At 44.0% G+C, this 72,089-nt stretch overlaps 1 long non-coding RNA gene across 1 annotated transcript; it reads left to right on the top strand.

Annotated features, from left to right (window-relative positions):
* The first annotated feature begins 26,406 nt into the window (after positions 1–26,406).
* LOC115507488 lies at positions 26,407–50,095 on the top strand. The gene is made up of 3 exons (XR_003966666.1): positions 26,407–26,547; positions 26,685–26,851; positions 49,563–50,095. It is a non-coding gene; the product is annotated as an uncharacterized LOC115507488 (long non-coding RNA).
* Positions 50,096–72,089: the final 21,994 nt, after the last annotated feature.

The raw sequence follows: 72,089 nt of genomic DNA, 5'->3' as shown, positions 1-72,089 counted from the left end.
TGTAGTGTAAAGAACACTGAGCTGGGACCCTGGGGGAACTTGGACTCCAGTCCCATTTTTGCCTCAGCAAGGTATGCGACCTTGAGCCGGTCACTTCCCTTATCTAGAATAGAGTCTCCTCATCTTGCGAAATGAGGCCACGGGCAGGGAGACTCATGAGGTGGCTCTCAGCTTTATGAGTCTCGGTTTGTGTCTGACTAAATGGAGGAAGAATTTCAGCCGGCCAGTTGAATGCCACGACTTTGTTTCCATACCCAGGCTGATTCCATTGGAGTGCCCTGCCTTGGGCTGGGAATGGCTGGCCCCTTGCCCTCTCGAGAAGCCTGTGCCAGAACCCGAGTCATCTCCTTTGGGATGTCTGAGTGGTTTCCCAACTTTTTCTGTAGCAGCTGAATTCTCCTTACGATAATAAAAGAGTTAGAAGGACTGGTCATTGTAGGTGGGTAGAAGCCATGTTGGCACTTAGACTTGACTTCATCTCCCATACCTACCTCCCACCCCCAGCACCAGCTCCAGTCCTCTGGTTCCCAGCTCACACCATAGAACATTCTGGTCTGGCCAGGTAATAGGCATTTGGATGACTAGGAGTCTGAAATGTTCCCCCTTAACACCCTTCCCTAAGCCTCCCTGTAACCTCCCCCTCGGTCCCCCCGCTACTGCGCTCTGACTACTACCGAGAAGATTGGAAACCTCTCCGTGACAACCTGAAAGATCCTGGATCACCTTATCTCTTCTCTGATCCAGGAGGAATCAAAGAAGACTCCAACAGGAACTTACTTCTTCCGCCAGTTCCCCCTCCCCACCCCCCCAAAAACCCCCCAACCTATCCAAACTCACCTGAGTTGAAATGTACACCCGCAGTGATCCTAGCATCATTCATAAAACTGGATTCATAGTTACAGACCTGAAAAAGGAACGTCCAGTCCCAGATGGCTTTTCACTGGTAAATTCTAACAAGCGTTGAAGGAAGAAATAACACCAGTTTGAGACTGTCTCTTTGAGGACAAGAGGGAAAACGTCCCAGTGTATGACATGAGGCCAGCATTTATGGACACACAGTCAACTCTCATGAACACAGACCAAAAAAAAAAAAAAAAAAGTTCATCGAAAGATAGAAGCAATATTAGGGGGCAAATTTATGTGTGTAGAGTTGTTACGTGCCCCTGTCCTTTTAACGTCTGTGGGATCTGTGGTGACACCATTTCTTTCCTTAGGAAGAAATGAGTTTTTTCTTCGTCAGTCTTGCTAGAGGCTTATCAATTTTGATATTGTCGGAGAACCAGCTTTGGTTTCCATTGATATATTTTTTTTTCTATTGTTTGTTAGCTTTCAATTTCATTTATTTCTGCCTTTGTCCTTGTTACTTCCCCTCCTTGCTTCGGTGGTATTTTGGTAGTTAGGGCAGGTGGAAACAGATTATTGATTAGAGACCTTACTTTTTCTCTAATACAAATATTTCATGTAAATTTCCCTCTAAGCACTATTTGAGCTGCATCACACACGTTTTGTTGTGTTGCATTTTTATTTTGGTTCCATACAAAAAAATGTTCCCACTTGAGACTTTTTTTTTTGGACCTGTAAGTTATTTAGAAGTACGTTGGGGGCGCCTGCGTGGCTCAGTCGATGAAGCATCCGACTTCGGCTCGGGTCATGATCTCACGGTTTGTGGGTTCAAGCCCCGCGTCGGGCCCTGTGCTGACAGCTTGGAGCCTGGACCCTGCTTCCGATTCTGTGTCTCCCTCTCTCTCTGCCCCTCCCCTGCTCTCATTCTGTCTGTCTCTGTCTCTCAAAAAATAAAATTAAAATGATTAAAAAATTAAGATGATAAAAAAAGAAGTATGGTGTATAATTTCCAAGAATTTAGACGTTTTCCTTTTCTCTTTTTGTTGTCTCTTTCTGTTCTCTTTTGTTTTGATTTCTAGTTTAATTTCATTACGGTCAGAAGACATACTCTGTATTATTTCAATTTGTTTAAGTTTTATACTTGGAGGTATGGTTAGTCTTGGTGAATGTTTTTTGAGTAGTTTAGAAGAATACATATTCTGTTTTTGTTACTGTTTTCTAAATACTAGATTTAGCTGGTTGGTGGTATTTTCTATTTACCATTTGCATATATTACTGAGCGGAATGTTGAGGCTTCCAACCGTAACTTTAGATTTATCTCTTCCTCCGAAGTCTGTCAGTTTTTGCTTCCTTTATTTTGAAGGTTTGTTGTTGGGTGCAAAGGCGTCCTGTCTTGTCAACTTGACCTTTTTATTGTTATGTAATGTATTTCTTTGTCCCTGGCAGTTGGCTTTGTTTTGAAGTCAGCTTTGTCTGATACATAGATATAGATATAGATCTAGATATATAACCACTCCATCTGTTTTTTTAAGTTGTCTCTACATCCAACTTGGGGCTCGAACCCACAACCCCGAGATCAAGAGTCACACGCTCCTCCGACTGAGCCAGCCAGGCACCTACCCCCACTCCAGCTTTCTTTTGAGCAGTGTTTGCATATCATCCCTTTCTCCCTCCTTTTACTTTTAACCTACCTACTAATAGTATATTTCACGTGAGTTTTTGTTAAGATATAGTTGGCTCATATTTTTTAATTCATTCTCACGGTCTCTGTCCTTTAATTTGCATGTTTAGACCATTTAAGTCGAATACAGTTATTGACCTGCTTGGATTTATGCCTGCCGTTTGATTATTTATTTCTTTTCAGTTTCTTCCCTTGATTTTCATTCTGGGTTCCCGTGTTCTGCCTTCTTTTGCGTTATTTGAATGTTCCTTAGTGTTTTATTTTAATTGATCTCTTGTATGCCTCCTATGTCTTTGTGTGTGTGTGTGTGTGTGTGTGTGTGCGCGCGCGTGCGTGTTTGCGTGTTTGGGTGCATGCTGTAAGGATTCCAATATACATACTTGATGGTGGATTCAGAGTCAGCATTTTACCTCTTGAAGTGCAGTGTGGAGACCTTACCCCTCTTCTTTTGTTACATTTATCTTCGGGTTACAATGTCATACACTGAAACCCCCATAGACAATGTTATAATTCTTGCTTTCAACAAAGAGCTCAAGAGGAGACGTATAGTGTTTTATATTTACTCAGATGTTTACCATTTCTGCTGCTCTTTTCCTAATTTTTAATGTTCCCCGTTTCCATCGTGGTATCATTTCCCTTTTGTCTGAAGAGCTTTCTTTAGCTATTATCTTAGAGGAAGTCAGCTGCCAGTGAGTGAGCTTCTTAGATCTGAGAATATCTGTGTTTCACCTTCATTCCCGAAAGACAGATTCGCTGGATATAGAACTGCGTGTTGGCAGTTCTTTCCCGAAGTGCTTAAAAAATACTGGGCCACCTCCTTGTCTCCTCCACGGTTTCCAGTAAGGAATCTGTAGCCTTTTGAGTTTTTGTGCTTCTAGGTAATAGGCCATTTCTCCCTTGCTGCCTTCAAGATTGTTTTGGGTCTCGTTTTTTCTTTGGGCCTATCCTAGGTGAGGTTTGCTCTGCGTTTTGAATTTGTAGATTTGTGCCTCTGGGGAAATTTAGCAAATTCTCAGCCACTAGTTTGTTAAGTTTTTGTTTGTTTTGTTTTGTTTTGTTTGCTGCCATGCCCTCTCTCTCCTCTCTTTTTGGGACCTCCAGGACACAAAATGACAGACCTTCTGTTACTGTCCCTTGAATCCCTTGGGGCTCTGCTGTTTTGTTTTCAATCCTGTATCTCTTTGTTGTACAGATCGGCCAATTTCCCTGGTTCTGTCCTCAGGTTCGGGCACTCTTCTCTCCATGCTGTGTTGAGCTTGTCCAGGAGGTTTTGTTTTCCGTTATTTCATTTCTCAGTTCTACAATTGCCCAGCTTCTGTGTCCCTGCCCAGACTTCTCCCGTAGGTTTCACGGTTGCCTGTGACTGGTTGCCGGAGCAGTGTTCTAATAGCTGCTTTCAAGTCTTTTGGATTTTAGCCAGGACGTTTTGAATGTTATGTTACGAGCCTCTGGATCTTGTTTAAATCCCATGGAGAATGTTGATATCTTTGTTTTAGCAGGCAGTCGACCTGGTTATGTCCAGAGAGCAAGTTCTAACCCAACCTCCTGTGACTGTGGCCCCCCGGTGTTCTTAGTCTCAGGTAGGCTGTTTAGGATGAGATCCATGCTGGGGGCGGGGGGGCCTGGGTGGCTCAGTCGATTAAGCGTCCGTCTTCGGCTCAGGTCATGATCCCACGGTTCATGGGTTCGAGCTCCGCATCGGGCTCTGTGTGGACGGCTGGGATTCCCAATCTCTCTCTCTATCAAAATAAATGAACTTAAGGGGGGGGGGGAAGGATGAGATCCATCCATGCTAAGCTCGTGGGTGAGCACAGGAGTTTATAAACAATTTATGGGGTGCCTTTTCCTGAGCTGCTCCCTCTACATAATTTCTTTAGTACTTCCCGATTGCAAGGGGCTTCCCTGTTTCGGTCATTTAGCTATCAAGCTTGGTCAGGAGGACAGAGAATAAAAAAAAAAGGCATGGTCTCACCCCATCTTCTTGGAACCACAGCTCCGCGGAACGTAGAGGAAGGCTCTTGGCCCTCAGAGTTCTGGCCCTGCGGGCTGCCATTGCCACTGGGGGGTGGGGGGGGGGTTGTGACCTGAGAGGACAGAGCGAAGGAAAACAAAACAAAACAAAAAATAACCGGGGGATTTCCCCCGCTCTCTGAGCATCAGGGTTCTTTCCTGCTCCCCAAGCCAAAGCTGACAGTGCGTTGGGGTCAGGCCGTGGGGTAATACTGGAGGAGACCGTCATGGGAAACTCACTGGCCCTTTGGTGGCATTTTGAATTCCTGTCTTTCCTAACCTTTCCTGTCTTTCCTAGCTGCTCTGTGCAGTCTCTCCAGGTTTTCTAGTCTGGTACCCTGGGAAAAGCAGGACGATGGAGTGTGGGTGCTCTCTTTTTTGCCCAGCCGGAACCTCTCTGGCCATTTTTTGAATATGGAAAATAGTAGGGGTCTAAACAATGAGTGCATTAACTGCCTCTTACCCAGCTTTACGTCTTTGCCTGAGAAACCACCTTAGGACCCACATGCATCTTTTAGGAGGAAGGTAGGATTAATACTGCCCGTCACCTGATGAAACAAACAATTGCTTCTTTCTTGATTCTACAGCTGAAAGGAAATGGGGACTACTTTTCTCATTAAATCTGTTTTATTTAAATGAACGTTCTTTTTCAAAGACCAGGGTTATGCATACAACTCACATATGCATAATGCATATTAATTTTTTATTTAAAATAATTTTTTTATAGTTTACTTATTTCGGAGAGAGAGAGCTCACGCGAGCTGGGAGGGGCAGAGAGAGGGGGACAGAGGATCTGAAGCAGGCTCCGGGCTGACAGCCGAGGAGCTTGAACTCACAAACCACGAGACCACGACCTGAGCCGAAGGGGGACCCTTAACCAACTGAGCCACCCAGGCGCCTCAACAACTCCCAAGATTTCTGAAATCCTTCTAGTCCCAACTAGAAAAGGACCGGGAAGGTCATGCTTCTGTAAATCTGAATCCAGCAGGCACCCTCTGTCTCCTAAGGGAAGAAGCATTTCTTTAATGAAGATCGCTTTGTTGTGCACATTTTTCAGCATCCTGTTTTCCATTCCCAAGGTCCTATGTGCTTATTGTAATTCCTGGAGAAGTGATGATCGTGAAAATCATTTAGTTAACACGAGAGAGAGAGAGAGAGATTCTGTGAACATCCAGAGTGAAGTTACAAATCCCTGCCTTTGCGCTAAATGGTTAAAGGGGTCACCAGGGTGGTGCATGATATTCAAAGACCTGTTGTTCAGGAGGGGTGGGGAGCAGGAAGCTCCTGGTTGTTAGAAGAGAATGGAATGTTTCAGGGAGTGAGGGTTTGTCACGGTGGGAAGGTCTGGCTCCAGCTTGAGCCCACTCACAGGATGTCAGGGGGAAGTGTGACTAAGGTCACGGCCACGCCACGTGGTGGGCCAGCTGGAGCCAGAGCAGGGGCCCCTGTGGCCACACATCCTGAGTTTCCATGGTCTAATGCAGTGGGCTTGACCGAAAGGGTGGATGCAGGATGCTGGCTGGGCGTGCGGAGTGCGTGGGCTGTATGTCTTAAGTGACAGTGGGTGGAGAGATTACAGTATTTCATCTGCTTTTCCTTTGACACCTTTTAAAGCTACAGCCCACGTTTTTCAAAGGTGTATGCCTGTGTCAGCCAGAGGCCTCTTAAACCCCTTCGAGTGCTCCAGAACACAGGGAAAATTTCCATTTGACCGCCATGTGCCACAAATGGGGAAATTTCACGTGAGATCGAGAACCTGAAACGCCATGCCCGTTGAGCAGTTTATCAGGGGGTTATTTGGAAATCCTTCTCCCGTGATTTTCAGACGCTGCCGTATCTGAACGTGGCTCCTAACTTTTCTTGGGAGAGAAGGGCTGGCTCTTCAGGATGCCTCGCAGCCTGGGTCTCAGGATTTCAGCAGCTCTTTGCTGTTGTCGCCCCGTCTGACGGGTTGGATGTGCCCTTAGAGGAAACGGAATGTATTTTTCGTCGCCGGGGTGTATCGTCCCTACGGAACACGGGAGAGTATATGTCAGGTATATGTCAGCTGGGAAGAGTATTTTGCCGATGAGTTTCAACGCTGCTGGCGTGCTTCAACTCTGCGCCTCCTTGAACAGTGCCTAGTATTTTCCTCATTGCAAAGCGGTTAAGCGAGGCTCTGAAGATTGGTCTTAGAAGTTTTATCCTCCGTCCCGATTTGAGAAGGTCTCACGTCCGCCTCACTAAAACCGGGGAAGCGTTCCTCTCTCCTCTCCGCCCTCCCCCAACAAATGATTTTGAAAAAAAAATGCTCCAAGGAAGGAGGGAAAGGATTTTCTTCAGATTAGTTAGGTAGTTTAAATTCAGACCTTTTGAGTTCAAGTATCACCATAGAAACACGGGTGGGAGGCTGTTAAGTACTGGAGGCTATTATTGTTAGACATCATTGTTGAGGAGTGCTGCATTTTTCAGTCCGTGCCTCCTGGCAGGAATTCATTGAAGTGTAAAAAGCATTTCCTTTAAAGTGCTAAGTATTTATTTAGTTCCGGTGTTCTTCCTAAAAATTAAAGACTTGCATTCCTCCTACAGGGAGCGTAAAGATAGCATAAATCACAATCCTTAGTTGTATCATTTTGACTGTAATTGCCACGTTCAAGGTAGGAGTGTACCTGGATAACAAGGTACCTGAAAGAGACAGGTAACGGCTCGAGAGGCTGTGAAGTCTTCAGCAGAAAGGAAAAAGTGGGGAAACCACCCCCCGCCCACTTCGTTGAAGTGAGTTCATAGGTTTGAAAGAAAATCAATTGAGCGGGGTGGTTCAGTTTGGCTTTTGTTGGGCGGGGGGAGGATCTGAAGGAGAGGATACACGGGTGAGTGTGTTTGGGGACTTATAACACTGGTTCTCAGCTGACTTTGCCCCCAGGGGACATTTGGCAGTGTTTGGAACCGGGTTTTCATTGTCACCTAAGGGGTGGAGGCCAGGGTTGCTGGTAAACACCTTATAATGCATAGGACAACGTCCCTCCTTGTCCCCCCAAAACAAATGATCTGGCCCCAAATGTCAACAGTGCTTATGTGGAGCAACTGTGACTTATTTTTTAAAGTTTATTTTTGAGAGCGAGCGAGAGAGAGACAGAGTGCGAGCAGGGGAGGGACAGAGAGAGAGAGAGAGAGAGAGAGAGAGAGACATAGAATCGGAAGCAGGTTCCAGGATCCGAGCTGACGGCACAGAGCCCGACGCGGGGCTGGAACTCACAAACCGCAACATCGTGACCTGAGCCGAAGTTGGACGCTCAACCACCTGAAACACCCAGGCGCCCCAATAACCGTGACTTCAAATTAACACAGAAAAGACACTAAAACCAGGGCCCTCCCTTCGTCACTGAGCTGTGTGGAAGAAATTTCAGCTGGAGGCATCCCTCTTAGCACATAGCTATATCTACCTAAATATTATTTCTAGACTTCTCAGAGAGTAGTTGACTACAGCTCGCTCACGAAAAGGATTGCCTTGGTGATTTCCGCGGTCCATGATTTTTTTTTAGGTTCTCATTTTCAGGGTTCACTTCTTTTCCTCAAGCCCAGATTTCCCATCGTATAAATTTGGCTTCTACTTCATTTCATCTCTCCACTGTGGAGGTAATAATTAGCTGGTGGCCATTCGGCGTGAAGGACTCTTTTGTCCAAGGTATTTAGAGGCTGCTCTTAACATTGCCCCTGAGACTTAGATAACCATCAACCAGTCAGCAGCGCTAGGGGCTGTTAACCTTGCTGAGATCCCTGCTAAGTACGAAATAGTAGGGTGGAAAAGTCAGAATACAATGCATTGTAAGAATCCGGCTGTGTTAACATCAAGTGGCATTAATAATTAATTTCTTGCGAAGAAAATGCCTAAGTTCTATTCTTTTTTTTTTTTTTACTTCTTTATTATTTATTTATTTATAGTAATCTCTAACACCCAGTTTGGGGCTCGAACTCCCCACCCACGAGCCCCAGAGTTCCGTTTTTAAATGTCGAGATTGTGCCCGGAGACTCACAGATTGAGTTGCAAGGCCTCAGCAGTGGAGAGGTCCCGGGGCTCCCATCCACCATCCAAACAGGTTCCTTTCTTCAGTGTCCCAAGTGGTCACAGATTTGTAAAAGGTAGTGGACCCGTGGTATCTGGCGCGATCTGTCATTCTCAGGCATTTTGGAACACCTAACTGCTGTTTTAAATGTCAGAACGCTAAAATCGATGAAGACAGAATTTAGCCCAGACCGAAAGGATAGGTGGACGGAACAGCAAATAGAACAATCTGGTCTGCTGGCTTTATAAAACGAAACCTTTTCTCATAGTCCTGGGAGAAGACCAAATGTCTGCTTCTTAGTTTTATTTATTTATTTATTTATTTATTTATTTATTTATGTTTTATTTATTTTTTTTAATTTTTTTTCAACGTTTATTTATTTTTGGGACAGAGAGAGACAGAGCATGAACGGGGGAGGGGCAGAGAGAGAGGGAGACACAGAATCGGAAACAGGCTCCAGGCTCTGAGCCATCAGCCCAGAGCCTGACGCGGGGCTCGAACTCCCGGACCGCGAGATCGTGACCTGGCTGAAGTCGGACGCTTAACCGACTGCGCCACCCAGGCGCCCCATGCTTCTTAGTTTTAATTAGGAGGTGTGCTTTAGCTGCCCGAAAAATAAATGATCTCTGCCCTCTTAAAATTACATTTTGAGAAGATTCTACCATTATCTCCACCAAAAAAAAAGAAGAGGTATATGTGGCTATAAAATAACACACAAATAAAATCATCTTCTCAGTTATAGACAGTAACTGTCAATTTTAAGAAAAATAAAGATTTTTCCCCCCTATATAACCTTTTCAAAAAACCTTGAACACGGACATACAGGCTTTTGTTGTCATGGTTCACTGAATATTAACCTTTTGCTTGCTAACAATTGAAATTCCACAGAAAATACAGAACGGCCTTATCATTTAAAGCAATATTTAAAAAATACACCCCTTGGGGATGCCTGGGTGGCTCAGTTCATTAAGCAGCCAACTCTTGATTTCAGCTCAGGTCTGGATCTCACGGTTCAGATCGAACCCCACGTTGGGCTCTGCACTGACAGTGCGGAGCCTGCTTGGGATTCCTTCTCTCCCTCTCTCTCTCTGCCCCTCCCCCTTTAACATAAATAAATAGTCTTAAAAAAAAAAAAAATATATATATATATATACATCTTGGCTTGAAAAGACTTCTATATTATATTGTTTTATATGTTTTCCTACTGAATTTTTTTTGAATTTTTTTTAATGTTTTATTTATTTTTGCGACAGAGAGAGACAGAGCATGAGCGGGGGAGGGGCAGAGAGAGAGGGAGACACAGAATCGGAAGCAGGCTCCAGGCTCTGAGCCATCAGCCCAGAGCCTGACGCGGGGCTCGAACTCACGGACCGCGAGATCGTGACCTGAGCTCAAGTCGGACGCTTAACCGACTGAGCCACCCAGGCACCCCCCTACTGAATTTTTAAAAAATTTCCTGAGGGGGAGAGAATCTACTGAAAAGGGTGGTAAGTGATTTTCACTCTGGGTCCGTTCTTTTTATTTTTGTTTCTCTGCAGTTTGAATCTCTCAAAGAGCCCATTACAATTACTTAGAAACTTGGCCTGAGATACAGTTTTCTATCTGCTTCTAACAAGGTGGCTCTGAGTGAGGCCCTTGCCCTCTCAAACCAATTTTGTTAGAATGATGTTTTTAAAAAATTTTTTTAATGTTTTTATTTATTTTTGAGAGACAGAGTATGAGCAGGGGAGGGGCAGAGACAGAGGGAGACACAGAATCGGAAGCAGGCTCCAGGCTCTGAGCTGTCAGCACAGAGCCCAACGTGGGGCTCGAACTCGCAAACCTCGAGATCAACCGCAGACCCTTAACCGACTGAGCCACCCAGGCGTCCCCCAAGTTTGTTAACTATTAAAATGAGAGAGGAAAACCAGTGCTGGAGGGGATAGATGAAACAAGATTGGCAGAGACAATCTTTGAAGCCAGGTAAAGGTAACGTTGGTTCATTATACTACTCTCTCAACTTCTGTACGTGCTTTTTAAGAACGTCCTTATTAATAACAAAATTTTTATTTATTTTTTTAAGTTTATTTATTTTGAGAGAGAGAGAGAGAGAGGAAGAGAGAGAATCTCAAGCAGGATCCGCACTGTCAGCACAGAGCCCGATGTGGGACTTGAACTCATGAACTGAGAGATCATGACCTGAGCCGAAACCAAGAGTCGCATTCTTGACCAACTGAGCCACCCAGGCGCCCCCCCCCCCAATTTTTTTTTTAAAGGGCGACAGAAATATATAAAAGTGTATCTTGTTCTAAGACTACCGTTGGTGTTCTCAAAAGGTCAGGGGGAAGATCTGAATATACTTCAAGGCCAAGTGCAAAGGCCGGCCTGGCATGGGATCAGTTCAGGACCTGTATTTGGTGAGTGGAAGATGAAGGGACTAGATGTGAATGTTTGAGGAGGGTTACACCTAGAAATTCCTTAGTTAGACCCGGCTGACTGTCTCTTTTTGAGGGGGGGAGGGTATATTCTCAAAAACACCTTTTTAAAACCAGTTTATTTATTTAACAAATCTCTTTGCCCGACATGGGGCTCGAACTCACAGCCCTGAGATGAAGAGTTGTGATGCCATCACAACACATGCCCTCCTTCATCCCCATCACCTGTTTCCCCCCTCCCCACCCACCCCCACCTCCCCTCTGGTAACCATCACTTTGTTCTCTATAGTGAAAGAGTCTCTTTCTTCCTTTGTCTCTCGTTTTTTCTTTGCTCGGTATTTGTCGATATTTTTCTTTGCTCGGTATTTGACGGTATTTGTCTTTCTCTGACCGACTTATTTTGCTTAGCGTTACACACTCCAGGTCTGTCCCTGTTGTTGCAAATGGCAAGATCTCATTTTTTATGGCCGAATGATACTCCATTATATATATATATATATATATATATATATATATATATATATACACCGCACATCTTCATTCATTCATCTATCCATGGACGCTTGGGTTGCTTCCATAATTTGGCTATCGCCATAATGCCGCTATAAATATTGGGGTGCATATAGCCTTTGAATTAGTGTTTTTCTTTTAATTTGTTTTTGTACATTTACTTATTCTTTAGAGACAGAGAGGCAGAGCACTGGTCGGGGAGGGATAGAGAGAGAGGGAGACAGAATCAGAAGCAGGCTCCGGGCTCTGAGCCGTCAGCACAGAGCCTGACGTGGGGCTCGAGCTCACAAACCGTGAGATCATGACCTGAGCCGAAGTCAGACGCTTAACCGACTGAGCCACCCAGGTGCCCCTGAATTAGTGTTTTTGTATTTTGGGGGGTGAACCCCCAATAGTGTGATTACTGTATCAGAGTAGAATAGTTTTATTTTTAACTTTGAGGGACCTCCATACTGTTTTCCAGAGTGGCCGCACCCGTTTACATTCCCACCAATAGACCTGGCTCCCATAAAGCCTCCAGCGAAGGCACTTTTCCAATGAAGCCTATTGTGTGCTCATCCCCTTCAGCCTGTTGTTTTCCTTTTACCTGAAAACTGGCCCAAACCATTGCCAAAATCTTACCTTCAGCCCTGGCAATTCTAGGATCTGCTCATTTCGGGGACGCTTTGGTCTTTGCCCTCAAGCTCCGATTAAATGTCTCATGTCAGTGGTTGCCTTTCTGGAGCCATCCCCTCATTACCTTGGTAAGAGTTGTTTCTTTCTTGTTTTTTAAAAAAATTTTTAATGTTTATTTTTGAGAGAGAGAGAGAGAGAACGAGAATGAGTGGGGAAGGGGAAGAGAGAGAGAGAGAGAGGAAGACACAGAATGAGAAGCAGGCTCAAGGCTCCGAACCTTCAGCACAGAGCCCGACGCGGGGCTCGGACTCACAGACCGTGAGATCATGACCTGAGCTGAAGTCGGACGCTTGACCCGCTGAGCCACCCAGGTGCCCCTGTAAGGGCGGTTTCATTCTGATGTATGGGATACACCTTAGGTAGAACTTCCCCCGTGTGCATCTTGGAACTCCCCTGATTCCTCAAACCTCACACCTGGCTTTCTGTAAAGTCCAACCAGAGCTACTGAGAACAGAGTCTTGGGACCCATCTTCAAAACCCCAGAAATACATTTTGAGATAAGAGCTCCAGAGCTATTTCTAGCAACCCCATGAGTGTGTACGTGTCCTTCCTAGGTCTCCCAGCGAGGAACAGGGCTCTGAAGGGCAGACGCTCAGAGCCCGCCCAGGTCCTTGCTACCTTCTGAGGCTGGAGACAGATGTAACGCCACCTGCCACCCTGATGTGCAACTACAATACGCTCCCCATTTACTTTGTGATAATGACTTTCTTTTCTTGGCCCAACTCCAAGTGAAGTCCTTGAGAGGGTGAGAAGGGAAAAGAGGAAGGGAAGCATTCGATTGCGATTATGCGTAACTGCATAATAAATGAACTTGAGGAGGTTCAGTGCGGAGAGCAAATACAGTAACCCTGACACTGTTCATGGTGACTTTGTGAGTAATTTCCACATAGACCTCCCTTTACTTAGAACCTGCTACCCGATCTCTGTCCCCCAAACTGCAGCGTTTCTCTAAGGGAGGAGAGGCAAAGAAGCCGGCTTACCGTTGGCTGCCTATTCTGATATTTGATTCTCACATACTCATTGAACAGATACGTATTGGACACACCGTGTGCGTTGGGATCCTGGGCAAGATGCTGGGACCGTTGTAGTAGGCAAGACAGCCTCAGACCCCTCTTCTAATGTGGCCTGTTGGTACATTCTCTTTGGCTCACCCTGTGCTATAAATGCTACAGTGTTTTTTCCTCTTGAAAAATTGGGAGATTTGTATCTGGTATTTTAGCTCTCGGGGGCACCTTTGGTTGGGATCCCCCTCTTTATGCGCCTCCCTACACAGTGATCACCCTCTGAGACGGGGAGCCTTGGATGAGAGCCGGGGTAAGAGGCCAGGTTGGTTGGGATGGGAGGTGTGGCTCCCAGCAGTTCTCTCTGCCAGTGGGCAATGCTCTTGAACTCTGCCCTTCACCCCGCCCTTCCCAGGCCACTCTGGCTTGCTGCGCAGCTAGCTGCCTTGCGAGGTTCAGGATTAGAATTTAAATCCGAAAGGGGAAATTGTGCTGCCAGTTTTTTCTAGTCCTCCACACCTGTCTCTGCAGTTCTTACCTGCTTGTGGTGCTGCTCACCTTTGAGAGCACACCCTACCTCTCCTTCTCAAGCATTCTGAAGGCTAGGCACTTTTGGGGCTCGAGGCTGGGGGGCAGGCAACAGAGAACAGAGCTGCACGCTGGGGCTCTTCCAGCTTCTGCCAGGTCACTTGCTTTGAGCTGATTTACATATTGGGCTTTCTTTGTACATTTCCTTTGAAGAAAGCCTTCCAGAGCTTAAGGTATTGTCTGTTTCACTAATTTAGAGCCCACAAATTGCCTTAGGTTATTCGTTATCTTTCCTAATCTTTGTATCTGGTCTCTCTAATTGCATCTTGAATTCTGGAGGGCAGGGTCTCTGTCCCCTATGTTTCTACTGACCCAGAGCCCAGCCTTGGACTGCACGAAGTGAGTTAGAAGAAGAGATATTTGGGGCACAATCAAACCAATATTTCACTTACTGATTTTTAGGGCACAGGGTCTATAGGTGATACAAATTAAAATTTTTTTTAAAGCATTATTCTGCTTTAACTTTTTTTTTTTTTACATTTATTTATTTTTGAGACAGAGAGAGACAGAGCATGAACGGGGGAGGGTCAGAGAGAGAGGGAGACACAGAATCCGAAACAGGGTCCAGGCTCTGAGCCATCAGCACAGAGCCCGATGCGGGGCTCGAACTCACAAACTGTGAGATCAGGACCTGAGCCGAAGTCGGACGCTTAACCGACCGAGCCGCCCAGGCACCCCCAAATTTAAATTTTAATACCCTGAGACTCTCTTCTGAGGGCACGTGCATTCCTTGCTCCTCTTAAAATTTGTATAATTTTGAATATGGAAGCCATCCATAGCATCGTCTCTTTATTTCCCCAATCTGTTGGGATCTGTCTTATTAAATCAAGGGCTAAAAGTAAGGGACAAGTGGTGACAGGCCTGGTTGGAACAATCCTGGGTGCCTCAAGCCACCTTATGTGAGGGAGAACCAGGGAGGGCCGGGTACTTTGACAGTATTCAGGGTGGAGACCACAGTCCTGTCAGAAATACCCTGGGGATTCCCAAACTCTCCTGCTAAAAAACATCGTACTTACAACAAGGCATCTCTCTCCCTGGGCAACTAAGTACCCTCTCAGGAAGACCCCACATCCCAGGTCAAGTTGGAGGCATGACTGAACCTGCAGTTGGGAGCCCTGATTTACTTGTTAACCCCACCATATTCTATGTATTGAACCCTCAGCAGTCACTCACCTTTTTTTTAAGGTTTATTCATTCTTTAAAAAAAAATTTTTTTTTACGTTTATTTTTGAGACAGAGAGAGACGGAGCATGAACGGGGAAGGGTCAGAGAGAGGGAGACACAGAATCTGAAACAGGCTCCAGGCTCTGAGCTGGCAGCACAGAGCCCGATGCGGGGCTCGAACTCACGGACTGTGAGATCATGACCTGAGCCGAAGTCGGACGCCCAACTGACTGAGCCACCCAGGCGCCCCAAAGTTTATTCGTTCTTGAAAGACAGAGACAGAGCCCAAGCAGGGGTGGGGTGGAGAGAGAGGGAGACAGAATCTGAAGCAGGCTCCAGGCTCTAAGCTGTCAGCCCAGAGCCCAACGCGGGACTCAAGCCCATGAACCACAAGATCATGACCTGAGCTGAAGTCGGACGTTTAACCCACTGAGCCACCCAGGTGCCCCACTTCTGTGTAATTGTTCCATGTTGGGTCAGTTTTTGGTTCCCCGATGGAAAATATGAGTTTATAATATTTACTGTGGATAGCAATTCTCTTTATCCTCCTAGTAACCATATGAAATAGGTACTGTTAGTTACCTCCATTTTATAGATGAGAAAACAGGTCCAGAGATGTTCAGGAAGTTGCCCAAAGTTATACGGTTTGTAAATGGTGAAGCTGGGACTTGACCCTGGCAGTCTGGCTCTTAAAACCTGTGCTCTTGGGGCGCCTGGGTGGCGCAGTCGGTTAAGCGTCCGACTTCAGCCAGGTCACGATCTCGCGGTCCGTGAGTTCGAGCCCCGCGTCCGGCTCTGGGCTGATGGCTCGGAGCCTGGAGCCTGTTTCCGATTCTGTGTCTCCCTCTCTCTCTGCCCCTCCCCCGTTCATGCTCTGTCTCTCTCTGTCCCAAAATAAATTAAAAAAAAAAAAAAAAAAACGTTGAAAACCTGTGCTCTTAACCTTACTCTGCTGTCTGCAGTGTAGGCAAGCGTGATAGAGTAAACGAATTCAAGAAAACCAATTGATTGTGTGTGTGTGTGTGTGTGTGTGATTAACAATGGTTAGAATTTTGGTGTTGCTTTTCACAGCCATTATATGACGCACAGCGTTTCCGCAATCAATTGTAATGTCATTTCCAGGTAACTTATTTATCTAGAACTCAAGAGGCTCAATAGTGGGGCTTCGTGTCCTCATTTAGCCAGAACTTGGTCAGCCTCAGTTCTGTGGCCACAGACAGACTCTACCCGATAACCACCAACTCCTCAGCTTCTGAGAGATGCCACAGAGGGAGTGCCTCTCTGATTGGAGTGACCCGTCTCAGACTAGAGAGAGATTCGGTCTGAAGTTTGTGTCATGACATCAGGTGATGGATCTCCATAAACCATGTAGTTGGGGTGTTTTTCCAACAGCGTGGCTCAGATACAAAAGATACTGATACTGAAGTCGCTGTGGTGGCTTTGCAGTGTTATTTGGTACCGATGCTCTTTACTTAGCGTGCATTGTGTTTCGTAGCTATGTAAACTAAGGCTAATGCCATTCATTACCTACAACCCCGTTTAATGTTTATTCTTGATACGGAGAGAGACCGAGCATGAGCGGGGGAGGGGCAGAGAGCGAGGGACACCCAGAATCCGAAGCAGGCTCCAGGCTCGGAGCCGTCAGCACAGAGCCCCATGTGGGGCTTGAACTCGTCAAACTCGAGATCGTCACGCGAGCCGAAGTCGAGTGCTTCACCGATGGAGCCACCCAGGTGCCCCCATGTTTCTTTAGTCATTTAAAAAATTGTTTAAATATTTGGATCAGGACGGTAGGCTTTCTGTATCCTTTAGGGCAACAGCAACAACCCGAAGTCACGGAGGACAAATGAATCCAGCTCTAAAAAGAAAGGTCTTAAAGAGACGTATAACATAGAATTTAGACCTTCCACACGTCCCACCCCTGGATCTACTGGCATATCTCAATGGGTGCACACGGGGTTGTTTTCCTGTACTGCCTTACGAAGGCCAACCTCTCCGTGGCAAACTGGGTCCTATCCTCTGTCTCCTAATTGAGGCTCCCGCACTTATCTGTGTGTTCCCCAGCATCATCCGTTTCTTCCACCCGCATCGTTTTCCAGCTACTGTGCTATTTCTTGGTGTTTACGTTATCTGCTGCCTCAAATACGTTTCCTCCCATGCCCCATTGTTTGCACTCCAGTTAGGTTGTATGCACCTACAACCTACACCCCAGCCCCCAAAATGACTCCTGTCCTGAGTGCCTGGGACCTCCATGTGTCGCCTCCAGTGAGGAGCTCCCAGTCCTTATCTTATTCAGCCTTCAGGCAAGATTCGACCCCGCTGCTCCTGAAATCGGTTTCCTTTTCCTTGAAATCATTTTCTTTACTTGGCTTTCCTTGGTGTTTTGCCCGCCCGAGGGTGTTCCTTGCCAGTCTCCTTTGCTCATTTCCTGGCATGGCCCCAACCTCTTCATACTCAAGTGCCTCGGTCCTCCTACCACTTCTCTATCTGTCCTCACTCCCAAAGTCAAGTTAATCCCTTGGCTTTACATGCCACTTAAACACTGATGATTTCATCTTACAACTCTGCTCAATTTCAACTTCCATCTCTGCTTGGATGTCTGATTGGCATCTCCCACCGAGCATGTCTAAAACTCAGCTCTTCCTTCCCCTCTGTACACCTCCCCACCCCTGCCATACCCAGCCAGTCCCGGCTTGAGAAACGGCAGCTCCTTTCTTCCAGAAACCCTGGAGTCCCCATTGAGTCTTCTCTTTAGCTTACCCCGCGTCTGCAAGTCCCGTCGTCCCTTCCTTTACAAGATACCCTGGGGGCGCCTGGGTGGCTCTGTCCGTTAAGTGTCTGACTGCAGCTCAGGTCATGATCTCTTGGTTCGTGAGTTTGAGCCCCCACCCCGCCATGTGGCTCTCTGCTCTCCGAGCAGAGCCCGTTTCAAATTCTCTGTCTCCCTTTCTCTACTCACTTTAGCTTCGGAAACGCCGGCGTATCTTCAGGTCGTGTGTACTTCATGCCCACTCTAGCGTAGGCATTCCAAAAGAAGGGAGAGGCTTGGGCAGGTAACTGGAGTTACGGTGTGCTGGGTTTCTTACTGAACGTTTTCTCCGGCATTGAGAGCCCCCGGCACCCTTGGGAGTAATTATCTAAAAATGAGTTTTGCCTTTGGTTTGGGAACGATGAGGCGAAGGTCAGTTTTTCGGACAGTGGCAGGTTTTGCTTTCCAGCTCTTTCTTTTGAAATAGTAATAGGCTCCCAGGAAGTCCCGACCGGGATGCAGAGGGCTCGTACACCCATCTCCCAGCTTTCTCCCCCACTGGTGACATCTTATGTTAACTGCAGCACAGCCACGCGTGTTAACTGGATCATCTTGTTTTCTCCCAGTGACCTGTGGGGGTAGGAGTGGAGATGATAAGCGGCTTTGTCCTACGGTACAACCAGCCCATTCACTTTATAGCCCCCCCCCCCCCCCGTCACGGGAGCTGAGATCAGAGGCAGAGACGTCACAGAGGGATTTGCGCATTGATTGTCACGTCATGGAGGAAATAATCAGGTTGAATTGATTTGCGACCTGTTTCTCCACCAGGGGAACCCTGCATCGACTTGTGTTTTTGCTTCAGCACAAGCTTTCTTGTAACGAAATTTAGAGTGAGTTACAATGCTCTACAAAAACTCTGGAAATAGTGCAATTCTAGAATCACACAGTCAGAAGGGACTTAAGGCCAGCCACACGCTGGATAGGGTGACTTCTCTTTTAACCTCCCTGCCAGGTTCCTATTTCAGCCCCCCCCCTTTTTTAATGTTTATTTATCTTTGAGAGAGAGAGAGAGAGGGAGAGGATCTGAAGCAGGCTGTGCACTGACAGGCTGACAGCACAGAGCCCGACTCGAGGCTTGAACTCACGAACCGTGAGATCGTGACCTGAGCCAAAGTCAGATGCTCAGCCGACTGAACCACCCAGGCGCCCCATCCACATGATAGGACTTTTCTTAACCGCACATCATACAACACACAGGTATCTCTGTGCCTCCCTGCTTTCCTTCCGCTTAAATACGTCTAGATCCTTTAATCCCAGGGTGCTTTAGACCCCCCTCATTTCCCTGGCTGCTGCGTTTTTTGATAGCTTGGCCACATCCTGGAGACAGGATAATGATGGGTCAGGTATTTTAATTAGGGAGTGAACTGGGAGATACAGTATAAGAAAAATAATAATAAACAGGACTTGGTACAAGCTTGGAAATAAAAGCTCGCCATTAAAATAGTAGTGTTTTGGGGCGCCTGGGTGGCGCAGTCGGTTAAGCGTCCGACTTCAGCCAGGTCACGATCTTGCGGTCCGTGAGTTCGAGCCCCGCGTCGGGCTCTGGGCTGATGGCTCAGAGCCTGGAGCCTGTTTCCGATTCTGTGTCTTCCTCTCTCTCTGCCCCTCCCCCGTTCATGCTCTGTCTCTCTCTGTCCCAAAAATAAATAAACGTGGAAAAAATTAAAAAAAAAAATAGTAGTGGTTTTTTTTTCCATTTTTTAAATTTGTTTTAAAGTTTATTTTGAGAGAGAGCGCGCGCACACACAAGCCGGGGAGCAGCAGAGAGAGAGAGAGAGACAGAATCCCAAGCGGGTTCCGCATTGGCAGCTCAGAGCCCGACGTGGGCTTTGAACCCATGAACCGGGAGATCATGACCTGAGCCGAAGTCGGACGCTTAACCAACTGAGCCACCCAGGCGCCCCTACTGTTGAGGACATTTAAAAAAAAAGAAAGAGAAAGAGCTAAAACATGAATAGAAAATTTCTGGTCACTCCTAGCCCCTTGCCATAGAGATAGTTCAGGATGTGACAAAATCAAGTTTGGGAATATTGGTTCTGCTGCATGAGAAACTAGACAGTCTAAGTGGGGAGAGTTACTGGCTTGAAATGTAGAAAGTTAAATACTGCCATGTCGTGATCTTGGCTGTGACCAGGTAGCAGGTAACTGGAGGGCTGGGGCTATCCAGAGATCGCCAAGTCACCTAGTCTCAAAATACATCTGGCTCATGTTATGTGAACCTTCTATTGCTACATCTTTCTAGATTATGTAAATAGATCTTGACTAAAATCTCCAAAATGTTAATGTTACATGACAAGTTTGGAAGTGTGTTACAGATTACAGTTTCCAGGTTGAAGAACACAGAGGCATGGAAAAGTTAAAAACTTTTGCTTATTCAGAGTACTCTTGAAATCATTTATTTGGAGACCCTCCCGCCCTCCCCCCCCCCAGTAAAGGTTGTACTGGCACAAAGTACATTGTCCCATAAATAGAAATGAACTTTGGAAAACGTGACAGTGTGATAAAGACACTATCCTCCTCGAGCTCCTGTGTGTGGAATGTTCTGTAAGGGTACTGATTTCACAGGGTGCACTTGCCTATGTATAGAATATCTATAGATATATCGCGCCTTTCTCTTTAGGTAGCCAGTTTTTTCCCCATGGTAATATTTAGATGCCATGAATTACTAAATAGATCGGATTTAAAAATACGGCCTAAAAGGAAGTGCCTTTCTATAAATCTGGTTAGATCTGCTCCCTGACTACAAATAACTGAGCTGTGTTCTTCCTCTTTACGTAAATTCCAGAAAACCTGATTTTGTATGTTCTGAGCCATTGTTTTCTCAATATGACTCCTTGTAAATTCTCAAACCGATGAGGATCCACTTATGTCAGCATAAGGTAGTTCAGAAATGTTGTGCGGCAGCTTTATTCTCGCCGAAAACCCTTGTGAAAGGATGCCCACTTCCCCCCCCCCCCCAAGGGTTTGTTGTTGCACACAGCATTCCCCTTGGAGAGCTCTGGAGAGGTTAAACTCATTTCTGAGCGATTGTTTTCATAAACTCAGTATTTTGCTTCCAGCCCTCATGGCTAGAGCCTGTGTAACCTGGTCTCTACCCAGCGCTTAGCCACGTTGTTTTCACACTTGTCTCCAAGGGCCAAAGATTATCTCGCAGAAGCTCCGAAGTGATTCCTGTTTCTGAAATTCGTGTGTAAAAGGAAATTTTTAAAGGGAAGCGGGCGAGGATCAAGTCCAAACCCTTAAGGGGTCTCGTAAAGGATTATATTGATGAACAAAAGCTCTCCGGCATTTTCTGGCAGACGAGTGAGAGAAGGCAGTGATTGTAATTAATTTTCAGTGAGTGCCGCATATTTGATAATTGCTCTGATTCATGCTATTATATTCCTCTTCCTTCACCCACAGCAAAACAAGCTTAATTTGATTCATACCCTTAGGAAGAAAAAAAAAAAAGCCTAAGATTACTCACATGGCTGTGATTCAGCTCTTGGTTCCTACCACCACCTTCTCCTCATCCCCCTTTCTCCCACCCTGCCGCCCCCATACTCACTCCCACCCGGTGGCATTGCCATCAGAAAACTGAGTCAGTTCGTTCTTTAAAATGGGTGGGGGAAAGCAGACGACGAATAAAAACTTTTCTGAGCACAGTATACTGCTCAGCTCTGAAAGCACTGCAGGAAGACGGGCAAAGTGGCTGCTTATATAACACACAAAAAAGCGTGGAACCCGAGGCAGCGCTCTCCTAGAGAAACGTTCAGATGGTCTTACGTAAGCCTAGACTTCGTTTGCGCGCGTGCCCATCGGGCGTGCACACCCGTCGCCACGTAGGCAGGTTTTCATTTTGTTCAGATCGGGACTCTCCCTTGTACCGTATACACACGAAGGTGGTCTTCTGATCTCCAAGTAGGGTACTTCGTGAGCAGCCAAAAAGTGAATCGAGCAGCCGTCCGAAAGATTTTTGATCACTGGGACGTGATGACGTTGCTCTGGAACCTTCAACCTTCAAAGGAGCAGTGTGGCTTGGAAGCCTAAGATTGTTGGGGTCCCCCTGCCCCACTCCGAGCCCCGCCAGGAGTCGTCAGGTTGGTAACTGGGGACGGCAGCCATGGAGTTCTTCTCATCGATTCCCCTTCTCCAGATGAAACAAACAAGCAAACAAAGCCTCCGTGAAATGAAGTGACTTTCCCACGTCCCTCCCCACGTGCTAGTCCCAGAGCCAGTCTTGGAACCGGGAACCCAGGCTGTTTGCGTCCTGACCTGTAGTTCCGGTTCGTGGGAACCCGACACAGTTGGGTCATTTGGTATTTTAGCGATTGCCTGGGGACAGGAGTGGTGGCCCAGAGGAAGCTCTGTGCCGGGGCTCCGGACCTGCCTTTAACTGAGCTGTTGAACCGGGTCTCCGGGCATCTCGGAACTGACATGCAGGGGAGCAAAACCAAACGGTCCCCCAAACACTCATTTGTAATCCTAACCACCTTCTCCCCGTGTTGCCGGCTTTCCCCCCATCATGTTACCATCTGTCTCACAAACGTTGCCTGGATAAAGACAGGTTGGAGCAGTTGTTCGCCCTCGAACAAAACCTAGAATTACTTCTCATATCCCCCAGAGCAGTGTCGAGCACCGTATTTGAGGAGCTTCATATTTATAAAGCTTGCCTGAGCCTCAGAAATGTCTGGTTGCTGTCCTTCTTATCATTCTTCAAATATGTTATATGCTGGCTGGAAACGATTAGCTTTTGTTACTGAAGGGTTTGTGGGATGCTTGAATGTCTTCGTATGGTTTTCAGATGGAAACCCATGTAGTTTTCTCCGTTAAGAAATGAAATTTCTTGGGGCGCCTGGAGTGGCTCAGTCAGTTAAGCGTCTGACTTCGGCTCAGGTCATGATCTCGCGGTTCGTGAGTTCGAGCCCCACGTCGGGCTCTGTGCTGACGGCTCAGAGCCTGGAGCCTGCTTCGGATTCTGGGTCTCCCTGTCTCTGTGCCCCTACCCCGCTTGCGTTCTCTCTGTCTCTCTCAAACATCTTTTAAAAAATAAAAAATAAAATTAAGAAAAAATCAATAAATATTAGGAAAAAAAAAGAATTGAAATTTCTTAATGAAAGACCACAAAGGAGAGAATGCACCCTCCGTTCCATGATTTTCCCTTAGGGTAACCATCATAAAGTTTTGTGTCTTGACCCTGTATAAACAGTGGATCTCACGTACTGTTTTCTGAGCCTGGAACCCCTTCCTCATACCTCTGTTTGCCCCCTCCCCCCCGCCCCTGGCCCCGACAGGGATATAGTGTTACCCCTAGTCTTTGACCCATTCACCTTCGTTTCTAGCTGATGAGTTTCATGTCTTGACCCATCTGGGCCGCCTGGAATGGAAGTTCTTTTTGAACGTCTTCCCTGGCCGGCCCGGACCCGATTCTGTACCGGATTTTGGAAACTCCGAGAAGTTTGGACAGAAAGACCCCAAAAAGATGTCAAATGTAAAATCAGAGGAATATGTACCAAAACTTCGGTAGGAGAATATGGCCTGGTGAGGTATTTGTCATCATTAGTAAAATAGTTACAAGTGAGTTTTTAAAAAAAAAAAGTTACAGGATTGTATTTTTCTCAGGCAGAAGTGTTGTTTAGACTAAGGTGTCTGACTCTAAAACAGTGGCACAAAGAATGGCGAAAAGGGTAGAAGTGACATGATGACAATAATAGAAAAGCTGTAGGAATGACAGAGCCAGGATTCGAATCCCAGCAAGTCTGGCTCCAAGCTTTTAAAATGTTATAGATTCTTTTAGATGCCAAAGTTTTCAGTGTTTGGTTTTATTAATGTTCTGTTTTCATAGCCTGTTTTTATTTCCATTGAAAGCCACGTAATTATAGATTTTATGTTCTCTGTCATACGGAGGTAACTTTCTTTAAGCCAGTAAAATTTTACTCAAAAAGTCCGTGGCTAGATTAACACATCCCTTTTGAAGTATGAATATGTTTTAATAACTGAGTGACAACTATGTGCGTGCAGTTAAAATACCAAGGCTTCAAAAGTGTAATTCAGAAATGCGCTTCCAGGGGCGCCTGGGTGGCTCAGTCGGTTAAGCGTCCGACTTCAGCTCAGGTCATGGTCTCACAGTCTGTGAGTTTGAGCCCCGTGTCAGGCTCTGTGCGGACAGCTCGGAGCCTGGAGCCTGTTTCCGATTCTGTGTCTCCCTCTCTCTCTGCCCCTCCCTTGCTCATGTCTGTCTCTCTCTGTCTCAAAAATAAAGAAAAACATTTAAAAAAAGTTAAAAAAAAAAAGAAATGGGCTTCTGAATTGTATCATGTGACTTTAGTTTCCGAAAGTCAGTTCTCTATGTATATTTAATGTAGGGTTTATTCCAGCAAAACCCTCAAGGCAATCGTTTTGTAAAGTGAATAGTCAGGCCCGGAATTAGCTCTTTTTCACTGTTTCAGTGTGTATACCCTTTCTCTGGCCTCATCTACCAATTTGAAAGTTAGGTGTTTGAACAATTTTGTGAATTCTAGAAATAGAATCTTTTTCCTGTTGTAACAGAATTAGTCCTCCATCAAGGCATTGTCAACCATAAATGTTAAGCCTTAGTCCAAGCGGTTGCTGGCTTTGCTCAAGGTTAAAGGAAGCACTCTGACAAGAGATAACTCTAGTGAAACTTGCTCAGACCAAGCCTTCCAGATTTTTCGGGTGGGGAATTGCACTTCTTAGGACTGCCTTCTTCCTGCCTGTGTAATACCCGGGAACAATTTATTCCATATGATTCCTCTGCCATCTTGGTAGTAAACTTTTTCCTGAGGTGAAGACTTTTCGGCATGGCCGTGTATTTAATGGGAATTTTCATAGATGACAGTTGATGATTTCCAAGTTTTTCTCTTGCAGCTCTTAGCATGTTGGGATGAGAGGACTGTATAGATTTGTGTGAGTGTGCGTCTGATGTGGTTGAATTGCATGAGTGTGCGTGTGTGTGTGTGTGTGTGAGAGAGAGAGAGAGAGAGAGAGAGAAGCTCAGGTTAGTATGTGAATTGCAGTAAATGCAAAAGTGAAAGCCTCAACGTGGCTCTTATGCTCCCGACCACTTCCTGAAGAACCTGCCACGTGGGCCCCAGACTTGGACTTGCAGTTGGGTCCTCAGGACAGAAAGAGTCTGAGTCCCCCCTCCCCCGGTGAAAGCCTCTAGTAGACCTAAATGTATAAAATTCGTTTACGGCTGCCCTGTGAACTCAAAGGTTAGGTTGCCTCAGGTATGACATTTTCAAGGGATAATCAGGAAGTTTTAAGGATTTGGGACTAGAACCAGAGCTTTGCCGTACCTTAAAAATAATCTTGCAACTTTCTCGTTTCCGCGGTCCAGTTCTTTGAAACGGTTTAGAACGTGCATTCTGATCCTGAAATGTACACGTTATAAAGGAAAAAAAAAAATGTGAGCTTGTCAGATGAACTACAATCACCAGTCTCATAAAACTGAGTCACATCCAAATGGGCTGCACTTACGCTACCCTCCCATTCTAGGGAAAATGTGGCTGGGGGAGGCAGTGTGAGTCATCACCTGGTTTGTTTGACATACGCTTCCTTCCATAAATTGGGAATGGCCAGCAGCACAGTGTTCTGGGCTTGCCTCGGAGAAAGAGCCGTTGCAGCCTTGCACGATCAAAATAGGGCCTTTAGGCTTGAAGGATGAAGTTGAGCGCATGTTTTGGCTTCAGATGTCGGGGGAGGGGGAGAAACTGACAGACCCAAACAGACAACATTTGTAAGTACCGTTTTCGGGTGGGAGGGGGCAAAGAAATGGTAGGGGGTTTTCACAATTGAATTTTTCCTAGGACATAAATGTGTAAGCAGTAAATCGGAGGTGTTAAACATAAATAGATTGGTAGCTAGTATGTGGTGGTGGTGGGGGGGACTCATTTACTTAATGAGAATGTTCTTGATGTGAGCAGCCTAAAACGATTACATGAGAGAGAGAGAGAGAGAGAGAGCAGGGGTGGGGGGAGACACATATGACTTGGTAGCTACCGTACAAATGTGTCACGACAAGGTTTAATTTGGCCTGAGTTATCCAACCATTTTGAAAGGAATGCATTTTGGTTAAGCAACTTGTTGATGGCGCACCTCGAATCTCTGTTGGGGGTATTTTGAGGGGATGGGAAGAGAAGGGGCTCGCGTCTCTTACCCAGTTTCCTACCGGAGTTTTCCCGAGGCTCACGGGAGCCTTCTGAACTAAAGACGTTTAGAATGCAGAATTGTCGGGGAGACTGTAGAGGAAGGAAGAGTGTATTTATAGCTGACGTGGGTTTGTAAACTCAGCCTTTGCTTTGGGATTAATTTTTAATAAGTGCCAGGCATTCCTCTGATTTTCATCCTGGCTTGGCTGTGGCTTTCTCTCGGTCTGTGTGAAGTTCGGGTGTTCCCTGTTTTAAAGCCGGAGTTGTCACAGCCTGGGCGTTTTCTGTTTCGGCTTATGGCTTTTTTTTTTTCTCTTTTCCTGAATGAGTGTCCTTTGTGTAACCCCAGTAATTCAGAAATCCTGCAGTCATAGGGACTGCCCTGTCATGTGACTTAGGTACTAGGTGCTGTCTGTGATTGGTCAGCAGCTAATTGGCGGGTCCCTATAAGAGGTCCTGCTTTGGGTGTCCAGCCACCATCCTGCCCGGAGTGCTGCTCAACAAGGGTGGAGGTGTGGGGGGGGGGGGTGGCGGGTGTCCAGTGATTCAGCTACATGTGATAGATGACCAAGTGACTTCTTCCTTGGGGTCTGCACATCACTAGAAGACACCCAACACCGGTGGTGGCCGACTTGATCAAACTCTGGCTCCCCGAACTGGTAACTGTCACTTTAATATAGCTTACTGATTAAACTCAGAAAAATGCAGCTAAAATTTTTTTGCCAGGAACTTGTGTGGACTTAACTCCCTGTTCCCCACCCCCCCCCACCCCTTGTTCTTGTTCGTTTTGTAACAGGAATGAAATGCAGTTAACTCTTTAGAAAACTTTCGCAGGAAAAGCGCCTCGTGTGATCTGGAACAAAGACATTTTATAATCAGATTTATCAAGCTGTGAAGAGGGAGTTGTAGCGAACGGAAGCAGCAGCATTCTGTCACCAGGAAATACTGCTTTATCCAGAATTGGTAAGTGAAAAGTGGCATCACTCCCTAATAGATATCATATGGTGTACGTGGGGATTGTAAAATTGTTCACAGACCCCTAACAACTGTGTTGAACCAGAGAACACATAAACAGGGAGGAATTCTCGAAAGAAGTCGCCCAGGAATATACCATAAAGTCTGAGAAGAAGCCAGGTTATTAACAAAGATGATGAGCTGGGCTTTGCCGGTTTAGACAAATACATGTCATATAACCAGTTGGCTTCCCCTCCCCCTTTTTCTTTTTAGTGGGGAGACACAAATCAAACGGGCTGTTTGGTAGAGTTGGGGCACTGATAGTCCATGGGTATAGGTTTCCATTTAGTCTGAATAGTCTGTATAATATTTGAAGGGTTGCTTTCAGAATTCCCCAGCTTGCCCTCCTGGCCCTCCCTCTACCCGAGGATGACAACTATTTACTTAGAACTCTACAAAATGAAAGTTTAAGTAATGCATTGGAAACATTTCCTACCGATCGCGAGGGGCTGATTAAGCTGGTAATAGGTTTTTTTTTACATTTTAAAGTGTCTGATTTCTTGATTTGGCTTTTTAAGAATGATTGTGCCGGGAAGGGGGACTAGAATAAGAAAATATAGTAAGAATGGGGGGGGGGTGGCTACCTGATCTTACTAGTTTCTTATTGGTCACTACGAGCAACCATGTGATGTCTCCTTATAGAATCCGACAGGAAAAAAAATGTTGTTATTTAACTGCTAGCAATGATATAGGTAGTTTTGGTGATGTTCCTTTATGAAAGTGACTATATATAATTAAAACCGTTACTGACAGAGTGGTTACGTTTGGGGTTCTGTAGGACATAATGCTGTTGATTTCTGTCTTTAAGTACCTTAAGCCAAATTGAAAGTCGAATCTGCCCATCTGACTTTTGCTTCCCATTCCGTTACTTTCAAAATCTTAAAAATCCTTAACTTGAAAAGGAGAAAAACGTATCATAAAAAACAGGATGACTTGTAAGGTCTATTTTGCTCAGACTAAGAGCTCTCAAAACTCCGGTATCAGGATTTAGTTTCAAAGAAAGAAACAAAAAGCAACGTGAACATGGCCAGCAAACCAGATTGGTGATCCAAACGTGTGACTGTTACAGGTTATTTGACTTTAATTAAGGTGTGGCTGAGGACAGGAAAAACTCTCCTGGTTTCCCTGAAGCCCCTGAATTTATAGGTTTGAGATATTTACAGGTAACTTCTATCCAATTGTTAGCTTGTGTTCTGTGATTCGCAGTTACCTTGAGCTCTGTATTTCATGTAAATACCTGGGCAAAACTTGATGATTTAATAATCTGGCTACTGCCATGCTTAATGAGAAAAAAAAAAAAGCCTCTAAGTATTAGGTTTTACTCATCCACTGAGAAGCTGTTGTTTTGAGTGATAAAAATATAATGGAAGCCCTGACTTCTCTGCTGGGGTTATGGAGAGTATTATTTTTGTGTGCTCTGAAAAGATACGAGCACCTTGGCTTTGTGGGGCTTGTAAAAACTACAGACTGAAGGTATGCAGGTCAAGTGACAGACCTCAAAACAATTTCTCACAAATAGCATTTGATATTTGCATACTCAGGGATATGAACATGCTCCCTTTGGGCTTGTTTCTTAAGTTTTTGGTGTAGTATACAGTTTTATCCAGAAGTATTTTTTTTTAAGGTTAGGTATATGGGGTGTGTGTATATATTTGATCGGGGGAGGAGGCTTAATTTCTTAGCGAAACAAGTGGCTGTTTGTTAGAATCTAGATAAGCCGCCTAGTGTTGTTCCTATGACAACTGAGGGGTTGGGTGTTGAAATGTAGCTTTAAGTTCTCGGTTTGGAAATGTCATTCAGACCTCCCACTACAGTCTCATTGAGTAGGAGGATAATGAGAATGGGAAAAAACCATGAAGCAACATTAAGTACCTCCGTTCATTCCATGTCTTCCTGACTCGCCTTTGTGTCCGGATCGCCATGGGAGTGGTAAACACAGGTTTCGAACAAAGCAAATACTTGAGGAATAGAATCCACGGAAAGGGGTCCGAAAAGTTGGGGAAGATAAATAACAACATATGGGGCTAATAAAGAGGCGGGAGAGGTCGGCTTCCATGGGTTGGTGCAAATCCTTTGGTGGCAAGATCCTTTAACCACTTTGGCATAGCACGTTTCTTCATCTCCTCTGGGCTGACTGCGGAGAACACTGTATTCTTTTAAGGCACATGTTTTGAAGTCAGTTATTTGCCCTTTGATAGCTTGTCTGTTTCCTGTGGGAAAGAAGGTTGTACCCTGGAAATGGTGGTAAAACCCAAGTATTTCGTCCTGTAGTGAAAAACTACTTTAAGACCTGCCGTTCGTAGAAGTGACTCGGTTGACCGAGTCTCTTATGGTGCCCTGTATTTGGAGGGGGGAGGGGTGGTTTAGGTACTGTTAGGCATAGATTAATTAGGGAGTCATGGATTTTCCATGCCTGAAGGGCTTCCTATTTTCTGCTCCTAAGTGGTTTTGACTATTTATTTGGTCATTAACCATGACCTGAACTGAGGGGGGAGGCTATTTATATATAGTCTCTATTTATCCCACTTAGTACAAGCGTTCGTATGGTTTACTGGTGTTTGATTACGGAGTGCTGTACCAGACCCCCCGGGAGTTTTCACAGGTAGAAGAGTCCCCCTGTTACCGTTATCAGATTGTCATCGTGATGATCACAGTGTCCGATACAGGTCGGTGGACCTCTAATTACTGACAACACATTGAGCTCCTCTCATGTGCCAGGCACTGATGTAAATGCATCACTGACGCCCACAGCAGTGTTCTGGCCCCTAGACGTATCAAATGCTTTACCTACCTTAACTTACATTGAATCCTCGCAAAAAGTGAATATCGCCAATCCGTTCACCCCTGTTTTACGCGGGGAAACTGATGCACGCAATGGGGAGGCGACTTGCCCAATGTGACACCGCCCACGCGGTCTGCCCTTAAATGAGCCCACTTAGGTCTGAGAGACGCCGGTGGCACAGGACGCCTTGGCTGAGTCAGAGGGGCGGGTCAGCTACTTACCTGATTCCTAGGTCACCCGGTGCCCTGCTGTCATCAGAAGCTGATGACCTCGCCCCCGTGGTCACGGCCAGGAGCCTGCAGTGCAATGCTTCTCCCAGGTCCTCCTGGGTGGGAGTTTGGGAGCTCCAGGGGTGTGAGAGGCTGTTAATCTCTTTACAGGCTTGCCAGCATTGATCTCCACCAGCAGGCAGCAGGACTTCTTGATCTTGAAAAATTAAGACACACGAAACAACTCTTTCCTCAGCCCCAAGGAAACAGTCTTGAGTAGCAGGGAAAAGTCTTTTCATAGACATTTTCTGGGCCCCTGAGCCAGCAGGCGGTGCGGGCCCTGTGGAGGGCATGGGGTCACCTCGGAGGGGGTGAGCACGCTGGCATGGGAGCCACGTTGGGACAAAGCAAGGGCCCTTTTTTGGGGGGGGCGGATTCAGGCAGTCTGTGGAACTTGACCTGCATGACCTTGAATGACCGCGAGATCATGACCAGAGCTGAGATCGAGAGTCGGTTGCTTAACTCACCGAGCCACCCAGGTGCCCCACAAAAGGAAACTTGTTAACAGCACTTTTCAAACAAGTATATAAGGTGTCTCTTCAATACCTATGCATTTCTAGGGCTAAAAAAGATTCATTCCAAGCTGAGAGCAACCTCCCCATTCTCCTTCCCAAATTCTCTGTCCCTCTACCCTGCTTCATTTTTCCTCTTAGCACTTGTCTCTCCCTGATGTATTACTTCTGTGTTCGTTTTCCAGTTCAGTCAATCACTAGCAGAAATGTTATTTTTGAACGAATGTAGGGATCTTTGATTTATTTCTCTTTGATCTCCGTCTGATAGTCCCTCCCATCAGTCTCAGGCTGCTGTCGGTAATGAAATTTTTTCTGCCCATTGGACTTCTCTTACTTATTAGTTACCATTTTTGTATTCACAGCCACGAGAATTTCTTCAACAGCTTTGATTGTGCAGTCAGTATTCGGAGAACTGATGGCTTCATTCAGGAGAGGAAACTAGCCAAATTTGAACATAATCATTGAGGATTTTTAAAATCAAGCGTATTTTAAAGGACTAAGGAGGATATGCAAAGTAAAATACTTCCATGCTTTGTGAACTGCCTTCAATCTAGATAGGGAGCTGGGGAACCATGCAAAATTTTTATTCCAGTGAAAACATGGAAACTCATGTTTCCAGGGGTTAACATGTTAAACTCACCCACCTGGTACCAGTATTATTTTGGGAGGTTGGAAATTAAGAAAAATTTCAATATAAGACAATTCTACAAAATTACACTAAGGAATGTAAGTGATTAGGGGTCCCTGGATGGCTCATTCGGTTAAGCATGTGACTCTCGGTTTCTGCTCAGGTCATGATCTCACATTTTGTGAGTTCAAGCCCCACATCAGACTCTGCCCTGATGGTGCAGAGCCTGCTTGGGATTCTCTCTCTCTCTCTGTCTCTCTCTGCCCCTCCCTCTGCTCGATCTCTCTCTGTGTCTGTCTCTGTCTCTCTCTCTCAAAGTAAATAAACTTTAAAAAACATAAAAAGAATATAAGTGATCAAATCTTGGACAGTTTGTGGGCCAGGTTCCTAAGTTCTCAACTATAACCTATTGCCATAATATCCTGTATTGATTCTGGTTTGCACATTCCAAAGTATTTAGAGCATTTACATAGTTGATTTTCTTTCTTTAAATTAATTCCTAAAAGAACAGATGAGATGCCTGTAAAATTGAATATAATATGCTTTTGTAAGTCGATATAATATTTGGGACATTTTGTTTTTCTTCGTTACATTTTAATAGCAAAATAGTTTCTCATTGCTTTCGATGATAAAGTAATACCTTGCTTAAAAGCACAGTGTAACGGCTTCCTTTAAGGTAGAAGGTGGAGTCATCGATTGTGAAAAGGAAGGTAAGGTTTTATTTTAAAGGATCTTCTTTTTCTGCCTTGGAAGACTTTAATTCTCCATAAGCACCTGTTCCACTAAAAACCCATTGCTGGTGGTGGCATTGGAAGAATGCTTTGTTGTCCCACCTCTCTTAAAAGTAGATGGATAAAGGCTTTTTCAATGAAAGCCCATCGATTTCTCTCCGTTAGGATGTGTGTGACATCTGTGTAAAGTGAGACCCGAAGGTCTTACAATTGAGACAAACTGAGTTGAGTTTGTACGAGCCCAGCGAAGCTTTCCAGGGTGCTTTCAAAGTTCTGATCACCTGGGGAAACAATCTCCAAACCTCCAGGCATTGTCTAGTGAGTGGATCAAGTACGTGGCAGTGGTTACGGTGACCCCAAGAAGGTGCCCGTTCACGGCACCCATTGAAGCGTTTGCTCCCCCAGAGGTCTAGCCTTTGGGCACCAACTGACCTGTGCTTTAAGCGCATCCTGCCCCTCGCTAGGTGAGTAAATGAGTCCATTTATTTCCAGAAGCCCTCGAGAGTGGAGGGTCAGGACTCACAGGCTCACGGGGCTATGGCAGGAAACGAGAGAACCACGTGTAAAGCACCTGCTGTGGTCCCTGGAATCATGGTGCTTCACACACTTGAGTGCCCTTCCCGGATCCTTTTGGGAACAGGCTTCAGTTGGGTCGCAAGGCCTGTGGATCCATTCTAAGGTATGTGTCTTTCTTTTTCTGTTACAACAGAGCGCCGTTATAAGCACTCTGTCCGCGCTGACCGTTTCAATCCCCTCGACATCCCACTGGCGCGATTTGGGGGGGCCCGTTTCATAGATGAGGACACTAAGGCACAGGGGTAAAGGAACGTGCGTAGGGCCATTCACCCGGTAAGCTGTGGGACCAGAAAAGCAGAATAAAAGTTGACTGAACCTGAAAGTCTCAGAAATGGTCTTCTCATTTCTATTCTGCAAAGTGTCACGTCTTCCGAGCCTGGCCCTCTCAATAGTGAAATACACAGTTGACTTTTTCTGTTTCTTATTTCACAGATCAACGGGGGCAGTTTTAGTCATTTGTGTGTTATGAGTTTAAATTAGGCCACGAAAGGCCAGGAGGGGAATTCCTTGTTTTCATTTGATCTCACGCGCTTCACAAATTTACTCATGTAACTTCCCCTGCTTTTTTTTTTTTCTCGAATGTTTTCACTTGAAAGTGGGGGTGGAACTGAGAAGTTTGTGAGCCTTTGGGTCCCAGGGATGCACGGTTATTAACCTTTCTGGAGATTCTTCTCTCTGGCGTGGAATTAATCCCTAGAAATGGAAAACGAGTACGAATCCGCAGTGACTGATGTCTTTCTCCTTTATCTGCATCTATTTCTGGGTGCTGTCTAGGAGGGCGAAACTGCTGAGCAAAGAATTGCAGGAACCGATGTGCATCAAAAGCCTATGTTTGGATGAGGAGTTCATTTTCAGAGTGTGGGAGAGGGGGTTCACATTTGAGAATTTTCCTCCTCTTTCAAATGTGGCTTGAGAATTTGACTTGGAAGGTGAGGGCAAGCTACCCAAGCTGACAGGTTCAGGGTGCTTTGAAATCTCGGGGCACCTGGGTGGCTCAGTCAGTTGGCTTCTGACTTCGGCTCAGGTCACGATCTCACGATGGGCGGGTTCGAGCCCTACGTCGGGCTGTACGCTGACATTGTGGAGTCTGCTTGGGATTCTCTGTCTCTCTCTGTCTGTCTCTCTCTCTGCTTCTACCCCACTTTCCAGCTTTCCTCTCAAAAATAAATTAAAAAAAAAAAAAGAAATGTTTTAAAAACATCTCTTGGCCTTGGATTGACCTTGCCCGTAGGAGGATATAGGAGGATATAATAATCCTTCCTTCCTTCCTTCCTTCCTTCCTTCCTTCCTTCCTTCCCTCCCTCCTTCCTCCCTCCCTCCTCCCCTCCCTCACTCCCACTCTCCCCCCCCCTTCCTTTATCCATATTCTCACATAACTCATTCAACGCCTACCTGCAGACAGATGAAAGAAAGGACAGTGTGAGGGTCCATTAGGGGAAGGCAGCCCACTCTTTGTTCCTTTCCCCTCAGTGACTCCATCTTTCATTTGATCCTTTGCCATTTTTGCGACAAGGCACATTTCACAGGCTGACATTCATAAAAGTCTTTAAGCATCTTCCTTTGACAGCCAGGCTTCTTTTTTTAAAGTAAGGGAGAGAAAAGGCTTGTGACAGGAAAATAATGCAGAGAAATGGTCTTTCTTTCTTTTCTTTTTTGATGGTGGCGGAGGAAGGGCCCCCTAGTAGGGAATGTGGCAGGAAATACAGTCTAAGAAGCCCCAAGCTTTCAACTCCTTTCCCTGTTTGGAGCACATGAAGAGACCGCAACGATGTGTTGGAAAAGATTTTTTACGTAGGATTTAGGCTAATTTGGAGGGGGGGGCGAAATCCTGCTGTGCCCTCAATTAAATTTATTGTGAGATTTTGGAAAACATCTTTCAGTAGGGATGGGAACAACGAGGGATACCCTCTCTTTTGGGGAGAGGAAGATACGGAGGGAGGAGGATTTGTACTCACACTTGGTGATTATTTTTTTATTAAAAAAATTTTTTTTAACATTTATTTTTTATTGAGAGACAGACACAGAACATGAGCGTGGGAGGGGCAGACGCAGAATCCAAAGCAGGCTCCAGGCTCCGAGCTGTCAGCACGGAGCCCGACGTGGGGCTCGAACTCACAGACCGCGAGATCATGACTTGAGCCGAAGTCGGACGCTTAACCGACTGAGCCACCCAGGCGCCCCTCACACTTGGTGATTTTTAGCCTGGGAGTCATTTGGCTCGGTTTTTTTGGGGGGGCGGGGGGAGAAACCAACAACAACACATAACTAACCATTCAGGTTCTTTGTCCTGGCACAAACCGTGTGTGTTTTCTGGTAGAGGGTTGACCACACAGCAGCAAAGGTAAAACCCTTCCTTCTCTTCTACCCATAAGGAATCTATTCTTCCTCCCCCCCCCCCCCGGTCCTGCCTGCATTCTAATGCTTGGGGATATGGGCTCTCCTTTAACCTCCGTCCACCCGGCCCTTGAAGTACGGGGCGTTTGGGTGAGGGGTTAACAGGAATTGTCCCAGGTGCCGACTAGACTTCATAGGCTTGTCGCAGAACAATTGGCAGAGAAATGTGCATTTTGCAAAAACGTGTTGCACACCTCCCACGTGCCGGGTGGTGTTTTGGGTCTGGGAATACGACCGTGCACAGGGTTCCTGCCCGCATGGCAGCGGGGGGAGGCAGACAGCCAGGTGTCAGTAGGTACTTAGGTCAGACAGAGGAGTACCCGAGGGGTCCAGGAAGAGCGGCTTATCCGGGGCTCTCAGGAAAGGCCTCTCTGATGTCGTGATACTTTGCTCAGAGACTTACCCACGGGTATGCGGAGGAAAAGGATTGTAGGCAGAGAAGACAAAAACCACTCCAGTGGAGTTGGGGGCAAGCTTGGTATGTCCATGAGTTAGAAAAGAGGCCAGTGTTGGGGCGCCTGGGTGGCTCAGTCACCTAGGTGCCTGACTGTTTATTGCAGCTCAGGTCATGATCTCACGGTTCATGAGTTCGAGCCCCGCGTCGGGCTCTACGCTGACAGCGTGGAGCCTGCTTGGGATTCTCTCTCGCCCTCCCTCCCTCTCTCTCTCTCTCTCTGCCCCTACCCCGCTTGCTCTCTCTCTCTCTCTCTCTAAAAATAAATAAATAAACTTGAGAAACTTTATTTTTTTAACGTTTATTATTGAGAGACAGACAGAGACAGAGAGTGAGCAGGGGAGGGGCAGAGAGAGGGGGAGACACAGAATCCGAAGCAGGCTCCAGGCTCCGAGCTGTCAGCACAGAGCCCGACGCGGGGCTTGAACTCACAAACCGCGAGATCATGACCTGAGCCAAAGTCAGATGCTCAACCGACTGAGCCACCCAGGCACCCCAAACTTGAAAAAAACTCTTAAGAAAAGAGGCCAGTGTGGAACAGTAAGCAAGGGGGAAGGTAGCAGATGAGGTCTGGGAGGTAGTGAATATCAGGTCTCCTAGGGCCTTGTTGGCCACAGAAGCTGCTGGAAGGTAGGAGACGATAACTAACTAGAGAGAAGGAGGATGGCGTTCCGAGAGTATGGGTGATTTTATGTAGGGATCCCAGAGAGACCAGCCCATGGTGCCTCATAACTGGAGTTGTGTACAAGTTACACAGGGCTCTCTTTAGATAAAATGCCACTTCTGTCATTTAAATTACCTGAAAACCTTGGGAGGAGGAAAGAGGGAGACAGAGAGAGAAAGTTGAGCTAGCAACTCCTTATCAGCCAAGGAGCCAAAAGTGGGTTAATGCTTCACTCCCCAAGGGGCATGTCTGTGCTGATTTTATACTCAGTGAAACAGCTGAGGATTGGTAACTTCCCTGGTTTCCACGTAACTCTGTGTCAAAAACTCCGGGTTTTCTTTTTGGGGGCCCTTAGTTTTATGTTCACTTCCTTGATAGATGTCCTCTCAATTGTATATGAAAATCTGCCCGATACAGGTGAAAAGGCTGTGTTCCACCGTACTTTTCTACAATCGGAGGCAGGAAGGGAGTGTGCCAAAGTCAGAACAGTTGCTCAGTCGGGAGGAATGCAGGTGCATCTACTTACTGTCTTTTAAATAACTGTTAAAGCCATTTTTTTTTTTGCAATTTCTTAAAGATAGAGTCGATTGCTGCAGATGGGTTGCCGTCCCTTGTCATCATCCGCTCTGTCATCATCTGATGTTAGAAGTCCTCCCTTTTGTGTTAACAGACGTGGCATCAGTGAGAGCGGACGTAAAATGCGTATACACGTCATTTTACCGACATTGGACCCCGCAACCAGGTCTAACGGCACGCACCGCGCCACAGGGCTTGAGAGCTGTTTGTACGTCTTGTCCACGTTTATCTTCCTTCACCCGCCCCCCCCCCCCCGAGACTTTATTTTCTTACCGCCTCGCCTGACTTTCCACTAGTTAGTTATGCATTTGGGTTAGCACTCCTATTCTTTGAGCCAGGGACCCCACCTGCAGAAAAGAGTTAACTGGTTTTGTCATTTATAGTTTAGTTCAACTGGACCGGATTTCCTCACTGCCTCTGGCTGAAACTGACTGAGAGATTGAGAGTTTCACTTGCGGGTTGGAGAAATTAGTAATTGGGGAACACAGAGTGTTTGCCCGAGGAGGGCCTGGTTTGCTCTTGTTCCCCCCCCCCCCCCCCCCCCGGAGGTGGGAACTCTGGACTGGGAGAAAGGGAGCTGAGAGTTGGCACTTCCTGTGGAAGCCAGCCCCCTTGGATGAGCTTGGGGGTTGAGAGAGAAAGGTGTAGAAGTAGATAAGGAAGGAGGTAGGAGACCCCCCGCTCCCCCCAGGGTACCTGCAGATTTCTGGTCTGAAGCCCAGGTGACTTCTGTCATCTTCGACCTGGGGGTCCATTCCCGTTTAGCTCCTGAGACATGGGGGGCGGGGGTGTGTTCCTGATTTATCAAGGAATTCAGGAATGGGAGTTGAGACCCAGTGGCCCCCAAATTCCCCTGTGTACGTGTCTCAATCTGCTTTCTAGGTGAAAGATAGAGAGCTAGATGTTAAGGTCCCTTTGCCACCTGGTCTCTGACTTCTAGCTTTGAGGGCAACACATGTGTTAACTCATGAAGTCGTGTGTTCTCTTTGGTCCTTTTTCTAAAGCCGGTCACCTCCGATGGTCTCCCGGGGCTTGCGCCGTTTTGCCCCATGCATCCCGGGATTTCCCCCCTTGTCTCCCCCATATAAATAGACCATTTGCTGCCTGTCTTCTAAGGCCTTGCTATTTCTGCCTTTGACTGGAGTCCATTCTGGAACGCCTGTGTGGTGTCTGGGCGCTGCAAAATGAGTCAGTTCCTGCAGTTTGGTTACAAGTTCTCAAAAAGTATTTCAGAATGTGGATGTGGTCAGCAGAGTCATTTTCCAGGCATCTAAAAGGAAACCCACATCAACTGTAACAATTGAGCTGCGAACCAATGGCCCCGCACGGCAGAACCCGGCCTGCTTTTCCTCAAAGGAAAGCCTGTAGCTGCCCTCAAACTAGCCTACTCTGTAGATCTTAAAGGAAGACTGTAGCCATAACTGATTGCACAAACAAGTGCGAAAGAGGTTTGGCCTTGCGTCGCTTTTTGAACGTGGGCACGAGTTTGACACGAGAAATTCCTTTTGCAAAATGGAATCTTCAGGGATTAGAACACACTGAGCACAAAGGGTGAAATGTGGCCCTGGGGACAGGAACTTTGGGGAATCTTAGCTGATGGCGCTGAGGAAGAACTGAGATGGTTTAGGTACTACTGCGACGTGTGGAAATAGGATTATTTTGTTCAGTGATGGAGCTCTGAGCCTCTGTAGAGTTAGCGGCAATACCAGTAAAAATAATCCCACCCTTTTCTAGCTTTAAAAGAATTTCAAGTTTGTCCTAACATTTGGACAGTATTTTAGTTCGGCATTGGTGAGGTTTTTTGATCCTCTCGGGGACCCGTGAATTAATGTGAAATTTCGACCCGAGTTCTTAGGTGTCCCTTTTGCACCACCCATTAAAGCTGATGGAGTTTTCAATAATGAAGACACAGCCTAGAAAAAAGGGGCAAATGGTTTGAATAGACACTTTACCCAAGAAGAGAGACAAATGACAGATCTGCAGATGAAAAGATGTTCACCATCAGTCGTCATGAGGGAAATGCAAACCGAAACACCAGGTGATCATTCATTTGAGGGTCGGCAAGTTTGCGGATGATCTAGAACTCTCCTAATACATTTCGGTAGAAACGTAAAATGACACATTTTGGAAGACCGTTGGCAAAGTCTTACGATATTAAACATACACCTACCGTATGGTGCAGACATTTCTGCTCCTATAAGTAATGCTAAAAACCGGAAACAACCCTGATGTCCATCAACAGGTGAATAGATCATCAAACTATGGTGTATCCGTATGTTGGATGCCACTCAAGACCGAAATGAAGTGAGTTATTAATGTAGTCCGCAACATAGAGGACCCCACCCTGAGTGCAAGAAGCCAGACAGAAGAGAGGACACACTGTGTGGTTCAATTTATGTAAAATTCTAGAACATGCAAAAGAAATTCATAATGACAGCAGATTCCTGGTTGCTTCGGGTGGTAAGTGGGAGGGATTACAGGAAGGCACAGGGAAACTTTGGGGCTGGTGGATAATTTCACTATCTTGGTTGTGGTGATAGTTTCACAGGTGTGGACACATGTCAAAGCTTAATCAAATTATATGCTTTAAATAGGTGCCCTTTATGGTGTGTTATTCCTCAGTTAAAAACAACTTAAAAAAATGAGCGATCACGATGCTAGTAGATGGAGCATTTAAAAATGCCCTTATTTGACAAAATAAAGACTTGGCCTCTCTTAGGGAAAAAAAAAAACCTGATGAAAGTTTAATTTTGGGGGGATAGATCTATAACCTTCTAGCACAGATGAGAAACCCAAGTTAAACTGAACGTAATAGATGGGATAGTTTTAGTTCCTCCTGTTTCCAGGGCATTGAAACAGATGATTCCAGACAGATCTTGTCCAGCACTGTGGGGCCAGCTACCTGCCTCGTGTAGAAACATCGGCACTTAAACACAACTCCTGTAGCACTCGCCAGATGATGAGGGAGGGCTAAAGCCTCTGCAGCAGGGTTCACATGGCAAAGATGAAAATCCCACCTTCAGATTCTACCACCGTTAGAGAAGTAACTCTATTTGCAGAGCACGGGGACATTGATAGAGTACTTTGGTAAACCTCATTTTGTGTGATCATCTCCGCCATCCCGTTATCGGTAGGATCAATATTCCCCTCATTTTCTTGGGGCACACGCTGCAACCCAGAGAAGCCAAGCTGTTTGCCTGGATCACAGAGCCCCGAACTTCTTGGGGAGAGGTCACCATTCTTCCTACTGTACCTTGTTGCTTCCCCAAATTCATGTCATTGGGTACTTGGCCAGGGTTCTTTGCTCATTGGTTTGTCACTTACTAGAGTCTCCTCTGTTTGCATACGAGCTGCCCGCGGTGATGGTCTTTAATCCTGTTTCCCCTTGTCTAGAAGGGTAGTAATACAACCCCAGGCTTCACGAGAATGTTCTAAGGGCCAAAGACTCATTTGGTGAAAGAGCCACGGTAGCCCGTAAACATCGTATTCGCAGCGGATATTGATATTTACTATGTGATTTCCCTATCAGGCGTGCTTACTGATGGCGCGATACTTAACTCCATTAGAGCTTAACTCCATTAGTTGCGTTGTGGCTTCCATCAACATTGCCACGTTTCATGATACGTGAAATCTTGTGCCCTGGATTATTGTCAACTTTTCTTTAAAAGATACCAAACAGTCCTGGAGCACCTGGGTGGCTCGGTCGGTTAAGTGTCCGAATCCCGATTTCGGCTCGGGTCATGAGCTCACGGTTCGCGGGATCGAGCCCTGCGCTGGGCTCTGCGCTGGGCAGTTTCTCTCTCTCCAACCCTCCCCCTCCGCCCACCCTTCTCTTGCTCATCTGTGCTCTCTCTAGCTCTCAAAAACAAAACAAAACAAAAACAAACACAAAAGATACTACACAGTGCTTAGTTGAGTCCTGACGCCTGAAACTCATGGTTTGAAAGGACACTAAAGAGCTGAAGGCAGGTGCCATTAGGGTTTACTTAGCTAAGAAGGTTGGTCCGTCCATGCCTGGCACCTTTTTCCTCGTTGGCTATGTTGACTGACAGTTCTCTTTGCTCTTTGTCACATTCAGTGGCCCTCTTTCTTTCATATCCCTCTTTCTTTCTGATGGGTCTGTTGCCAACCAAAGTTCTCCCCAGCTGACATGATGAACAACGTGGGGACCGTTGTAGCCTTTTTTTACTCCCTAGGATGGCCTTTCACAAAACATGTTTTCAGAAGACAGGGAAAAACTTCTCTGGTTGAATAAGTTCAGGAAACACTGGGTTGAACAACATTAAATTAAGTTTCTTTCCTGCAGGACTTCTCAGAGCCTTTTATGTTTGTATTGAAACTTCAAGAGAAGCATAGAGTACCTCAGTAACATTTCCCAAATTTTAAGAGATTCATAGGACTGTGGTATGTGTGTGTGTGTGTGTGTGTGTGTGTGTGGACTCGTCTCTTGGTTTAATACTCCAAAGTTGAATACACTTTGGAAAATGCTGTCTTGTAACTTGTCATTTGCTGTGTTGGTAAAATGACAATTTCCCTATGAGTTTTCTGTCTGTCCATCCTTGTACATCGAAAACAAATCGTGACTTGTTTTCCTGACTCGGGTCTGGAGAGTTCCAGTTTCTAAACTTTCTATTCATGGTTTTAAAACTCATTCAGGTTTATTTTCACCTTAGAAAAATCAGGAGATGTAATCCTCTGAGGGCACAGAGATAGTGAGGTTTTGCCCAAGCATGAAAGTCAATGGAAGGAATTTCTCCTGTTTTTGGTTTTGTTTTATTTTGGTTTTTCACCAAATCATCTAGATTCTGCCGTTTGAAGTCCCTCCATTTATTCCATCCCTGTTCTGGGGTCCCAATAGCTGTCCTGTGGGCATGTTAACTGTTAGTGAGTACAGCAGTAGGATGAATTTGACCTCTCAGCATGAAAAGAATTACATTGTATAGATTTTTATTTTAACAGTTTGTTCCCCCAGACGACACAAAAGTTCAATCATCAGGATAGGACTTAAAAGGGAGCTCATGTCAGAATGAATCGTAATTGTCAGGGAGAAATTCGAATAGTTTCAATGCCGTCGTCTGCCAGCGAGGAACGGGAAGCAGGGGAATGAATGTGGGGCTAGGATCGTTGAGTTGTAAAGCGGACCAGGTGATTCTGGACTTTGGTGAGTTGGGGTCATTCCTGGCTTGTCACATCTCCCTAGGAGACACGGGGCTCGATCCCACAAACCGTGAGATCGTAACCTGAGCCGAAATCAAGGGTCGGACGCTTAACTGACTGAGTGACCCAGGCGCCCCCATCTTCTAGCTTCTTGGGCCTTGCTGTTTTCTGTAAATGAGAGCGTTTTGCTATTCCTTTTTGACTGAAAGGCACTGCTTCGGTAGACACATCCTCTCCTGTCCTCCGTAACCAGTCCTTTCAAGGTTGCACATTATCCTTCAGTGCCAAGTGTCTCTCCTGACGCCTTTCTCCACTCACAGAAAGGGGAACCAGATTTCCCTTGTGTTACTTACCATGAGTATAAACAGCAGTTGTGTTTCTGTTATTTCCCCTTTCAACTTAGCGATAAAGTTTGCCACTGTGTCTTCCCCCACCTTGCACAGGAAGAAAGACTTCCTTCCTTCATCTCTTGCCTTTTTGCTCAGGACTGTGAATAATCTTCCCTTTCTCTCAGACTTTGGATGCTCACCTTTGCTAACTTTTTTTTTTAAACGTTTATTTATTTTTGAGACAGAGAGAGACAGAGCATGAACGGGGGAGGTTCAGAGAGAGAGGGAGACACAGAATCTGAAACAGGCTCCAGGCTCTGAGCTGTCAGCACAGAGCCCGACGCGGGGCTCGAACTCATGGACCGTGAGATCATGACCTGAGCCAGAGTCGGATGCTTAACCGACTGAGCCACCCCGGACCCCCCCCCCTTTTTTTTTTTTTTTTAACTCCGGAGGGCTACTCCGACTGTATCCTTCCTCTCCCAACTTCTGGTTTTCTCGATCTGATACCCTTCCTCTTCTACGTAGTGTAACAGGACAGCCCAGGAAGCCTTACCTCATTGATGAGTGCCTAGGTGCTGTAGTTGGGTGTCGGGCTTCTCTTACACCCCTTTTCTTCTTGGCTGTATTGACCTCTGTCTCTCCTCCTTGCTCTTTGTCGTTTTCCTTTTTTTTTTTTTCTGAGAGCATGTGTGCAAGTGAGCCGGGGAGGGACAGAGAGAGAGAGAGGGAGAGAGAAAGAATCCCAGGCAGGCTCCACACTTGGCACTTGCCAGCGCGGAGCCCAATGTGGGGCTTGAACCCACGAACCGTGAGATCATGACATGAGCCGAAATCAGGAGTCGGACGCTCAACCCACTGAGCCACCCAGGCGCCCTAACTCTTTGTCATTTCCAGTGGCCCTCTGTCTTAAGTAGCCCTCTTCCTCTAAGTTGAGAGCTTGATCCTTTGATATTTTCTTCGTTATTTTTTTGAATCTGGCTCATTTTAATTAGATTGATAGTGTCTCTCAAACGCTGACATGTACTCTGCAGAATCATCCATATATTGTCAAAAACGTACTGAGTGTAGACCAGTCGAGCATCAACTAATGAGGGAAGAAGGGAGAGAAAGTGTTTCGGTGGTAGTAACTCAGTACTGCCCAATAATAATGTTTATTTATTTTGAGAGAGAGGGCGCAGGCAAGAACATGAGCAGGAGAGGAGCAGAGGGAGAGAGACAGAGAGAGAGAGAATCCCAGGCAGGCTCCATGCTCAGCGCAGAGCCCGACGCGGGGCTCGATCCCACAACCCTGGGCTCATGACCTGAGCTGAAGTCAAGAGACTGACGCGTAACCAGCTGAGCCACCCAGGCGCCCCTACCTTTGGTTTCTTTGTGACCAGTTGAAGTGGCCACACATCCACTGGGTGGAGATAGCTCTGGGAGCAAATACTTGATGTGCAGGTTGGGACTTTATAAGGCTGTCTTTCTTCCATTCTCTAGAAACTGAAAAACATCCAATTCTGTCCCTTTCCCCAGTGTAACACACATCAGAACAGTCTTTTATAAATCTCCATCAACTTTCCTGTTTTCTCTTGGCTACATAGTAGAATCCACGTTATCATCCTGTTTGCCCTGGTGAATATCTTGTGGGTATTGTAACCGCTAGGTCATCAGATAGTATCAGCAAGCATGATATATACATGTAGCCCTCCATCTTTTCAAACGGTTATTATTGGCCCCTCCAAACCTTCACACGTATCCGTTAGCCGTCTTCCCTTTTCCTTTGTGGTATGAGTCATTTACCCAAACCAATAATTTAAAAAATCAACATACTACCACGGACCTCGTAATAATTGAAGTCCAGTACGACTTCTGGTAGACAGCTATGATTTTCGGAAGAGGCTTCATTTGATTACAGTGTAGTTCATTGTAAAACCATCGTGAGCCAAAGAAACCGTAACATGTGGATGTTCCTTTTGTTCTTTTCCTTCTTCTATTCTCTTCCCTCCTCCACTGTTACTTGTTCGGTTGTCTCAATTGTTTTCATTGCACCACAGTAGATCTTGCTTACTTATCCTGTGGAATGAAGGCATTTAGGAGAACCTTCCTGAATGCCCAGGACTCTTCGGTACCCGCAAGGGATTATATAGGAACGTGCTGTCACTGGCCTATACTTCTGTTAGGAAACTGGCTCCTTTACAAGTAAATAGCTTGCTCCTATAAACACCCACAAATGTTACAGAAAGGTACCATAAAACTAAGTTGGGAAGCATGTATTGTTTAAAGGATAAGGATACGTAAGAATTTTCCTGGAATGGAGATCCTCTGAAACTTGATGGGAAGAGCAAAGAAAGACCAAATGAAGAATTTCACACCGTGAGCACATTCGGTGACAAAAGGGAGTTTGGTGCCGCGGCGAAAGCAGAGGCCTGGTGGACATTTGATTCTGAATGAAACCTGCAACACTTACGTGTCTGTGATACTGACACATTTTGAAAGACCCCAGTAATAATGGAAAAGGAGCAGGGGGTTAATTGTGACAAAGTAAAGGGCTAAGTCACAGAATCTTGGTCGAATTGCCTGGTTTGGTAATTACAGGTTCAGAAGAATCACCTTGTTTTGATCTTAACTCTCTTTTTACTTACCATTGATAGAATGCAAATGACCTTTCTTCTTCAGTGATAAGAGTTCCTCACTGCAGTTGCGCACCTGCAGACATTGTATGAAGTGAATTGAGTGGTTTCTTTCAGAGAGAGGGAGAGTGACACAGAGAGATATTTGCACATGGATGGAAGTTCAATTAATTTCTGGACCTTGTCCATAAAAAAAAAGGCTGTTCCTTAGGTGAAGACCATCCTTTTTCTCTTGAGTGTTTTTAATGAGCCAAATGATTCATGTTTTCATCCAGTGATTGTGTAAAAAAGCAAAAAAATTTGGTTTTCGTTGAGAAGGATTAAAGGCATGTGTCTAATTGCTAAATAGTATTTTTAAGAAACTAGTCTGGGTCTGTCTTTATGGGCTCTAAGTGGTTTCGCCTTTGCAAGCTTGTTTTAGGATCTCGTGCCAACCCCATCCCTTCCCAGGCCTGTTCGGACTAGAATTATCTGGCAGGCAAAGTCCTTTAAAAAAAAAAAAATGTCTTGAGCAGGAACGTCTCAGAAAATGTTCACCTCAGGCTTCAGGTTGACCTGCAGAGCAATTTACTAAATAGAGCGATGCGAAAATCAAGTGACCATCAGCTGGTGTAAATGTTTTTGGTCCGTCTGGTCACAGGATCTCAGGTATGCAGGAGTTGGATGGGCTGCAACCACGTGCTGGTTATGGTGAGACCCTGGCTCACATACCTCTTAACGTAACCCAAAAGGAATCTAGGTCCGCAAGAATGTACTTTAGTTAGTCACCTGTGTTTAAAAGGTTGGGTCGGGTTTTTTTTTTTTTTTTTTCCTCTGACATAGTTTCACCCCATGGGGCCCGGTGTGTATATACGTGTACATTTCTTCCCTGGGCCCGCCGGTTGAGTTCATTAGACTTTTTGTTCTCAACCACACTGGAGGCAGTTTGGTAGTTGTTTTTGCGTTTTTGGTCAACAACTTTATGGAGGGATATGATTGATCGACAAGGAACTGTACGTATTTCTTGTATGCAGTTTGATGAGTTTGGACATATGCAAATGCCCACGATACTATCACCACAATCGAGATGTAACAGACATATGCAACACCTCTTAAAGCTGCCTTTATGTCCGTGTGTGTGTGTGTGTGTGTGTGTGTGTGTGTTAAGAGCACTTAACATAAGATCTACCCCATGGGAGGCCGTTTTTGTTCATTTAAAAAAAATTTTTTTTAATGTTTATTCGTTTTTGGGAGAGAGCATGAGTGGGGGAGGGGGAGGGAGAGGGAGACACAGAATCGGAAGCAGGCTCCAGGCTCTCAGCTGTCAGCAAAGAGCCCGATGTGGGGCTCGAACCCATGAACCGTGAGGTCATGACCTGAGCTGAAGTCGGACACTTAACCGACTGAGCCATCCAGGCGCCCCATTTTTGTTTGCTTTCTAAAGTAAACTCTGACTTTGTTAAAATAGCTTTCTGGGGTGAGTCCTGTCAGATCCATAGATATATTTGTATTCCTATTTAGTTTCTGAAAGCTGCTGGGACATGCACTAAAATATGCGGAATTGCATGGGTGGGTATTGGAGGGGACATCTAGAGTCAAACTTGACCATTTTGACTTGGGAAAGTCAACGTTCTATTCATCCCTCTTTGTTGACTTCCAAATACAGTGCCTGGGGTTAAATTTCTTTCCAAAAACCACAGTTTCTAAAGTCAGTGATACTTTGGGGTGGGGCAAATAGAATTGTCCCAATAATCCCTTAAAAGAGATAGGGTAAGGCTACTCTTGTTTCGTTGAATGACCCGCGACACTGCGTTTCTTTCATTTCTAGTGGAACTTTGATGAGAATGCCATTTTATATCTGTCATCTTAGCTGGAAACATCAGTGGGTTTCCTTACTTCTTGACTTGGTTTATAGGTCACCCCTGTTCTAATTCTGGAGAGTGAGCTCTTCAAATTCTAGGTTAACATTTCAAGAAATGGGCTTTATCTCCATTCCAACCAGGCTTTCCAACAGCAGGTGTTAGGCTTCACTGTTCATCAGTCTTCTTCCTTCAAACTCCCTTTCCCATTCTGTACACCTTGAATAAATGGACTTTAGCTTGAATGGACAGAAATTTTTTAAACCGTTGTCTTTGTTTTGTTTGCTTGCACCGTGAATGAGACTTGAGAAGCAAGTACCTTGGTTATAGTTTTGTCACCCGTCCCTGGGGCTTAGCTGGCTTCTTAATTGCTAGATAATGGAATTATATATAATGTGACATTTTCAGTTGGACCCAATTCCTTTTCTTTGACTTTTACTTATAAACTCTGAAAATGGTTCTTTAAAATTTGTATCTAAAAATTTTATTTTTGGCGGGGGGGGGCGGCGCCTGGGTGGCTCAGGCGGTCGAGCGTCCAACTTCGGCTCAGGTAATGATCTCACAGTTTGTGGGTTCGAACCCCACGTGGGGCTCTGTGCTAACAGCTCAGAGCTTGGAGCCTGCTTCAGATTCTGTGTCTCCTCTTTCTGCCCCTCCCCTGCTCACGCTCTGTCTCATTCTCTCTATATCTCTTTAATGCTTAGTAAACATTAAAAAATTAAAATAAAATAATTTTTGTTTTCATCTCAGATTGAGTGCGTGCTCAACTAGGGGAGAGGGACGGAGGGAGAGAGAATCTTAGGCAGACTCCACACTCAGTGCAGAGCCCAACGCGGGGCTTAATCCCAAAACCCTGGGATCATGAGCTGAAATCAAGATTTGGACGTTCAACCGACTGAGCCGCCCAGGTAGCCCTACGCTTTGAAAATGTACTATTGGTTAATACTCTGTGTTATAGTATATTCCTTAGATATTCTATTCTATATTTTAATAAACTTTAAAAGTGTGTTAGTGGCTGACACTAATCTATAGTACAGTCTTTAATAAAATCTTACTTAGTTTTCCCTTTTGGTATTACCTAGATAAGTGTAAAAGGAGGGGGGGAAAGACCACGTTAACTTCATAGTTCTTTAAATTTAGGAACATTTGGAGGATAGGCAGGGCAAGCTTTAACAATTAAAAGTATCATTCATTCTTCTAATTTAAATATGGACCAAAACTTATAAAAGATAATCCTTTGGATTTTGGCATTAAAACTAACCAAACTGAACCCTTGCTTCACTGTAATTGTCAGTGTTATTCATAAAAGTAGAGTTATGAACATTTAGTCTTAGCGGCTTATGAAAAATAAATTGGCGTGTTCTATAAAATGCTTCATTTTACATTGAGGGTGAGATTCAGCCAAACCTGCACAAGCAGTCTTTTTTTTTCCACTTTGGTACTTCTGCCCGGGCTTTCAGGCAGGGCCAAAATGTCCTTCACCATAGAGTTGGTTTTAATTTAATGAAAAAGGAAAAAAAAAAAAACAATCAAACAAAAACCTACTTCACCTTGTAAATTTCACCCTCCTCCCCTAAGAGCAAACCACCTGGTGAAACACCATTATTAGAACTTGGCAAGTAGCTTCTGTCTTAAAATTAGACATCTGTGATTAAATAGTTAAATCATTCCTTTGAAATGTATGTATTTAGAACTCCCAGAAAGCTGGTCATCTTTTCTCACAGCCAACACAGTTTTTTTTAAAGGCGCTTTTCCTGGCCACGAATATTTCAGTGTCATTCCGTGGTCTAGCTACATGTCCAGTCGGATTGCCGTGATTTAAAGTTCTAAGTATTGGGGCGCCTGGGTGGCTCAGTCATTTAAGCGCCGGACTGTGGCTCAGGTCATGATCTCGCAGTTCGTGGGTTCGAGCCCTGCGTCGGCCTCTGTGCTGACAGCTCGGAGCCTGGAGCCTGCTTCAGATTCTGTGTCTCCCTCTCTCTGTCTTTGCCCTTCACCCGCTCACGCTCTCTCTCTCTCTCAAAAATAGACGTTAAAAAAAAATTAAAGTTCTAAGTATAGGCTTTCTTCCAGTTGATGATAACTTTCCTCAGTCTTTTCAAAGTGACAGCCAAAGCATTTTAAATTCATAAGAAGGTAGGATTCTAAGTAATCTTAAAAGTCAAAAATAATAATTGGCCACGGTGGTCATGTGCCAGTATGAGAGCGCCTTCTCGAAGACACCGGGCTTTTTCCTGCTTTGGGGACTTTGTTCTGACTCTTGCCTCTCTCCTCGGTGTTCTTTCTCACCCCAGGTCTGTGACAGGTTCTCCACCTCCCTCCTCCTCCTCCTCCTCCTCCTCCAAGGATCTGCTCAAATGAGGCTTTTCCCTGACTACCTATGCAAATAGCATTCCTCTTTACTGTCCCATTATTCTGTGAAACGGTCATACATATCAATCGAGTTTCTTTTTTGTCTTTGCCTACACACCCCTCGGATCTTAGACACTCAGTTCTATGAGTGCAGGGCCTCTGGTCAGTGTCACACTTCCGGGGCCCAGCAGAAAGTATGGAGAAGGCACTCAGTAGGCATTTCTGGGGTGAATGAATGAATGAATGAATCCATGGACAGGACATCTATCCTCGAACTTTTTTGTCTCCCGACATCGGATTAGGGGAGGAAAGCTTGGAACTGACATACTGGCGAGCTGCTGCTTTGAATACTTGGTGACATCTCTTTTTTGCAGGTTTCTTTGGTGTGTTAGACATTTGGTAGAAATAACTTTATCATCCTCAATTTATCGTGGGGAAATATTTCTTTACTGTAATTGATCAGTTTTTCATATAATAACATTTTACTGCAAACACGTGCCAGGTAATCAGTTGTAGATTTTCTCACAATCATGTGCCCAGAAAGGCAGGGATTTTCATCTCTTGTTTGCTGCTGGATCTCTAGCACCTGGGAGAGTATCTGGCCCTTGATTCAATATCACTCAATCAATATACACTGAGTGAATAAATCTAGAGTTTTGTTTTAAAACTGTATACATGGGATTATTGTCAGCTATGTCAATAAAGAAAATACGGAATTGAAATCCATTGATACCACTTCCCCATAAGTTTCCAGGATTGATGTTTTTCTCTTTCCTTCCACAGAACCCCTCCCCAGAAGGCTGCGGATCACCTTCTGATCACCTTCTGAAGCTGCTGGCGTGTGTAGGTACCCTCAATGGCTCAGTAGCCAGTGTAGATCCTGTCTTTTGTAATCAGTAGCTACATCTGGCTACTGGGTCTCTGATGGCATCTTCTGGCTTCTGTTACAGCGTCCTGAGCGAGGTTACTGGGGAGTCCTTAATAATTCAGTTGTTGCCTTGATTTACACACACACACACACACACACACACACACACACAGAGTTAAGTTTCTGAGTGGTAACTCTTCCATTATTAGCTGGAGTGTGAGAACCATCAAGGTTTTATGAATGATGAGGTGACTTGATTTCAGCACCACAAGACGGGGGAATCCATAGACTCTCTTTTTCTTTCCTCTTTTCCCCATGTGGAAGGTGTCATCTGGTCACAAAACCATCTGTCTACCTACCTACTTCTCTACCTGTATATCTTATTCATCCATCCGTCCACCCATCCATCCATCCATCCATCCATCCGCCCACCCATCTGCCCACCCACCCGCCCATCCATCCACCCGCCCGCCCATCCGTCCATCCGTCCGCCCATCCGTCCATCCGTCCATCCGCCCAACCACCCGCCCATCCACCCGCCCATCCGCCCATCCGCCCACCCATCCGCCCATCCATCCAGCCATCCGCCCACCCATCCGCCCATCCACCCGCCCACCCGCCCGCCCATCCATCCATCCACCCACCCATCGGCCCATCCATCCACCCATCCTTTTCATCTCTTGACTTTTAAATGGCATTTTCACAATTATGTGATTAAATAATGACAATCTGACGGTATGGCAGTTTAAGGAAATTTTACTTGTCGCTGATAAGTCCCAGCAGTGCATTCTGACTTGTCTTTTCAGTGTGGTAGATAAGATACCTACCAGGAACTTTGAACATAGCCGGCAATTGCGTTGAAATCATGCATGGGGAGGACTTGCAAGGCCAGCGTCCAGGTCTGGGGCGTGAACCTGGCATACAATGTAGATATCTGTGTTTCTTGGGCAACAGCTACATTGTCTGCTGGGTTTCAGGCTACCTGGAAACATGTTCTTCATGGTTATGCCCTCAGCGCTTCACCTGTACGGGGTTGGAATAACTGTTTCCCAGGAGGCATAAACCTGTGGGCTTTAGCATTGGACAGAGCGTAGAGAAAGGACCTCATGAGAGCTGATCACCTTAGCAAAGAATTATTTTGTCCTGATTTCACCCAAGATGCTCTCCCACACCAGCCGAGGAAACGGAATGAACCAGAGAAAAGGCGTAATGCCATTCTTCCTTCTTTCTGCCTCCGCTCTCAAAGATTGATCCCCTTCCATGCCGTTATTAATTAGTGTTTGGTTTCTGTTCGTAATTACTATCACAAGGCACGGCACCTATGGGCCCCGATCACAATTCCGTGCTCATTTTGGTTTCTTGCCCAGGAACCCAGTTTAGTTTTGTTCTCCCTTTACCACAGCCCCGTAAGTGAGTGACTCTGTCTCACCAGACTCCAGAGCTTTCACTCTGCCCCAACATTCAACCCCATCATTTGCTCCCTGAACTGAGCTCTGGAATTTATGTAAACTGGATGTTTGTTTGTTTTCTTACCACTGTTCACCATCTCTGTTATGAAACCAAAAGAACAGCTTTATGGCATGACCGAGAACTTGTAAAGAGAAGACACCAGTTTGCAAGAGAAAAGGAAGAAGAGAATGGAAATAGCTTCTGGAAGACTTTTTACGTTATGTTTTGTTTGTCTGCTCCTGGTAAATAATGTAATCGTCTGAACATTAAAAAAAAAAAACCCTAGCAATTTAAACCATTAAATTCTCAGTAAGAAAGGAATATAACTTTTTAAAGAAGTTTGTAACCTCTTGGTTATATGAATTGGAGAATTTTAGTAAGAGATCATGTGTTTTTAATATGTTTAATATGTTTAATTTTAATATGTTTAACATGCTTAATATGTTTTTAATTAATATGAATTAACAGATTTAAAGTAGAAAGTGAATGATAAGGAAATGTTTGTATGTAATGGTTGATTTTTGTGATCATAATGCATTTTTGTCACCCCATGCTGAATTCAGGAAAAATAAAGCTAATGACTTGGAACTTTTTTTGTGTGTGCATCTTGTGTGTGTGTGTGTCTTTTGGCTTTTTATCCACCTATCAGTTCTGTTACCTGTTCTGCACTGAAACCACTGGCCTGTGTGCCCTAAGAGAGAAAGTCCTTGCACTTGAGGTATTTGACATCCTTAGAGGGGGGATAAAGGTCTCTGGGTGGCATGCTTATATTTAATAAATCATAATTCCCAAAAGGACAGTTTTCTTTCTCCTCTGTCCACTCCCATACTTGTGATGCCCTTTGAGTCCCTTTGCCTGTCATTAAAAAAAGAGTGTTGACGACGAGACTGGCTGTGAAGAACTTCTTACGTGGTCAGGGTTTCATTTCCCACTCTCCATTTTATATTCTCCATTCTTCTCAACCTTTTCTCTCTCTCTGGGACCAAGAAAGGGATGGACATTTGGTGTGTTGGCTCTTCCTAAAAGACGCACGGCAACGCGGCTGTAGTCTTTTTTTTTTTTTTTAACTTTCCATTTTGAAACAATTTCAGACTTTCCAAAAATTACAAAGAATACTATAAAGACCGTCCTGCCAAAAGTTCAATAGAGTTCCCATGTGACAGGGCAGTTCTACTCCCAGGTATAGACCCAAATGCATCGAAAACAGATACCGAAACGGATCCATGTTCACAGTAGCACTATCCCTGTTTATGATAGCCAAAAGGTGGAAAACAACCCAAATGCCCGTCACCTGGTGGATGGATAAAAAGGGATCTATCCACGCGATGGAATAGTATTCAGCCGTAAAAAGGAATGAAGTGCTGATACACGCTATAAGGCGGGATGAACCTTGAGAACATTACACTCAAGTTCAAGAAGCAGACACAACAGGCCACATGCCATGTGATTCCGTTAGCTTGAAATGTCCAGAATAGGCAATAGAGAGACTGACGGGAGGTGAATGGTCGCCAGGGGCTGCCTCGAGGAGGGAGCAGGGAAGGAATGCTAGTGGGTATAGGGTTTCTCTTTGGGGTGATAGAAATGTTCTGGGATTCATTTTCTAGCGATGGTTGCACAACTTTGTGAATACGCTAAAGACCCCTGAATTGTACACCTAGGGTGAGTTTTATGGGATGTGAATTCTAAAAATATGAAAGCCTCACATATCCTTTATCATCTCCCCAAGTGTGAATACCTTACATAACAACAGTTACGAAAATTAGGAAGTTAACGTCAGTAGAACACCGTACTCTAGTCACCTGATTCACATTTCACCACCTGTCTCACTAGTGCCCTATTTTAGGTTCAAGATCCATCGAAGATCCCGGATCTAGCTGTCCTGTGTCTAGTCTCCTTTAACCCGAAAGAGTTCCTCAGCCTTCCTGGCTCTCATGACTTTGACACTTGACGAGCACGAGCGAGCTACTGTGTAGAATGCCCTTCAACTGGTATTTTCTCTGATGGTCCCTTCTGCTTCAGGTTACGCATATGGCAAGGATACCACACGAATGGCCATTTGCTTTTCTTCGTGATCATTTAGGAAGCATATTCTGTTGGTTTCTCCCACTACTGGCATCGTTAACTTTGACCATTTGGTTAAGTTGGTGTCTGATCCTGGCTATTTATATTTTTCTTTTTAGGAGGTTTCCCCAGGGGTGCCTGGGTGGCTCAGTCAGCTGGGTCCGACTCTGGTCATGATCCCAGGGTCGTGGGATCCAGCCCTCTGTCGGACTCCGTGCTGAGCATGGAACCTGCTTAGGACTCTCTCTCCTTCTGCCCCGCCCCCCTCTAAAAAACAATAAAATAAAAAGTTTCTTTTATCACCATCTTGTACTCTCCATTTTCCCTTACTCTCCACCCAAAGTAATAGATAACATTTTGTTTTTATATGTCCTTGAAAAATCGTTTTTGACATTCAGGTATTTTTAATTTATATGAATGATATTGTGGTATGTCCCATTCTATTTTATTTTATTTTTTTTACATTTATTTGTTTTTGAAAGACAGAGCATGAGCAGGGGAGGGGCAGAGAGAGAGAGAGAGAGAGAGGGAGACACAGAATTTGAAGCAGGCTCCAGGCTCTGAGCTGTCTGCACAGAGCCCAATGCAGGGCTCAAACCCATGAACTGTGAGATCATACATCATTACTTGGATCATATAGTGAAAGGTGGAGCTGTTGGGTCATAGAAGATACACACACACACACACACACACACACACGTGTGCACCCCACATCCCTCAGAATGCCTTGATAAGTGTATGCTTCCCACCTTAGGCGAATGGGACTTCTTATGCACATTCCTGCCGATAATTAATACAACGGAGCTGTTTTTGCCAGTCTAAAAGATGTAAAGTGATATCCTACTGTTTTAATTTGCATTTCTCCAGGTACTAGTGATCACGGACATTTTTTCACACGCACTTGGACTTTGGGAATTTTCGGTAAGGTTCACACGTTTTTTTATTTTTTAAGTTACGATTCTGAACTACAGCACACCTGTGGGAAAATGTACCTAAAATAAATGGGGCGCCCGGGTGGCTCAGTCGATTAAGCGTCCGACTCTTGATTTCGGCTCAGGTCATGATCTGACAGTTTGTGAGTTCGAGCCCCGCATCGGGCTCTGTGCTGACAGCGCGGAGCCTGCATGGGATTCTCTCTCTCTCTTACTTTCTCGCTCTCTCTGCCCCTCCCCCACTCATGTGCACGCATGCGTGCGCACTCTCAAAAATAACCTTAAAATATAAAATAAATGAACAACTCACTGAATAGAGTTGTGTGACCACCACCGAGATCAGGAAATGGAATACTGCTGGGACTTCCGAAACCCCACCTCTATGTGTCTGTCTCACCCATTATCCCTCCTCCTCCCAAAAGGTGACTCCTATCCTGAAGTCTAAAATTACAGCTTAGCCTTGCTTATTAATGAAGTTTGTATAAGTCGAGTTATGTAGTACATAATCTTTTGGTTTTGACTTATTTTGCTCAAAAAAATGGAAATGTATCCATATTGTAGTCTGTTCGTTTTCACTGCTGCATCGTAATCCACATCAGTAAACATATGGATGCAGCCAGGTGTGTATGTTTTTTGGAGTACTCTTTTTTTTTTTTTTAATGTTTTTTTAAAAAATTTACTCTTGAGAGAGAGGGAGACACAGAATCGGAAGCAGGCGCCAGGCTCCGAGCTGTCAGCACAGAGCCCGATGCGGGGCTCCAACTCACGAACCATGAGATCATGAGCTGAGCCAAAGTCAGATGCTCAGCCGACCGAGCCACCCTCATTCTGTTGAAATATATCCAGGGCTAGAAATGTTGGATCATAGGGTATGCGGAAGTCAACTCTAGTAGATAATGCAAATGTTACACCGCGATTGTTAGTTAGTTACACTTTACCCTTCCATCAGCCATGTTGCTGTACATCCTCACCAACACAGCACTATAGGTCTTAATTTTAAACACTCTGCTAGGTATGTAACAGTATCTTATGGTGCATTTAATTTGATGACTAATGAAGTTCAGCACCTTTTTATATATTTATTGGCCATTTAGATACCCACTCTGGTGACATACCTGTTCAAAGCTCATTTTTATATTAGGTCGGGTTACTTGTTGACTGCAAGGCACTCTTCGTACACCCTGGAAGTAAGCCTTTTGTTATTTTACTACACATATCATTTACTCTAATGTCCCTTTCAATGTCTCAGGGGTTTCAATGATTAGTCTTAACCCAATCTATCCATGTTTTCTTTACAACAGTGCGATTTTTCTTGTGTTCCCTGTTAAAATCTTTCTCTCCTCCAAAAGCTTTATTGTTTTGCCTTTCCACATGTACTTTAAGTTTATTTATTCATTTCGAGAGAGACAGAGAGTGAGCCGGGGAGGGGCAGAGAGAGAGAGAGAGAGAGAGAGAGGGAGAGAGAGAATCTCAAGCAGGCTCTGTGCTGTCAGCAGGAGCCTGATGCGGGGCTCAAACTCACGAAACCCAAGACCATGGCCTGAGCCGAAACCAAGAGTGGGACACTTAACCAATTGAGCCATCCAGGTGCCCCTGCCTTTCTCATTTAAATCTCCAGGTCTCCTGGAATTGGATCTTGTAAATTGGGTGCATTAGGCATCAAATTTCAGTTTTTAGAGGGCTATACAATTTACCCAACATTGTTGAAGAGATTCTCCCCCCCTGCCCTGGGGTATCACTTTTGTTGTAAATCAGATGTGCTTCTATGTATGTGTCTAGATATCAATTCCATTTTATTGGTCTGTTTGAGAATTCTTGAGCCAAGACCACACTATCTTTATTATCCTAGCGGTGTAGGTTTTCATATCCACTAGAATTGTTCTTTGACATTTCTTGGGATTTTTTAGGCACTTGGCCTTTGTATGTATGTAAATTTCAGCATCCACTGTCAATTTCGACCAAAAAGTTAGAATTTTAATTGGAATGGTAGCTAATTTGGGGATAAGTGACATTTATACTCTACCGATAGGGACCTCTCCTTTGGTAGGTCTTCCTTATTTCTGTGTAAGTTTCTGTGTAGTTTTCTGCGCAGAACTCTTAACGTATCATACATTAGATTCATTCCTAGGTATCGGACCTTTGGTGATGCTATCAGAAATGATATCTTTTAAAATTTCAGCCTGTTTGTTTTTTTGAGATAAAAAATATTCACTTTATTTTATTTTATTTTTTTAAGTTAAATTCAAGTTCGTTAACGTACAGTATAGTCTGGGTTTCGGGAGTAGAACCCAGGGATTCTAGTGATTCATCTCTTACATATGACACCCAGTGCTCATCCCGAAAAGTGTCCTTTTTAAAAATTTTTTTCGTTTATTTATTTATTTATTTATTTATTCATTTATTTATAATATAATTTATTGTCAAATTGGTTTCCATGCAACACCCAGTGCTTATCCCAACAAGTGCCCTCCTCCATGCCCATCACCCACTTTCTCCTCTCCCCCCGACCCCCCATCAACCCTCAGTTTGTTCTCAGTATCCAAGAGTCTCTTATGGTTTGCCTCCCTCCCTCTCTGTAACTTTTTTTCCCCTCTTTCCCCTCCCCCATGGACTTCTGTTAAGTTTCTCAGGATCCAATAAGAGTGAAAACATATGGTATCTGTCTTTCTCTGTATGGCTTATTTCACTTAGCAGAACACTCTCCAGTTCCATCCACGTTGTTACAAAAGGCCAGATTTCATTCTTTCTCATTGCCAAGTAGTATTCCATTGTGTATATAAACCACAATTTCTTTATCCATTCATCAGTTGATGGACATTTAGGCTCTTTCCATCATTTGGCTATTGTTGAGAGTGCTGCTATAAACATTGGGGTACATGTGCCCTTATGCATCAGCACTCTGGTATCCCTTGGGTAAATTCCTAGCAGTGCTATTGCTGGGTCATAGGGTAGACCTATTTTTAATTTTGTGAGGAACCTCCACACTGTTTTCCAGAGCGGCTGCACCAGTTTGCTTTCCCACCAACAGTGCAAGAGGGTTCCCGTTTCTCCATATCCTCTTCAGCATCTATAGTCTCTTGATTTGTTCATTTTGGCCACTCTGACTGGCGTGAGGTGATATCTGAGTGTGGTTTTGATTTGTATTTCCCTGATGAGGAGCGACGCTGAGCATCTTTTCATGTGCCTGTTGGCCATCTGGATGTCTTCTTTAGAGAAGTGTCTATTAAAGTTTATTTATTTTTAATATAATTTATTGTCAAATTGATTTCCATACAACACCCAGTGCTCATCCCAACAAGTGCCCTCCTCAATGCCCATCACCCATTTCCCCCCTTCCTCACCCCCCCATCCACCCTCAGTTTGTTCTCTGTATTTAAGAGTTTCTTGTGGTTTGCCTCCCTCCCTCTCTGTAACTAATTTTTACCCTTCCCTTCCCCCATGGACTTCTGTTAAGTTTCCCAACATCCACATATGAGTGAAAACATATGATATCTGTCCTTCTCTGACTTATTTCACTCAGCATAATAACCTTCCAGTTCCACCCACATTGCTGCAAATGGCCAGATTTCATTCCTTCTCATTGCCAAGTAGTATTCCATTGTATATATAAACCACAACTTCTTTATCCATTCGTCAGTTGATGGACATTTAGGCTCTTTCCATAATTTGGCTATTGTTGAAAGTGCTGCTATAAACATTGGGGTACATGTGCCCTTATGCATCAGCACTCTGGTATCCCTTGGGTAAATTCCTAGCAGTGCTATTGCTGGGTCATAGGGTAGGTCTATTTTTAATTTTTTTTTTCATTTATTTATTTTTGAGAGACAGAAAGAGACAGAGCACAAGTCGGGGAGGGGCAGAGAGAGAGGGAGGCACAGAATCCGAAGCAGGCTCCAGGCTCTGAGATGTCAGCACAGAGCCCGATGCAGGGGCTCGAACCCACGAAACCGTGAAATCACGACCTGAGCTGAAACCAAGAGTCAGACGCTTAACTGACCCGGCCACACAGGTGCCTCCCATGTATGCATTTTACTTTGAAGATTATCATGCTCTTTATATCCTCCTGAAGAAGTCTCTGTCGTTGTCTACCCCATAGTTAGGAATACTTTTTCTTGTGTTTCCTTGCAGAATATTCTTCAGTTAAGCTTTTATGTTTCGGTTTATGATCCATTTCTAATTAACTTTTGTATACGGTGTGAAGTAACAAAGTTCTTTTTTTTTTTAATGTAGATTGCCAATCTTTTTGAGCACTATTTGCCGAGCAAAGACCCTTCTATCCGTAATTATTTCTCATCTTCTTTTAATAAAAACCAATTAACCCTATGTGTTTGATCTATTTCTATGCTTTCGATTCTGTTCTGATGACAAGTATTACCTATTTTCATGTCCATACCACAGTGTCTTGATTACTGAAGGTTTATTGTAAGACCTGAAGTCAATAATATATGTCCATCAACTTTATTTTTCTTTTTCAAAACTTACTTGCTTATTTTAGATCCTTTGCCTTGCCATATAAATTTTATTTTATTTTATTTTTAAAACTTTTTTTGAAACAGAGAGAGACAGAGCATGAGTGGGGGAGGGGTAGAGAGAGAGGGAGACACAGGATCTGAAGCAGGCTCCAGGCTCTGAGCCATCAGCACAGAGCCCGATGCAGGGCTCGAACTCACGGACTGCGAGATCATGACCTGAGCCAAAGTCGGATGCTTAACCGACTGAACCACCCAAACGCCCCTCCATATAAATTTCAGAATCATCTTTTTTTAAAAGTTTATTTTATGAGAGAAAGAGGGAGAGAGAGAGAGGGCGCACATGAGCTGAGGAGGGGCAGAGAGAGGGAAAGGGAGAGAATCCCAAGCAGGCTCTGCACTGTGAATGCAGAGTCCTATGCGGGACTCGAACTCATGAAGTGTGAGATCTTGATCTGAGCCAAATTCAAGAGTCCAGCACTTAAGTGAGCCACCCAGGCACCCTTAGAACCATCTCTTTAATTTCTACTAAACAACCTAGGGGAATTCTTATTGTAATTACATAGAACCTATAGATACATTTGGGGAGAATTATATTAACAATATTTGGTCTTTTAAATCCATGAACAATTATATATTATATATACATATATATATTATATATTATATATATGTATTATACATATATTATATATTATATATTATATATGTATATATGTATACATATGTATATGTATATATATGTATATATGTATATATAATGTATATATGTACATATATATTATACATTATATATGTATATATAATATATATATATTATGTATATATTATATATTATGTATATATAATATATACATTATAGATATTTTCATATATTATATATAATATATAATGTATATATACATTATATATAATATTTATGCATAATATATTATATATATTATATATAATATATATTATATATATAATTTCTTGCTTAACTACCCTGAATAAGACTTCAAATACAATGTTGAATAGAAGTTGTTGAATAGAGAACATAAATACTTCTTTTTCTTCATAAGATGATCATATGGCATAGGTTTTTTAGTCAGTAAGGCAAGTTACTTTGAATGTTAAATCAACTTTACATTCCTATGATATACTTTATTTGGCCAATGCGTATAATTTTTTTTTTTATATTGCTAGATGTGACTTGCTAATATTTTGTTGACAATGTCTGTAGCTATGTTTATGAAGATAACTGTGGTTTTCTTCTCTTGTAATGTTTTTTTTTTAATTTTTTTAATGTTTATTTATTTTTGAGAGAGACAGAGACAGAATGCGAGTGGGTTAGGGGCAGGGAGGGGAGACACAGAATCCGAAGCAGGCTCCAGGCTCTGAGCTGTCAACACAGACCCCGACGCAGGGCTCAAACCCATGAACCGTGAGATCATGACCTGAGCCGAAGTCGGATGCTCAACTGAGCCACCCAGGCGCCCCTTGTAATGTTTTTCTTCTTCCTGATTTGGTATCAGGGTTATGCCGGCCTCATCAAATGAGTTGGGAAGAAAGAGTATCAGATTGGTAGTATTTCTTCTTCTAAATGATAACATTTACTAGTGAAGTAATCTGAGCCTGGAGTTTTCTTTATGGGAAGAGTTTGAATTAAGATTCCAATTTCTTCTCCCTTTCTCTCTGCCCCTCCCCTGCTCATGCACTCTCTCTCTCTCTTTCTCTCTCAAAACTAAGCACTTAAAAAAATCTAAAAAAAATTAAAAACGGGCCCCTGGGTGGTTCAGTTGGGTAAGCGTCTGACTTTGGCTCAGGCCATGATCTCACAGTCTATGAGTTCGAGCCCTGCGTCAGGCTCTGTGCTGACAGCTCAGAGCCTGGAGCCTGCTTCCGATACTGTGTCTCCCTCTCTCTCTGCCCCTCTGCTGCTCGTGCTTGGTGTCTCTCTGTCTCAAAAATAAATATAAACATTAAAAAAATTTAAATATACATTCTTTCCAAGTGCACATGGACTATTTACCAAGATAGATCATATTCTGGACCATAAAACATGTTTCTATATATTTTAAATTAACACCTATCTAAGTAATACAGAGGTAAAAAAAATAGAGATTAGAAAATATTTAAAGCTGAATGAAAATGAAAATATGGCTTATCAAAGCTTTAAATATTTATATTTACAGTAGATAAGATGAATAATTCAGTCAATTATTGAAAATTCTAAGAAGCTAGAAAAAGAGCTAATAAAACCTTAGTAAATAGAAGGAAATAAAAAAAGGATAGAAATCAATACAATAGGAAATAAATGAACAATAGAAAAAATCAATTAAGCCAAAATCTGGCTTTTGAAAAGATCAACAAAATTGAAAGCTTCCCAGCTAGATTGATCAAACAAAAAAGAGAAGCCACAAATTAAATGTGAACTATAAGGGGATATCATTGCAGATCCTATAGATATTAAGATCTTACCATTGAGTAGATGGTACACACTCCTAAACTCTCTTTTTTGAGGTTGACTTAGCTCCTTATGACCATTATTTTCTATATAAACGTTAAAGGAAATATATTGTGTTTCTAAAAAATATCCTTCTTGGATTCTGGCTAGAACGTCATTGAATTTATAAATTAGTTTACATTGCCCCGAGACCTTTAGAATATTGTCTTCCCATCGAAGAAAATGAAATTTCTTCCCCTTTACGTAGATTGTCTTTTACAGTCATTTGTAAGATTTTTACGTTTTCTCCAAAGAAGCCTTATGTATTCTTGGATTAAATGATTCCTAAGTAAATTATTTTTTTATTTTACCAATGGTATTATTTATTTGTGATCTAGAGGAACATATCATCTGTTGTTGGCCTTTCCAGGGAGATCAACTTATCTGAAAATAATGATAATCTCATATATTTCCTTCCAATACTTAACCTCTTCTTGCTTTTTCTTTTTTCATGTCTCTGGCTAATATTTCCAGTAACATATAAATTAGTGGCAGTTTTTCTGGGCATTTTAATCTTTATTAGTTTTTTTAATGTTTATTCATTTTTGAGAGAGAGAGAGAGAGAGAGAGAGAGAGAGAGACATAGCATGAGTGGGCTCTGAGCTGTCAGCACAGAGCCCGACACAGGGCTAGAACTCACAGACCGCGAGATCATGACCTGAGCTGAAGTCAGATGCCCACCTGACTGAGCCACCCAGGTCCCCTATGGCCATTTTAATGTTATTCCAAATGTTAAGAGGAATGCACTTAAATTTTCTGTAATAAATATAATGTTGCTGGTAAGTTTTATTAAGCACGAAAAATCGCTTCTAGATTGCTGAGGTTTTTTTTTCATCATTAATGTTGAACTATATCAAATTGTATTCACTACATAAATTGAGATAATATATGACTTCTCTCCTTTAGTCTGTTGTAAAACATCTCTTAATTCCTGGTGCAAACATGATCTGTTTCTGTTGTGTTCCATTTTTATATTAATTTGGCTAATATGTCCTTTCAGAATTTTGCATCTGTATTCAGAAGTGGAAGGAACCTAAATATTTCTTGTACATATATTATACTTCAATATGAAGCTTACATAATTTCTTAAAATCCAGGGACCTGAGTGAAGAAGTTAAGAGACAGTGACCTCCGAGCTCTTTGAGATTCCACAAAATATATGAGGTCCCATCAACCCCGGGAACAGGTGACCTTCTGGCGGGGCAACCTCATAGCCCAGCTCATTCCTTTTTCATATGACTTCCTCAACCAGGTTGCAGCTTAAGGGTCCGATGTTGAACTACTGTGTCAGGGCACTGATCTGAAATCACTCCGTGGGATTCCATAAGTGAATAATTATCCATCCATGCATGTAGCTGTTCAAAAGACTGAGGTAGATCTAAATGCCCTAGTATGAGAGAGCTCCCCAAACTTATTGCTAAATGAGAGGAGCACCATGTGGGGTTATGACTGTAATACGATCCCATCCGCCACTTGCTTGTACGCATGAAAATTATCGGGAAGCATACCCAACAAAACATTAAAGTGGTTACCTCTGGGAAGTGGGCTGAAGAGGTAGGGTGACTGGCTTTTCATGTCATGCCCACCTGTCACGTTTGATTTTTTTTTTTAAATCCTGTGGTTATATCACATTTATTTCCATCAAATGAACAATAAGCTCCCCGGATAAAATTGACAAGTTCCTTTCCTATGTATAGCTCAGATATACCAACCTATCGCTCTCCTCACATTTGAGAGATTTTATTATTTTTTTTTAATGGTAGGAAAGAGAGTAACGATGCTGCGTTGGAGAAGTATCCAGGGTTGAGGGCTGCATTCATTAGGGCAGGGTTACGTGAATGAAATCTATGATAAGGTCAAGACACATTGAAAATCCGTCAGGGGGCGCCTGGGTGGCTCAGTCCGTTGAGTGTCCAACTTCGGCTCAGGTCATGATCTCGCGGTCTGTGAGTTTGAGCCCCGCGTCGGGCTCTGTGCTGACAGCTGGGAGCCTGGAGCCTGCTTTGGATTCTGTGTCTCCCTCTCTGCGCCTCCCCTGCTCATGCTCTGTCTCTCTCTTTCTCCTTCAAAAAGAAAGAAGAAAGAAAGAAAGAAAGAAGAAAGAAAAGAAAAGAAAAGAAAAGAAAAGAAAAGAAAAGAAAAGAAAAGAAAAGAAAAAAGAAAATCAGTCAGAATCCCACAGGGACAATATCTATCCCAGGGTTGCAAATCACAGCCATGACACCGAGTACCCTCTCTATGGCGATGTGGGTGGTCAGTGTTAGCTGGGGTTCTTTGTTCACGCCCATTACCCCTGTAAAGGAACTCTGATTTGAAAGTACCTGAATGATGATGAATTTCTTATCACATTTACATAAAGAAGACAGCCCGTGCAAATACTTCATTGCCCCCCGCTTGGCATTTATTTTGTTAGGTACTTTAATTTACTTGGAATTTGGTTTCATTGAAGTAATGTCATCCCGGTAAGAGCAACCTTTTTTCCCCTCCTGGGTAATAAGAGTAATAACATTCAATGTAGGAGAAGCACAGAAGAAGAAAATAAAAACCCAACCACTAAGTACAGTCTGGTATATGTCTTCCCCCTCTCTTGAGCTCCCTGTAGCTGTGAATACATATTTTCATTTTTTACCTATTGGCTTTTGTCCAGAGTTGCCTACAATCTATGACATCTTTTCCGTAACATTCGACATTCTTCTAAAACATGATTTTCAGCTATTTAATATGGTCGCCCTATAGTTTACTTAACCAATCTCCTATTATTAGACATTGGATAATAACAATTTTTAGTGCTGTAAGTTATTCTATACAAACGGATTTATACCTACCAATGATTTATCTTCTTTTTAGGATTCTTAGAAGTATGACTGAGTTCAAAGGACATAAATATGTTTAATCTTTTAATTCAAATAGTTCTCTGGGAACGTTGTACCAATGAACAGTCTTATATATATATATATATTTTACATCTTTTATCAATTGGGCAGGTAGAAATGGTATTTTGGTTTAATTTGGAATTATTTGATTACTCTTGAGGTTGAATTTACTTGCAGTTACTTCGACGTACGTGAGCTATGACCTTGTCTTTGCGTTCCTAAATGCATGGTGATATGGTAAATTCTCACTGGATAACTCCTAAAGTGCTTGCGGAGGAACTGACTGTATTCCTGAAATTTCCTTCCTAAAACACTTCTCGGACATCTGGATTTAAAATGTACTCTAGCGTCGTAAATTTTTCTATCTCAGAACTCTGCCTCTTTTTTTCTTTACCACCCTTAATAAGGTTCTTCTAGAGAATCAAAAACTTCAGCTCTTTTAGTAAGTTTCAAAGGCCATGCGCACAGTTTTATAAAAGCACCATATACGATGATGACAACGTTAATGCAAGTTCGCTTGGTTTTGTCTTCTAAAACATTCCCGAGGACACCCATGAACAGTGTGACCTCTTTGTTAAAGATAAATTGTAGAAACGGAGATTGAATTAGCTATCAAGGGCACAAGATTTCTTGGCAGAGGCAGTGGATTTTTGTCTCCTGGGAATCTTCTGTTGTATTTGATGCCATTTAAGTTTACCTGCCTTCCGCAAGCCGATCTGGTAAATAACAGTTTATCTACAATCTCAGATTTAAAATCATTTTTATTTGAGACAGAGAGAGAGCATGAGCAGGGGAGAGGGGCAGGGGGAGAGACGTTAGAAGAACTTAAGCAGGCTTCACGCTCAGCGCAGAGTCCGATGTGGGGCTGGATCCCATGACCTGGGGATCATGACCTGAGCCGAAATGAGGAGCTGGAGGTCAACCAACTGAGCCACCCAGGCACCCCACAATTCCAGATTTCAACACAGATGTGTTTAGGCAACCCAGAACATATACATAATTGGAATTAGAGATCCTACATAAAATCCACTTGACTCTTGAAATAATTCCTTGAGTTTGTGACCCAATTACCAGAAATGTCCTGTTACAAAGAGATGAACTGATAACTATCATCTGTTAATAGAGGCTCTACATTGTCATTCATCCACAAGGGTTAGGGAAGGATTAATTTGGCTAATGCCCCACACGGAGCGTGGATTTTCAGTTTTAAAATTCAGCAAAATGTACTTCTCATTAAATTTAAATTATTTCCATTTTTTAGTTTAGAAGACATCAGGATTATGGGGATGCCTGGGGGGGGTGGCTCAGTCAGCTAAGTGCTCTGACCCTGGGTTTTCAGTTCAGGTCACAATCTTACGGCTTGTGAGATCAAGTCCCACGTTGGGCTCTGTGCTGACAGTGCTTGTGGGGCCTGTTTGGGATTCTCCCCCCCCCCCCCCGCCCTTCCCTCTCCCCCCCCCACCTGCACTCTCTCTCCCAAAGTATTTTTTTCATAGCCATCCTTTTGTGGTTTGTTTTCTTAACTGATGTGGAGGATAAAGGCAAGAGAAAAAAAATGAAATTCCCTTCCGATTGACAGCCCATTGCCAAGTCCTTGAGACAGAGCAACCTTCTCCTAGGACCTCAGCTGCCTGGATATTAAGACTTGAGTTTAATGTCAGCCCGACCTCATGGATCCTGTAAGTCTCCTTTAACATATACAAATTCCCTTGGAAATGGCCTTTATCTCTACCCCCGGCCCAAGATACATGCTGGCAGTCATACTCCAAGCATACGGCCCCCTGATATACATCTGTAGGATCTCATGACTAAGGTTTCACTGAACAGTAATAAATGACATTTTCCTGACAACAGCTAGCCCCTCAAGGTCCTGGAAATCTGGCTTCCAAATTCCTTAGAGACTTATGCTGTCCCTAACCCCCTCCCAACCTGAATATATATAATCAGTCACCCCTCACAACCCCAATGCATCTTTCTACCCAGGGGTCCTGTCCCCACGCTTTAGTAAAACCACCCTTTTTGCACCGGAGACGCCTCAAGAATTCTTTTTTGACCATTCCCTCCGAACTCTAACATTTTCACATCATTAGCCTCACACAAATTTTGAAATTAAGAATAAGTTGTTTTTAATAGTCTACTTCTGTTGGGTCTCACTAATCTTAAGCTGCCCTGTCATTCACTAAATTGATTTAGGGGACAAATAACCGAAACAACAGAATCTTATCTATTCTAGTGTGTTCGTTTGCCGTATACTCTTCTTCTTAAATTGTGGCATTTTTGTCACCTAATTTGCACACGTACTCATCAATAACATTGTGTCAATTTTGTAGAAGGAAATCGAAGTACCTTAAATCATCTGCTGAGATAGTCTCGTGAATTCTTAAGTTTTACAAGTTGTTTCTCTTAAAAAAGGTTTTAGTTGCTTCTGTTTTCTTATTTATAGTTTAATTTTCTAATTCTTTTAATGTTTATTTTTGAGAGAGAGAGAGAGAATGGGGGAGGGACAGAGAGAGACACACACACAGAATCTTAAGCAGGCTCCAGGTACTGAGCCATCAGCACAGAGCCCGACACGGGACTCGAATTCACAAACCCCATGATTGTGACCTGAGCTGAAGTCGAACGCTTAACTGACTGAGCCACCCAGGTACCCCAGTTTAATTTTCTAAAAGTTGTGTAGGAATATACACAGTTTAAGAGGCAAATAGGCCTATAGGACGTGTGGAGCACAGATGTCCCTGAACTTTTCCCTCTACTCTCCCCTCCCCCAGCATTTCCCACTCCCCAGAGACAGCCCCCTTCAATGTCTTTCCTTTTTTCTTTTGATATTTGCCTGCCTTTTTCTTCCTCTTCTTTTTTAAGTTAACTCTACCCCCCCACTGTGGGGCTCAAACTCATGATGCTGAGATAGACAGTTGGCCTGCTCCAGCAGCCAAGCCGGCCATTTTGCCCCCCTTTTCCTAAATAAAATCCTTACACTGCTACTCCTTCATTTTTCACTGTTAAAAGGTATCCCCCTACCATGTCATACAAGTACACTTCCTGTCCTCCGTTCTCCTAGTGTGGCCGTATGGAACAACTGGAACAATGTTCTGTGTCTAATGATTATGGCTGTGTAACGAATGCTAGTCATAGCTAAGTCACGAAGTATACGATGACTACTTGTTTTTTTTTTAACCACATAACTTTCTGTTTTCTCTGGAATAAATCATTTTCTTTTTTCTGTTTGTTTAGTTTTCTGTGTACCTACCAATACTTCACCCCCAGACTCTTCTCTAGTCTTCCTCTCAGGAAGTTTGCATGCGTTAGATACTCTATCGATTTCTTCTTCTTTTTTGGAGAAATCTCTTCCAAGACTTCTGATTTGCTTAAATATGGGCAGCTTGCTCTCTAGGCCTGTGGAGAGAGAGAGAGAGAGAGAGAGAGAGAGAGAGAAAATGCAAGTGCCAGAGGGACAGAGAGAGAGGGAGACACAGAATCTGAAGCAGGCTCCTGGCTCTGAGCTGTCAGCACAGAGCCCTGTGTGGGGCTCAAACTCATGAGTGGTGAGATCATGACCTGAGCCCAAGTCGGACACATAACCGACTGAGCCACCCAGGCGCCCCCATATTAGGTATTCTTTTGTGCCTTCTTCCTCATTTGGTTCTCCTGTTGCTTTGTATTTTCCTTTTTTTGTGGCTTACTGTCTTTTGGTGAGCACCTCCCCCAGTAGTTTCCCAAGAAAGAGGGCACGGGAGGTGAAATTTTTGAGACTATAGGTGTTTCATTTTGCTCTCATACTTAATTCATAGTTTTGTGGAATGTAGAGTTCTAGGTTGGAAATGCTTTTTCCTTCAAGTTTTGATGGCATTATTCCATTGTTTTCTAGCTTCCAGCATTGCTGTGGAAAAATAAAATGCCATAATGATTCATGATCCTTTATATAAAAGCTTGGGTTTATTTTTTTTGATCTCTTTTTCTCTGGAATGATTTTTTCTTTGCCCCAAGTGATTTAAAACCCTGCCTTGATGTGGATCTATTTTTCTCCATTTGTGATGAGGTCTTTCGAACTGGAAATTCAAATTGAAAGATTTTGGGAAATGTTCTGGAATTATTTTACTGATGATGTCTTCCCTGTTTTCCCCTGCTTTGTGTTTGTGGAACACAGGGATGGGAGAGAGGGACAGCTACTAATCTTCTTCAGAAGTCTTAGAGACCTATTTGCCTCTGGAACTATATACATTCCCCCACTACTTTTAGAAAACTATATGTAAGCTATAAATAAGAAAAACAGCTAAAACTTTGAAAGAAACAATTTGTAAAACCTAAGAATTTATAAGACTGATTCAGCAAATGATTTAAAATATTTCCAATTTCCCTCTATAAAATTAACTCACATTACTCAAATCTGGAACTTCTGAATTGTTCCTTTACTTACCTTTTTTCTTCTATTTTTAACCTTATACTTTTACCCTGATTTTTGAAAGATTTTCTCAACTTTATTTTCCTAGTATTTTATTGAATTTTTATTTTATTTCCAACAGTGTTTCAGCTTTCTGCGTATTCCGAATGTTCTTTTTTCATATCATCTTGTTCTTGTTTCATGAATATAATGCTTTGTCTCTCTGAGGATATAAAGAGTTTTCTTCCCTCTGCAGTTTGTTTCCTCTTGTTTTCTTTTTGGTTCTTTTGTGGACTTTGTTTCATGTTTCTCCTATCTGGTGACCCTTGAATGTCTGAGTACATGATAAAGCTTTGGACGCATAAGCAGGTTTTTCAACAGTGGGAGGCACCATAGAGCAATCTGCCTGAACTGAATCATTATGAAATCCTCAACAATAATATGTATTTTCCCTTTGAACTGGTCAGATTCCCAAGAGAGGACCCCTACCATCTTTTGCCAGCCTCTGAAAAGCTGACTGGGAAAAGAAAGCTGGCCGAGTCAACATTTAGTATGTCAAATTTCCCTTATTCTCCTTATGTTTATTTTAGTACTTTTATACCATCTGCTGTACCTGGTGTTCCCTAGCTGGGAGACTTGCTGTCCTTCTTTTTCACTAAAATGAATAAAACTTCAGTCTTCTGCTAAAATGAGACAGAATCTGTCTCTTGGCTGTTTGGAGTGAAGGAGACACTTTGGAGCCTAACTTCGTACACAGATTTTCAATGAAACCTGTTTTTAGCCTTACCTTAACTGCCGTTTCTACAGTTTCCACCAATCCCTGAGCTCTTAGGGAATTCTGAGGTGCAAAATGGGTTGTTTCTTGGCTTTCCCACTGCTGGCTTAGAATTCAGCTGAGTTGAGCCTCTTAAGTCAGTTACCACTTATCCATCTGTTTCCCAGCTTCCAAAATTTTATTGCTGTCATCTTCTCTCTGTTCCTGTGCCTCTCTGGCAGATACAGTGTGTGTGTTCTTTTGGTCATCATCATCCCGAATAGTGGCCTCCTTTCAACGTAAATTCATTACAACGTTCTGGTGCTTTTCTAATACACTCATTTCCACCCGTTGCTCCCACCATCCCTCTCTTCCCTCAATGTAGCCATATGTTCAAATGTTGAATCTCATTTATGAGACATACGCAAGGTTCTGAATGACAGTTGCAGATTTCAGGACAACTGTTGGAAGAAAACATGTGATGCGAGTGTGCATGCACGTGTACAGACACACATATACGCACACACATGCACGCACGCACTATGATTAGATCAGACACCTCGTTTATTTAAGGAAGAGTACGGAATCATCTTGGAAGCAAGCTGGCCAAACAGAACAAGGGCAGGTTCAGCATATCTTGGAAGCTGCAAGTGACACCAAACGTATGAAGTTGAGATGTTTTGTTTGTTTTCTTTTTTGATCTGGGAAACATATATTTTTTAATGTTTATTTATTTTTGACACAGAGAGAGAGCATGAGCAGTGGAGAGCAGAGAGAGAGAGAGAGAGAGAGAGGGAGACGCAGAATCCAAAGCAGGCTCCAGGCTCCGAGCTGTCAGCACGGAGCCCGACACGGGGCTTGAACTCATGGACCGCGAGATCATGGACCGCGAACTCATGGACCGCGAGATCTGTCGGGCACTCAACCGACAGAGCCACCCAGGCGCCCCAAGGGAAACATATTTTTAAACCGCACCACAGTATCACTGAAGAAGAATTTAGAGAAATAATGTATGCCCTCAGAGGGAAGTATTTGGAGATATCCTAGCACATTAGAGGCAAGCTGGAGAGTAGATGGGCAAGCGATTCTTGGGCTAAATGTAGCATCAGTAAACCCCCTTCGTGTTCAAAGGAAAACAATACATCCCTGGACATTCTCTGAATTCATCTTCTCAGTGTCCTAGAAAGCCTGTTTCCCTGTGATCTGTCCACAGTCTTCAGTAGAATACCCCTTTTGCTTGAGTGGTTCTGATCCTACATTTGGTAAAAAAATCATATAACATTATATTTTAAAACAGTCCCCCAAATGTTGGACATCAGCGTTGATGGAATATGGCAATGTTGATGTCCAAAGTCTTGCTATAGAAGCCAGTTACAACGCTTGTGACCATTAATATTATTTTTGACATCACACTTTCAAAAAAACTTTTTAAATATTTATTTATTTTGGGGAGAGAGAGATGGAGTGTAAGCGGGGGACGGGCAGAGAGAGAGGGAGACAGAATCCAAAGCAGGCTCCAGGCTCTGAGCTGTCAGCACCGAGCCCTACGTGGGGCTCGAACCCACAAACTGAAAGTTCATGACGTGAGCCGAGGTGGGACGCTTAACCGACTGAGCCATCCAGGCGCCCCATGACATCGTACTTTTTTAGTTCTAAGTAGTTACTGACATACGTGTGTGATCCTCAACCTTGTAATTTTAAAGAAGAATTTTAATTTTACCTTACTTTGCATATGGTCTTTCTCCCAGTAAGACGTTTTGGCGTTTTGTAATGGAGCGGAGTAGGACTCTGTTTAGTAGGGATCGGTTTAGTTGCAGAAGCTTCAAAGAGTGTTACAAGGTGCTCAAAACCTTCATACAGCCTTACGGTAGGTGCTACAAGGACCATAATGTTCGGTGCAAGTTTATTTGCAGAGAACACTTTTCTAGATAATAGCAAACATAAGTGAGTTCAAAAAGGGCAGTAATTGGAAACAGAGTGAGCGTATGTCACCAAGGTATAAATAGCGAAATAACTCATTGTCATTCATAAGAGAAAAGAACATAATATGTGACAGAAAGGAGTAAGCTGAATATCCTCCATTTTTTTAAAACATTGCCACTCCAAATTGCTGTTTAAACAAAGACTTTTGCGGGTACAGAGATGATAAGCCTGGAAATTTTTACCCCAGCGGAACTCGGTGAGCTGTAGACATTATGAAAGCAGCCATTGAAAGGGATGTCACCCATAAGCCAAAGAAGGCTGGGCTCACAGGCGCCTGGGTGGCTCCGTCGGTTAAGCGTCCAACCTTGACCCGGGTCATGATCTCACAGTTCGTGAGTTCGAGCCCCGCGCTGGGCTCTGTGCTGACAGCTTGGAGCCCGGACCCCACTTCAGATTCTGTGTCTTCCTCTCTCTGCCCCTCCCCTGCTCACTCTCTGTCTCTCAAAAATAAACATCGAGAAAAAGTTTTTTTCAAAAAAGAAGCCTTGAGCTCACATGCCCCAAATTTTGTTCCTGGGTTTTTCTCGTTTGATTTCACCTCAGCTGCCAGGGGTTCTGTCTAAATCTGAGCTTTCACACCGAGGAATAAGTAAAGTTGATTTCCATTTTGTTCTTTCCTCCAGGATGGCTATTTTGAGCTGAGTACAATTCTTCAGCCACCAGGTTCCTATGTCTTAGAACTCTGAATCAGAAACGTAAGAAAAGACCCTCAAATCCACCTTTTTCAGGCATATGAAAGAGGGCACAGACTCAAATTTCAAGATGACGTTTTTGAAAAAGCTGTAACAAACGGCATTTTCTGCTGCTTTGCAGCGTAAGAGGGTTTTGGGGGGTAACCTCTTCTGTCAGTTAGGTGGCTTCCATGGCCTCTGGTAAAAGTCATCATTCCAGCTTACATCTGATCTCTTTGTGGAAATGTCTTTCTCTCCCTTTTCAGCGACTGGAATCTACACACGTGGTTCATCGCTATTCACATTTCAGTGAGTCCCAAGACTAAACATAGAATTGAAGGAAATTTTTGACCTGTAATATATATCTCCCAGTTGACGATGTAC

Source organism: Lynx canadensis, chromosome X, assembly GCF_007474595.2.
Source record: "Lynx canadensis isolate LIC74 chromosome X, mLynCan4.pri.v2, whole genome shotgun sequence".
NCBI classification, from domain to species: Eukaryota; Metazoa; Chordata; class Mammalia; order Carnivora; family Felidae; genus Lynx; species Lynx canadensis.
The sequence above is the reverse complement of the archived record's forward strand: the minus strand, read 5'-3'. Positions and strand labels throughout refer to the sequence as shown.